This window comes from Platalea leucorodia (genome assembly GCF_965183815.1).
Source record: "Platalea leucorodia genome assembly, chromosome: 8".
Taxonomy (NCBI): Eukaryota; Metazoa; Chordata; class Aves; order Pelecaniformes; family Threskiornithidae; genus Platalea; species Platalea leucorodia.
This window is the reverse complement of record NC_138830.1, coordinates 9,186,283-9,258,371: the sequence shown is the minus strand read 5'-3', so window position 1 is coordinate 9,258,371 and position 72,089 is coordinate 9,186,283. Positions and strand designations below refer to the sequence as shown.

At 40.1% G+C, this 72,089-nt stretch overlaps 1 protein-coding gene across 1 annotated transcript; it reads left to right on the top strand.

Annotated features, from left to right (window-relative positions):
- Window positions 1-18,625: 18,625 nt before the first annotated feature.
- On the top strand, window positions 18,626-67,270 carry MME (membrane metalloendopeptidase; the record flags this gene model as incomplete). The annotated part of the gene is made up of 22 exons (XM_082318991.1): window positions 18,626-18,785; window positions 20,234-20,269; window positions 27,587-27,748; window positions 29,373-29,453; window positions 30,208-30,303; window positions 30,408-30,526; window positions 31,559-31,624; window positions 35,083-35,217; window positions 37,522-37,623; window positions 40,734-40,870; window positions 40,970-41,063; window positions 44,123-44,251; window positions 45,171-45,269; window positions 47,183-47,263; window positions 48,744-48,847; window positions 51,377-51,435; window positions 56,695-56,814; window positions 57,458-57,591; window positions 59,753-59,818; window positions 63,251-63,346; window positions 63,761-63,837; window positions 67,171-67,270. The coding sequence occupies 22 exons, from the start codon at window positions 18,626-18,628 to the stop codon at window positions 67,268-67,270; spliced, it is 2,253 nt and encodes a 750-aa protein (XP_082175117.1).
- Window positions 67,271-72,089: the final 4,819 nt, after the last annotated feature.

The window sequence follows — 72,089 nt, the reverse complement described above, 5'->3', positions numbered from 1 at the left end:
ATGTGACCCCAATGTGCACTTGCAGCCCAGAAAGCCAACCATATCCTGGGCTGCATCAAAAGAAGGGTGACCAGCAGGTCGAGGGAGGTAATTCTGCCCTTCTACTCTGCTCTCGTGAGATCCCACCTGGAGTACTGCGTTCAGCTCTGGGGCCTCCAACATAAGAAGGACATGGCCCTGTTGGAGCAAGTCCAGAGGAGGGCCACAAAGACGATCAGAGGGCTGGAGCACCTCTCCGATGAAGACAGGCTGGGAGAGTTGGGGTTGTTCAGCCTGGAGAAGAGGCGGCTCCGAGTAGACCTTATTGCAGCCTTCCAGTACCTGAAGGGGGCCTACAAGAGAGCTGGAGAGGGACTTTTTACAAGGCCATGTGGTGATAGGACAAGGGGTAATGGCTTTAAACTGAAAGAGGGTAGATCTAGATGAGATCTAAGGAAGAAATTCTTTACTGTGAGGGTGGTGAGGCACTGGCACAGGTTGCCCAGAGAAGCTGTGGCTGCCCCATCCCTGGAATTGTTCAAGGCCAGGTTGGATGGGGCTTTGAGCAACCTGGTCTAGTGGAAGGTGTCCCTGCCCATGGCAGTGGGGTTGGAACCAGATGATCTTTAAGGTCCCTTCCAACCCAAACCATTCTATGATTCTATGATCTGATTAGCCCCAGGGAAGTCATGATTTCACAGCAGGGTATTAATGTAGTTTTCCATTAAAGCAGATGCATACAAACAAAGCAGGTCACAGCTTAACAAAATGAATAGTACAATTACATTTGTAACTAAAGCACGTATTATGACTGACATTTTCTATGTGATTTTTTTCAGGTGCAATAAATGCAATAAACATATTCATTAATTTTCTTTTAGCAAAACCTATTCATGGAAAGTGAGCGGTGTCATCTCCTGAGATGTTTCTTAATTTAATCAAGCTGTTCTTCTTACACCAGCAACTGAATTCTTTAAATTCTTTAAATTCTTTAAATTTAGCAAATGGTCCAGCAAGGTAAACTTTTAAAACTTCAGAACTTCTAAATCTTTTGTGTCTCAGCTGCAATCATGTGTGGGACAAACAGCTCGAAGATGAGGCATAACAACACTGAACTACACCTGTTCCTGAGTCTTACCAACATTAGAGAAATATTACATATCCACATACCTATACTCCCCTCTTTTCATTGCTTTCTAAACTTTCTGTGTATCTCAGCTCAAACAAATTAACTTCGGGTACATTCTTATTTTATTAGAGCATGATAAAGAAGACAAATTGTTGTTATTATTTTTATTATCATTTTTATCATTCCAGATCTAGTGGAAGGTAACCCTGCCCATGTCTGATCTTTAAGGTCCCTTCCAACCCAAACCATTCTATGATTCTGCTGGAAAACCTTACTGTGCTCCTCCACCACAGGATGAGAAGAAAATTAAAAACAATTTATCACTTGTCAATAACTTTAAAATAATTAAAGCTGGAAACTCATAATTCATCTTAAAAAAGCCATGAAAATCTTAACTGGATAGCAGCCAATTCAAATTTCTACTCTCCTGAAATACCACAAGCAGAAGTGGTTAATTTTTAAATCCCAAACAAATTTGGATTATTCCCTCTAATTGCCATTAAATCATGTGAAAGATAATGAAAAACTATTTTGTTTTAATCATTATTAGCAAAAATACCTGAAAAATCTTATCCTTTAATCTCCACGTAACTGAAATATTAAGATGACAATATCAGCAATGATTTTGCTACATCTGTCAAAAATCATGAGTCTTCCCAGCTTTAAATATGCTGGCAATAGGGAAGCTGTAGCCAATGTCACCATTATAGAATGTTTTAATGTTTATCTGAACACTAGCAAGGTTTCTCCAGTGAGTACAAGCTCATCGGGGAAAAACAAACAAACCAACCAACCAACCAAAATAGATCACATTAGCACACATTTAAGTTTTGTCTTACACATACTCCAATTTTTAATCTCATTCTACCTAGCTGATCTTATAAAAGATACAGTATGTTTTCATTTATCATCCCAGCAGAATCAACTATCTTTAACAGTCAGCTTGTTAAGAAACCAATACCCACATCAGACAAAGTCTAAAAAAAACCCAAAACCCACTCATAAGATAAAAGGTAAAATACATTTTCTTTATCACTACCATCCCATATCAACTAAGATGATCATCCAAGATATCTAACGTTAAGCTATCCAAGATATAGTCGGGTGTTTCAGTACTGTTTCAGAGCAGATGGCAGATAAAACCTGGGAAAAAGTGGGAATAAATATTTACAAACATTCTTGTGAATTTTATTTTTGCTCAGCCATCTGTATCAGAGCAGAGTATTATTTACATAGTAAAAGCAAATTACTATCTGTATCCAAAAGTTAATAATTAGGGCAATAACGTATGCTGAGGACAAATATTTTTTGTCTCAGGCGGAAACAAATGCAATTTATAAACATTAGAGCATCCAGTCAGTGAAAAATCATGAATAACGATACACGGTATATCGCATAGTTTGAACTGATCTTCACAAACATAAAGCAACAGCTGTAAATGATGCATAAGCAAACACAATATTTACCTAAAACTGTCAAGAAAAGTGTGAATAAAATATAAGGAAAAAGAAACCTCTCTATGAGCAAATTATAAACTGTAAATGGAAACAGCTGAAATCTCACAATGTAAAAAGAAGTTTATTTATGCTACATTTGAAATTAAAAAACGCACAGGGCAAGGCTAACAGCGTAAATACACACCAGGCAAACACACTGCACTAGGTTCTGAGGATGGTCAAAATCAGATGAACATAGAGATGCTGTAAATTCATTTTTGCTCTCTCACTAAGCTAAACACACCTTAAGTACAATACATAGCCTGACAAGTTGAGACAGAAACAGGAAAGTCACAACTCAGAGGTACCGTTTGTAAAACAAGAAGTCTGAACTATGTTGTTCAAGTGGAAGATGCATTTTACACTACTGGGTACAAAAAAAAAAACCAAATAAACACCAAACACGTGTATTGCCTATGTTGAAAGACTAACACGGCTCTTACCCGCTATGGTCTTCCCCCTCGTCTTATTACCACTAGCAATGCTTTAAGTTCGATTGGGAACAAATTCACAAATGAGCTATCCTTCCTTTGCTGCCTGGGAGAGGATGCACAGGACCCTCCCAAAGGGCAAATGTGGATTTCTACCAGGAGAGCCTTTCAACATTTGTGCTTGGTTGAGATCATCCACAGAAAGAATGGACTGATGGAGAGATACACCATCCCTCTATCAAACAAAAGGAGGGAAGACTAGCCAGAGAAAACTGTTTTTGAAACTGTAGAGGGATTCAGAATGCTATAAAACTATACACACAGAATAAGGAGAAACAAAGCGAAACAAGCTAGCTATGCACTTAGTACGGACTTGCATTATTTTATAACCATTACTTTGCACCATTCGCTTACATAAATCAAGAACAGCTTTGACAGAAATACTTCTTTAAAGTATGAAAATAAAGAAAAGAATTATATTAGTTCTGAGCGTTTCTGCATATTTTTCAGAGGAAGTCTTGCTGGAGTGAAAGTCAAATTGCAATTATAACAATATTCTAAAACAAGAAAAACTTAAAGACCTATGAAAACATGCAGAAATTACATCAACACGTTATTATATTTCATAAGAATTTTCACAAAATAAACGCTACAATTTCCAGTCCTCAGAAATGAAGAATGGATGTCACAATTTTCAGACAAAGAAATCTAAACAAGTGTATTTTCTAGCTCTTCACACACGGTGAGAAGGAAGCAAGAATTGCCATGCACTCAAAGAAGGCAAATATTATTATTCCCTATGAAAATAACTGTCAGAATTTGCTCTTATTAATGTTTACTTGTCTCTATCTACAGGACCTCTGTTTGGCAAAGGCAGATACAGTGTCTACCATCGTCACCACCATCAGTGAAGAAACAGAGACCTAAACCAGTTAAGCTATTTCTCCATGTCTGCACTGTAAGCCTGTGGCAGCCCCCAAAATAATGCAAAATCATTGCACAACTTTCTGCGTGTGTGTGTGTGTGTGTGTGTCTCCCAGCTTGGAGTGACTCCAGTTACCAACCTTGCACTGCAAAGCAGGGGCTGTGGCAGGACTGGACTCGAGGCTTCCCCTGAACTCATTCAACACAGTTACAAGTCTCACTGGAGTTACCAGGGCCTTGTCAAGATGCAGCACTGAGAGCCACGCTTCCATTATCAACTTCCACTACCAAGTTTCGCTCATGCTATACTGGACATCCTTCATCATCAGATATAGCACTTGTATTTGCTGTTCGCTGTTTCTTTTTGGATAGGAAGGGAATATATTTAACTGGTCAACAAACCAGAAGTCTTTTTTAATTGGCATTCCCTGGGGTTATCTCACTGAATGAGAGAAAATAATAACACACTTCTGGAACGGGCTTGGTGCTTCAGCCAGATTCTCTCTTCTCACTTCCGCCTGAGTCACTCTCTGATCCCCCAGGCTTCTCCACAGCTGGGTGTCAGATTATTTTGGCTGGGAGTTGTACTTGCACAGTTGGTACCACCTGCTGTAAATTCTTCAGTCCTTGTTATCTCTGCAGCAGCTCTTGGCCTTTCAAAAGCTAATTCAGTGAAGAAAGAGCAAGGGACAGTTTGTGCTTGATGTTTAAACTGCAAATTTGTTTTCCAGAAACTCTTCAGATTGATAGTTTTGATTATATTTTAAGAACTCACAGCATGACACAATGAACTATCAACTCCTGCTGCTGCTATCATTTAAAGAAGGCCAAACTCTATGCTGTTAAGTTGGATATCAGTGCTATAAATCCAAGGTAATGCCAAAGACCGCAATGGAATTACTTAACCCGCAGGTGACAGAGCTAATCTGAGGTTGTGTAAATAAGAATAAAAGTTCACTGTACCTCTTTATATAGATAAAAACCAAGCTATTAGGCACAACACAGACTCTAGTATTTTTCTCCTTATCCCACTACTCACAACAGTCAGCATTTTTAGTAACATGTGTTTTCAGTACTGAGGATGCCATCAGTCAAGTAACAGGGGAGGTAACAGAGATAGCAGTTACAGAAACAGCTGAATTTATATTCTTGTATTTAAACAAGACTTACTTAAAACTCACTGTAGCTGCAAGACCTGAACATTCCACAGGAATGAACCGATTTAACGCCAACAAGTGCATTCGGATTGCTGAAATCAGGAGATACGGGTGTGGACCCAAACTAGTCTGACAGATGCTGATATACATTACAATCAAAAGAAATTCTGAATTTGAGCCAAGAGCCACATTTCACAAGTCAAACCCACTGCTAATCCAAAAATAGATCTGAACAGGTCAAATTTAAAGAAAGTTCTACATTCACTTTGCTGTACAGGTAAGCTGACTAATTTTTATTGCTGTGCAGTCTTCTTACAGGGTAGTTGAACAAAGAGAAGGCGGCTAATTATGGTCTGGTTATCTTTAACCTGGAAGAAAAAATAGCAGGTTTATGCTACTATGAGAAAACTGACCATTTGTTTTCTGCCTTTCCTTTCCCTTACCTCCACCCTGTCCAAGATAAAAGCTTAATCCAAAGCACTGAGATGTCAAGTAGGGGGAAGAAAGTATTTTTAGGTTATATGTATTTTGCCCTTCCTCTCTGGAAAGTAAACACCAACAAAAGCTCATGCTTGTTCTCAGTTATGAGTAAGAATAAACTAGGACTTCATAATAAAATAACCTGGCATTTAACAGACACTATCTGATCTCCTCAAAAGATACAGAAAGATGCAATGCTGAAGAACCTTATAAATGGCAAACAGGTAGGATGGAAGAAAGCAAATACTTCATGATTTTTTTAAATACAATTATGTATTCAAAGATCAGAAAGTAGCAGTAGTAATATATACCTACAGTATGATGCATATATAGTGCCTGCTTAACATGCATTTTAATATTCATGTCTTATCAAACACGCAAATATAAATTCTCAGAGAAAACATACATCATATGGTTTAAGCCAGCCATGTGTTACCAAAGTAATTTTGAAAATCTATTTCTGCACTTTAAATTATAAAATCTTTGAAACTTTTCCTTGTTCTCTGCAAAATAAGCATTTTTCTACTTCTCATCTCTCAGTTTTGTGTGTAGAGACGCCCTAGTTCAAAATCTTTCCCTGCCTAAATAGGTGATGTCTTTAAAACTTCTTAAGGAATTTAATAGGTCTGGAAACTCTTAATAGGCTACTAAATCCCCCTATAAATCCTGGCAAATTCCCAGACTGCCGATTCTCACAGGGATACATGGCCTAATTACAAATCCATTAAACACTGTGAGTTCAAAGGTCTGCTTTAACCCTGAAATTATTTGATCTGCCTTAAACTAATAGCTTCAGTGAAACAGAAAAGAGTAAAAAAGGACAAAGCCAATAGGAAAATAAAGTGAAAACAGGATCAGAGAGTAGGCAAACTAAAAGCATGAGAAAACTAAGTGGCAATTGAAAAAGACTAAGCAGTAAGGGAAACAACGCCCTGAGATAAAGGGGAAGACTTTCAGCTAAAGGGGAAAAAAGAATACTGCTTGCATTGTGTAAGCTATCTCTTAGCCAAGTGTAAGCAAACTAAGAAAAGACGTTAAGATGTTGATGTCATGCCACCTCTCTAGGCAGCAAAGGTATGGAACCAGCTCTGTCTCTGCTGTTCAGCCCGGGCCACAGCGAGTCACTGCAAGTGAGTAGGTATCATTGTAGAACTCCACCCGGCAGACACATGATGACGCCTTCTAACCTAAGCGTACAGCAGATACCTGTTTTTATTACACATCCTTAATTTTATGTATTCTCAGACATCTGCAACTGTGCTTTATGCCACTAAATACCACACACAAGCACCTAACTAAATGGCCTGATTTCTCAGGGCAGAAAGATGTCCTAGGTCTTGATCTCATTGTTAAAGTTACTAGAAGCTTTGCCACAGGCTCAAGTGAAGGCAGGACAAGTCCTCACTGAGATAATCAATAGAGGTTTATTTTCCCACGTTCAGATTCACGCATACAGAAGCTTTGCCCTTGCATATGTTAAGGTAAACTAATACAAACCATTACGAAAAACTATTATTTTTCTCTCCCAGATCTGCTATTTGATGAGACCTAAGAAGGATGGTTTGGAACAGGACAACTCTCGCTGTGTTCTGACAGTATAGTCAGGGCTTTTTTTCTCCACATTTTCTATACAGTACTCACGTTATGCAAGTCTTGTACTTCGCCATTCGGGATTAAGAAAAGACCAAAGAGAGACATTTAAGTCATGGACTTTGTTCAAATTATCTCATTGTCCAGGGACGTGGAGCCAGCTAATCTGTGACATTGAAACAGAACTTATTTTTCTTGCAGACTATTTGCTTATGTCATTTGGATAGTGAAAAGAAACTCCGATCTAGGGTGCAAGCAGCAAGAAAGAACAGAAATGTGACTATTGATTTGCCATTATGCCAAGCAAGGTGGTACTACTTACTGTTCTGTTAAGTTGTGGCTGATTATTTTCCAGTGACCTAGACATTACTTGTGAGTATTTTTAATCTGTCATCCTAAATTTAGATGTTTCTTTCCTCTCATTTTGAATACCTTCCAGCCTTAATAATCTTCTTGATTGTAACTGTACTCAACACTCACAGCAAACATGGCCTTTAGTGTTTAGCATGTTTATGAGGCTTGCAGTACGTCAATGGCTCATTGTTTTAACAAAATATGACAATGAAAAGAATCACACCCTTCAGCATGGTATAACCTGATTACTGGCTGTACCAGTCTTGACATTTTTCCAACCTACTGAGAAAACACATACTTTAGGATCTGTTCTTCACAGAGTTTGTCTCTCCTGATAAAGGCCTTCTCATCTACCAACAATCAAATGTGGTCAATACACAATGCAGATGTGCAGTATTTCGGCAGAACGCTATCTTACATGTAACTCCCATGCAGCACAGCTATGCCCTACTATTTGTACTTCGTTAATAAATAATTTGATATTCTGAACAATAATTCCAAGTGTTGTTCAACAGGATGCTTAGATTTGTGCATGTGAGGTAAAGATATAGAAGGCAGGTATATAAATGCAAAAAAAGTCTAATCACTTTAATCCACTGAAACAATATTTTTTCTCTTGCTTCTTTGCTGTACTTTTAATTTTCACACTAAGATACCTAGGAGGAGATACGCACCTTATCTTTGGTTAAGTATTGATGACATTCATTATGAGTCTCTAGAGAAAGCAACAAGGCCTGTGTTTTTTCAAAGGTATTGTGTCTCCATGAACTCAGCAACGGCTGTGGAGCCTACTGAAATATTTGGTCTCCAAACACATCCAGGTAACTATCGCACTAGAAGAAAAGTGGACTTTGAAGAGGCAACTCATATGAGAGCTCTTCTGAGTACAAGTTGGCACACTCAGTTCTGAAAGAGCATTTACACTGTACAGCACAGGAGTCATCAACTTCTTGGGCATCTTCAAGCATCCACATTAGAAGAGCTCACATAAGACTTCACACAGTATCACTCAAAATTTCTAACACCAAGTGCAAGGCTAGTTATTGCCCGGTAACTCCAGACCACTCTCAGAATCTGTTCTGTTACTATGAAAAAAATTTGTCCATCTTTCTCAAGTACCATGGGTAAGTTTTCTTCACCCATCAGTGCATTCAGCTACAGCTTTACACCTTGATTCTGAAACAGAACAGTTTCAGCTAGTGCCAAGCCAGGACATGGTCAAGTTATTCTGTGACCACAGTTATCACAACAGGGATGTTTCAGCAGGCACATACCTTTGTGAAGCAGTATCAGGGCTCGGAAAGAGGACTTTGGATGGACAGAAATACTTCCAGAACTTTCATGCAAGTCATGCCACCTTCCTGGTACCAGGGCTGAAGCGAGGCCTATTTTTCCTAGAGCAAGTTGCCTGTGCCATCTGGAGGCTGCTCCCGATCTGGGGCTAGGTGGCAAGGCATTTGACAAGTCAGGTGATAGTACGTAGCTGCTTGACTTTCGTCATCTCCTTCTCTATTCCATTCCCAACTAAGTCTCTGGGTGCTCTTTAATGGAATGGATCATCTCAGAGACCCTCTTTTTCCCATAGAAGTTTGGCAAAGCATGACTACACTTGATTAACGCTACCATGACCTCCAGAAAACATCTAGCTTCTACCTTAAATTTCTGAACTATTAATACTAAGAATTGAAATTTGCAATGACTGGTTATTGTGTTACCACATGATACCTACTGTACCCTTGCTCACATGACAGAGAAGTCAGAAACACAAAATAAAAGAGAGGCAGGACAAGCACTTTGATGGACACAGACCCAGTTTTACTTCTTGCATTACTGTTTATACCAACGCTGGTGCCTCTGGGGACTATGCAACACACTCAGTTTGAATCTTGGAGGAATCCAAAATAGCCCTCTGGTTTGTACTTCAGTAGAAGTAATTATTTCCACAAATCTGCTTGAATTCACGTACCCTCCATCAACAAGACAGGCCCTTTCGTAAACTCACTCCATGGCTTCCAGTCTGAAGTCCTCCACACAGCTGAGTAAGGCTGGTCAAATAACAATTCCTAGATGGCCGAGTCAACTGTAAACTATCGAATGGATCAAAACACCTATGCTCCTTTATTCCTTGGTAACTTTAATTATCTTGTACAGACACACCAGGCATTACGATTCAGCTTCAAACAGTGCCGCAGTCCAATGTATTCTTAGTCTTAATCTCATTATTTAGTAGGACCTAGGTGCTATCATTTAGACTGGAGAAATACAGAGCAAGCACATGCTTTACAAGTTCCTAATTCAAAATATTCTCCACATTTGTGGTCTCCAAGTATCTCCTTGACCATGGTTCACTCTTTGGTCAGTAACTGCTACTGGTTCTCTGGCATTTCCTGTAAAAAAGCAACCCCAAACCACATCCCACGTTATCATCTGACCACCACCGCACAGGCCCTTTCCTGGCATATCGCTCCACTTCCCAATCACCAGGCTTTTTGGCAATGTCAAGCTATGCAATAAAGGCAAGCAGGAAATTACTAGCCCCAAGGCCGAAGAATAATAAAGATATAACAAAACACAAGCAAAGTTTATGCTTTTGAGATGATATAAGCAGCTAACTTCTCCAAAAGAGGAATACGTATATTTAAATGTGAACTATGTTGTCAACAAAAACCACAGATGGAGAAGTAGCATTGATGGTCTTGCTAACGGCAGCAATGCCGCGATGATTACTAACGATGACCAGTGAGGCACCATGCACCACAGCCCCACAGGAGCTCACACGAAGGACTCCCTGAGGCGGCTCTGGCTGCCCCCGCCGGGCCGCCAGTCTGCTGAGGGATGAGCCGCAGGCCCCCCGCTCCCTCACCGGAGCGCCCCGTCACACCGGCACAGGGCCGCTCCCCCAAAGGGGTGGAATTCACAACGGGCACAACAATTACCGTGCTCGCTGCGGGCGCCCGGCCCCCTCCTCGGCTGTGCAGAGCCCGCCTCAGCCGCCGCCTCAGCCGCCGCCTCAGCCCCTGCCTTCAGCCGCAGCCTCAGCCGCCGCCGCCCGCCCTCCCCGCCCGACGGGCGCCCCCTGGCGGCCCCACCCCGCCCCACACCTTCCAGAAGGTTCCAGGCGGCTCCAGGCCGTTCTAGGCGCGTCGCGGGCTGAGGCGGGCGGTGGCCTCTCCTCACGGCTGCTAGGCCACAGCCCGCTTATTCTCACTGAATAGGCAGCTGGACAGCGGAATTACAAGGCTCGCCACCTACGAGGCAGAGCCGCTAGCTCCCGTGTGAGAACCACTCCTTGCGGTGGCGTGCAAGAGGGTGAGTGTGGGCCAAGGGCCGCCTGAGGTGAGGCCGTGAGGAGCACAGCCCCTGCCCGGGGCAGGGCAGGCCTTCACCCGCAGGGCAGCAGTGCTTTGGAGCCCAAGAGCAGACAGCTACTTGAAAACATGGTGGGGTGTTGAATTCTTACATTTTACATGTCCCTAGTAGTTTCTGCTCCAGTTGTTGCTGGAGTAAAGGCCTTTCTGTGCTTGTGCTCATTTTTTTGCAATGCTGTGGTTTTAATGTTAACCGGAAAAGTGTGACTAAGCTTTGCATAGTCATATTTGCACTGTGCAGGAAACCTCATAGTTAATTCATCCAAATTCTCTCTCTTACCATTTGCTTCTCTGTTTACATTGTTACCAACTTTTACGCTGTCTGCCTACATCCCATGCAGTTTTACTTCACTTCAATTTTTACACGTTTCTTCCACAAAACCCACCCACTATTTTCCTAGTAACGCTTACAACTATGATTGCAAGTATGGCTGCAGAGAAATTCAGGAGCCCAAAAAGCTTGTTAGCCTGCGTTAACTGAAGCATTGTGTGTGGCTTTTAGGCAAGCTCAAAAACAACCAAAAAAAAAAAAAGGCAGCTTTTCAGCCAAGCATTTTATCAGGCTTGCAAACACCTGCAAATCAGTTTCACTACGAAGCCTGTTGACTAACAAGGACAAAGCTTTGTAATACAATACAATTAGACCTGAATAATTTAGGCACTGAAGCAAATATTTTGAGACCTAGGCTGTTTACTTTCCCAAATGAGAAATTACCCAGACTTGGATTCATTATAAACCTACTGAGGAAAAAAAAAAAAGAGTAAACACTCAGTGTGTTAGACTTTAGCATCTAAATTCTCTCACAGTCCAACTGCACTGAACACACACGGGGCCAAGGAGGGAAGGCAGGAGATTTTCCATTTTCTTCTGCCTATGATCTAGGACTTCCCAGGGAGAAGAGATGAGCAGGATTAAGATGGGTGGTCAAAATCACATAGGCAGCATTAACGTTGGCAGCTGTTGGCTTCTTGAACGTCAACTTTGTTATTTTGGAAAAGTGAGCTTTCCCAAAAGGAAATACAACAAATATCATCAGCGTCGTTTCATAGTAATGTCAATGAGTCCTAATTTCCTAAATGTCATCCAGAGGTCATATTGAGAATAAGGTCTTTTACTGTTGTCAGTTTGGACCAACTGGAGAAAACAATATTGAATGGGTTATTGGCTTTTCTTCACTTGATGAAGAATTCAAGTTGAGCTATTGTGACGCAGTTTGTTTTTCTGAAGGCTGGACAGTGGACATTTTTGTACGTTGTTCTGAACTACCTGCGGGCATAGTTTGTGGAGAAGCGTACTTCCCTAGCCACTGATTTTTTAGGAGATACAGTACTGTCTCCTCTCAAATAAATATTGAGCAGAAACTTCATTTTTAAACGACACTGATTTAATGACAGTGTGCTCTTTCATTAGCTCTTTTTTTCATTATCTGACTCTCTAAATCATATGCTGAGTTTTATTTGGTTCTATAAATTTACCATGTATTTGCTTCAACATGGTGGTTGTCCATCAGAAGTCCAGAGAATTGTCAGCAGTAGTGCCAGATCCCATTAAACTTACCCCTAAAGATGAACCTGCAAACTCTTAATCCTGTTGTCTTTCTCACCGAAAGCAGTAAGATTACTTGAGCGTAAGACAACTCAGGAAGGTTATGAGGACAAACTATTTATTCTAATCTCTAAACATGAGGGTTTCATTATTTTTTCAATTCTGGGCTGAACTTTCTGTTGTTGGTTTGCTTTTTTGTTTCTTATCTCAGATTTGTGAAATTACAGTACTAGAAAGATGAAGTTAAGTAAAAGGAAAGCAAATACTTACCGTTTGACAGTAATCTGCTTTTTGGTTCATCACGGCATTGGGTGTACACCTTAGCAATGTGTAGGGCATTTCTGTTCACAGAATGAAGCTATAGGTCTCTTATTATCCCTAAAATTATAGGGCATAAAAATGACCAAACACACTATTGATCTCAGCTAGGAGTTTGTAGAAGTTGTTCATAGGCAGAGTTTGAAGGTCAGTGAAAGAAGGAACTTGATGTTTATGCCACCTACTGAAACCCTCTGTTCTGAGGCACGCTGGGGTGGCGGCAGGACAGCGGTGTGCCCCCGTCGCACCCGTCCCGTGGGCCGAGGAAGCAGCCCCCGCTGGCAGACAGCTGGGAGCAGCGGGCAGCAGGGGAGCCGTCCTGCGGCAGTGGCGGGGCTGTGCTGACCAAAAAGTGTTTCGGCTGTAGCATAGGCCTGATGCAGTGTATTGTCTCCTACTACGAACCTTGCTTCTCTGATTGTCCATGGGAGCATCGATAACAGGTCTCTGCGTATTCTTACGCAGGATATTACGCTATTGACTGGATGGGAGTTTTCCCTAAGTAAGGGCCAAACAGGAATCTCAGCATTTGACTCACAGGTCACACCTCTTGTAGCCTGCGTGTATACAGATGTCTAATCCCTCTTTCCAAGCACAAGATTCTACAAGAGTGGAAACTCTCACACTGCCTGTCAGGCATGTTACTCGTCTTCAGACTAGTTACAGATTTCCAGTCGAGTTTCTCCCTTTTCTCTCTTTTTGTGGTGAATTAGGCAGTTAAGACTTTTTGGATTCACCTAAAATTTTTGAAACAAGTCCTTCTTTGCCATTTTAGCTCAATCTGTTCACACACGTCACCTTCTACTTTTAAAGCTTTGTTGTAGTTAAGGCTGTACAATAGGCGTCTAATTACAAAATCACGTGTATTTTTAACGACTTCTCTATTCCTACAGAGATTTTCTGTTGTTTGTGTCTGGGTGTCTTTAAGGCACCAGGTAATGTCAGGACTGACCTGCAGGAGAAGATGGCTTGTTGTAGCAACCAGAATGGAACTGTGCAAAACTTAATGCAGGCAAGATTGAAAGTGAGATATTTATATTAATTTGAACACTGATTCTGGAAAGGATATAATCAGCATTTTCCCCACTCCTGCCTGTAAGAAAATGCAGTAGACTTTTTGAAATGTTTTTCTTGCCTATTTTTGGTATTTCTATTGCCTTTTCGGTGAATAAAACCTTATTTGTTCTTGTTCCGTCTTCAGATGTTCATTTTGCAAAAGTGCTTCATTTTTACAGCTAATGCTCACTTAATACCTTATCAGCCTCCCTTCTTCATTGCATCTGCTCTGCGGATCATTTGCTGTGCAGTTCCATAAAGAAGTCAGGATTCAGTGTCCACATTTCTTAGAGAGGAGGAAGGTTGCCCCTCTCAAGCAGCAGACATTTTACTGTGTGTAGCTGGTAATAAAAGATTTCAGGAATTTCAGCTGCGATTTCTGCCTCAGAGGTAATAAAGATGCTTTTAGGAAGGCAGCAGGAAGTGAGTGTGATATCTGGTTTGAGCAAGAGGAATGACAGCAACTCATATGGCTTCTTCTGATGTTTGCCAATTTATTAGTAAAAATGAAACTTAGTAAGAATGAAACAAATATCTTTTGATATTTGGTTGGCTGGGAAATCTTATGACAGAGCTCGGAGCTGCCTCTCTGTGCAAGAAGTCACAGCTGTCTCCCTCCTGAGAAGAAAATAACTCAGTGAACGAGGATATAAGGTCTTGCAGAAGGTATGTGACTGCATTAATTTGACAAAGGCAACGAGTCTGCATGGAAACAGGCACCAGGCACTGCAGACATGCAGCCGCTAACCTTCCCTGTGCATCATCTCTTTCCTTCTCTTGAACTGACTGGAAAGAAATGAAAAGCCGGAGAAAGAAGGAAGGTGCAGGCTGCTCTCGCACCCAGCTCAGCCGCCGCTTTGCGTACGGCCTCGCTGCCTTCCACCCTCCTCCGCGGCAGCGCGGCGGGCAGAGGTGGCCTCCCCAGCCTGCGGTCCCGAGTCGGGACTGGGGCAGCTCCATCGGACATAACGCCCATCGGCACCGCCTGTCTCCGGGCGGCAGCGCCTTCTCTCTCCCCTACCTAAGCGCTCGGGGAAGCTTTGCGAGGTGAAGAGCGTGGTTTGTCGCTGTCGGGGCGGGGGGGCTTGTTTGTTTGTTTCCTGCCCCATCACATTTTTATGATCGCAAAGAGGAAGAAGCCTTCAGGTCACCCGGAGAACTGCTCGTCCGGCAGCCCGCAGACAAGGGCTCCTTTGATTGCCAGCAGCTTTGCTCTGCGGCGGCAGCGGCCAGCAGCCGGCGCGGGGAGCAGGGAGCGCCCCGGGCTTTGATGTCCCGGCGATGCCGGCGCCCCGCGCCCCTGCCGCTGCCCGCGGGCGGGCCGGGCGCTGAGCCCCGCCGGCGGCCGCCCGGCGCCCCGCCAGCCTAGCCTGCGCGCCGCCTTCCCCCGGGACCCGCGGGCGCTGCCCCGCCGGCCCGGGGCGCCCCGCGCCGCCTCCGCCCGGCGCTGGTCGGGGATGTGCCTGGCGGCCCCGGGGCCGGACCCCTCCGAGCGCCAGCCGGTGAGTACGGGGACAGGGGCCGCCGGGAGCGGGGCGGGCGCGGCGGCGGGACGGACGGACGGACGGACGGGTCCCCGCGCGGCTTCCCTGCCCCGGCCGTCCTGCCGGGATTTCTGACCCTCCCTAAGTTACGAGCCTCCCCGGCGTGCGTGCTCCGGGCACCGGGCAGTTGGGTCGCGGGGCGGCGTGCCGTCGGGGCGGGGGGCGGGCAGCGGGCCGGGCCGGGCTCGGCCGCGGGTCGCGCCTCCTCCAGCAGCGCCCCGAGCCCGCCGGGCGCCTCGGCAGCCCTCGCCGGCACGGCGGGGCTGAACCGCCCGCCGCTCGGCAGCTGCGGCGGGAGCCGAGCGCCCTCCCCGCGCGGCCCGGGCGGCTGCAGCCCGCGGCGGCCCCGGCCCGGCGGCCCCTCCCCGCCCCGGGCGGCCCCGGCCCGGCGGGCCCGCGGCGCCACCCAGCGGGGCCAGGGCCCGCGCCCGGGGTACGGCAGCGGAGCTGTGCCGCCGGGCGCCGTCCCCTCCCTGCAGCCGGGGCGGCGGGGGGCGAGGTGCTAGCCCACGGGTGGGCTGGCTGGCGTGATGCCCCGGGGCACTTCCTAATCGCCCTTGCCGGTTGTGGCTTGCTTTTACCGTGCCTGGGGGTAGCTCATCTGCACGGTACGTGCTACACAAGTTATTAAAAAAAAGTATTCTTGTGACGTGCTATGTTTTCTGTAGAGACTACGCTGAGAACCAAGTAAGCCACAAGTCGATTTTTAACATACACATCCCAAAAGGAAAAGCTAATGCCTTAACTCCCTATGCCACCTAGACCAGGATCAGTCAACGTAATTTCAGGTGTCTGTTGTATCTAAGCTTTAGTAGGCAGAGTAGAGGGGATCACAGAAGCACTAAGAGAAATGTAAGAAAACCATAACACCTAGGCTTATATCTGCTTAAATTATTCTTATACTTTTGCTGTGCTTGCAATTAGCACATAAAGAAGCTTTTACCTGGTGTTCGTTAATGCAGATAAGTTCTGTAAATAACTAGAAGTAAAAATCAGTCAGTGATTAAAAATCAATCAGTTCATGATTCCATGAACATAAGGAACACTCCTGCAGGAACAGAAAGATTAGCTCACTTGGAAAAACTTAGCTGACTGTAAGGAACATATTTGCACATGAAAGGTACACTGTTTCTTGCTGCTATAATGAACTGTGTTTTCAGTGCTTTAAAGACACCATCAGAGTCAGATGATAAGCATCATTTCTTAAATTAGGCTCCAAGTGTTCAGAGGATTCTGAGGACTGGTCAGTATTTAGTCAATATAAATAAAATTTTTTTTCTGCTTAATATGACTGGAAGTGAGAAGGGTATAATGGTTAATTTGCTTTTATATTATCTATGAATTTATAGCACAGTTAATGCAGGGCAAATTTCTCTACATAGCTCTTTCTTTTACATAGTTCTGTGGGATTTCAGTCCTGTGTCTCAGGAACCACTTGCTGATTTGACCAAAAGCCTACTCTTCAGGGAAAAACAGTGGCTCATGAGGAAAATGAAAGCAGTTGTAATGGTCCCTATGGGTTTGGCAAGACAGAGGCTGGGCAGACCTTGTGGGATTCCAGCTTCCTGAGCTATAGAAGACATGGCACTGCCAGTCACTTCACACATCTTGATGTCCAGGGAGTAGTGACAAAAGGGGAGACGAGACACACTGAAATAAAATGTTCTCTAATTCATGTAGAAAAACAGTGTTAGTGTGATGGTGTCCAAGGATCCACTGAGACAGGTATTGCATAAACACGTGGAACACAAAACCTCTGTTTACTTAGGTCCATAATACTGAGTTATTTGCCATCTTTATCTTATTAATAAACATACACACTTTAATGACATGTTTTTGCAGTGGAGGAGCTAGCATTCTAGGTGAGATGGACATCAAAGAGAGGAAGACATTACTGGAAACTAAGGAACACAAATCAGGCAGAAACAGAAGGTCCAAAGGAAAACCAAAGACTGGATATCTGAAAGATTGTAGCAGCTTGAGGAGACAAAGATGAATACAAGCCAGGAATACAGTTAAACCCGTTTAAAATAATTATGTTCAAGTCTTAGATTTGAATGGATGCATAAACTGAGAAGGGTTCCCTCACTGCTGTTACAATGACTTACAGAAAGTGGGGGGAAAAATGGTGTGATGAATACAAGAGGACTTGAATGCCCTGACCTGCACCCCTGCTTGACCTTCTTGTGAGGGGTCTGGTGAATGTAGGTGTTTTCATTATTTATCCCAGTGGAACTCTCATATTCTTCCCCATTGAATGGAAAGGGTGTGTACTCTTATCTGTGGATGTAAAGATCCCCAGGAAATGCTGTGAATAGAAACTGTTGAGTTTTCATTGTGAAATGTTGAGAAATACGTTGCTGTATGTATAGGAATTTGAATCTCCATCAGCAGAGGAAAGTCTGGCCCTAAATAAATGGGAGCAGATGAAGGGAGAGCAAAGAATTGTAGAACAGCAGCACTGCAAAAGGTGGCCAAGTTACCTCTAAAGAGCAACAGAAATACAATCTTAAAATCTACTATTGCGTACACATTCCATGAGTGAGCGTGAGTCCATTCACACTCCCACCAGTTTTGCATGTATGTGTTGTAGTTACTCCTAATTTACAGTGTTCTCAGAAGAGAGGACTTGGTTGCAGTTCTTTAAAAATTACTGTGAAAACTCACTATCTTCAGTGTGAATTTGACAGGCTCCCAGCAGAGACTGATTCTTTTTTTTTTTTTACTATTTTTAGAGACAGCTGTAAAACTGTAGTCAAGAATTGCTTACATAATACTTTAAGAAATGACAGCAAAGCACAATGGCATATGTTGACCTTTGGCATTAGATAAGTAATTGGCAGATTGAGTTAATTTTTATTCAAGCTGGGAGACTTGCTTTTTGCTTGCTTGTGAACTCCTGTACCGTCATACAAGATTAAGCCACACGGGTACGTTTTAAAAATAGGTTGTTGGCCTTTCTTTTCTATTTGGTGGCCTCTTCGTGTGAAGGAAGACCACTCTTCTGTTCTCTGTAAATGACAAGTAGCGCATGGTACGTACTTGTGTGTGTGGGTGTGCGTGTGCACATGCATGAGAAGAGGAGAGAATTTTTAATTTCATGACTGACATTCTAGTAGTGTTACAAATAATTTGAAAACTAACCCAGAAAACATCTTTGTTACTGTGCAGTTGAGCCAGTTTCAAGACCTATGGCACAGTATAAGTCCTCAGGTGAATTTTCCTTTTTTTTTTCCTTTTCAGACACTGGGTTATGGGCAAGTCAGAAAGCCAGATGGATATAACTGAAATGAATACTCCAAAACCAAAGAAGAAACTGCGATGGAGTGGCCTGGAAATAGGGCTAGCTGTTGTAGTGATTCTGCTAGCTATTGTAGCAATCACAATGATAGTTCTGTATGCAACATATGATGGTGAGTACACTTAAACTATCTTTGAATGTACAAATACATACGAATATAAAAGTATTTTAAGAAATTACGAAAAAATGCGTTAATAAATAGAATCCAGTTGTTAGTATATAGTAAAAAAAATAAAGTTGCATTATATTAAAATGTATTAGAAAAGACTGTGTTGCATGGTACATATAGCTGCACTACCTAAAATATTAAGAAAATAAAATAATGAGGTCAGCTCAGAATTATTTGCCCGATAATAGAAAATTGTACCTTACCCAGTATATAAAATTAGATGATGAATAGCTGCTACATCAGAACGGTATTTCATATGTATGTCACTAGACAGTATGACACAATCCGAAATGTAAAGTTGCATTCGCACTTATTATTGCTGGACACTGACACAAAACTGCTTTTTTCCAGCAGGGACTATAAATTCATTTGTTCACACAAAGTTGTGGTAAACACAAAACATCTGCTTGTTCTGACTTAGCAATGCTCCTGTTTGTAATTAATGCTTCAGTAAGCAAAAAACTACAAAATACAACACTGCTGAAGAAAACCAAACTACAGTGCTTTCGCCATATTCCTGTATATGTATGAAAATCCTACTTTTTCCTTTTACAGGCTGTTGCAGCAAGGACTCTTAGTGAGTGTAGTCATACTAAGAGGTTTTGTGATTCAGCAGCCATTCCAAAATATTTGAAAATAATTCCATTCCGGGGTAAATACCCTGATAATTTTTGGAAAATATAATACAGAGAAGCTAAAATTTCCATTTGGGGTCAAACTACAATGTTTTCTTATATTGGAAATGAAATGCTTTGTCTCATTTTAAAGTACCTCATAATTTTGTTGAAACTTTTTATTATAGTCTAGTTCAATTATGGAATGGAAAAATGCCATTCTGAAATTAAAAATTAAAAAAAAAAAAAAGTTTTATTTCTAATGTCTAAAAAGGAAACATTTTCATGTTCCTGAACCTTGCATTTTGTTTAGAAGTCTTTGGAGTAAATGTCTCAGAATTTTCATATAATTGCTCCAAAGTCTTCTTGTCATTGTGAAATATTGCTAAATTCAAACTGACTTTGCAACTGTCTTCAGTCCATGTGCTATTTTTCTCTAAATTTCTTCTTTGTTATAAAAACAATATTTTGCCCACGCCTGATTGATTGATAGGATATTTTCCTCTGATGACTACAAAAATTCCACATGATGAGTGACTAGCACTGAATGACCCTAAAGGGATGAAGATGATGGTATTTTTAGAGCCTGATCGTATAAATATTCACTTACTAAGTGTAAGGTGTCCATTCATCTTTATCTTACTGTACACTGCAATTAAATGCAATTCTAAAGTCACTGACAATGAAAATAATATTTACAGTAGGTTGAATAATATTTACAGTAGGTTGAATTGACATTCAGTAAAGAATTAAGAATATGATTGTATTCTTTTTTAGATGGGGTTTGCAAAACACCAGACTGTATAAAATCAGGTAAGAATGAAAATATATATCTGTTTAATTCATATGTTTTTAAACAAAATTACCACTATGTAATGTTCCCATCTAACTGCAGACAAGTATGGCACATTGAGGCATGGGATCCGCTAACCCAAATAATTTTCTTAGCATAGATCTTCTACAAGTGTAAAATCTTGTGATGTGATATTGTCAGAGCTTACAAAGTCATCAGGGTCTGGCTACTTTAAAATTTAGAAACAGACTCTCCAAAGAATGCCTCCAGCTTCAGGAAATGCTTTAAGTGAATCAGAAGATGGCTCTTCCCCACACCTACCTCCAAGTCAGAATTCAAACAGAGGGTATGTCTCTAAAGAAGGTACATTAAAAGAAAGTCTTGATCATTGATAGACATTAAAGATGCCATGCTACTGTTTGAGGAGATGCAATATTAATCTGCAATATTCATGTCAATAAAAAATTCCAAATTTCATAGTCTGACAAGCTAACTTCATCCTTCAGTAACACCTGCATAAAAAATTCTTAGTTTACATCCTGGTCTGAACTCTACTGGAGGGCTACTAAAATGCATCAGAGAAATGCTGAGTTCCATACTATATAAGCTCTAGTAGTAGGTAAAGTGATAAGTTACCCATGCTCTCCCTTTTCCCTCACCTATAATTCTTTCATCCTTTCTGTTTTCTCCTCCAGACCAATTAATGCTGGTTTCCTTTTTTTGCCTAATCTACTTCTAAATGTCCCCATTCTCTTTATAACACTTCCTCCACCTCATTAATATACAAACTGATCCTAGGCTCGGAAGCAGCCTGTCTCCTTCCTCACAAGACAGGAGCATTCAGCGGGCTGTGCCAACATATATTTCACAGGGGCTCTATGCCACCTCTGCCTTGCTTTCTCCTTTCATGCCATTTTCCATGGTCAAACAGTTGACAGTTCTTCATGCCCTTGCAGCAGTCTTCTCCAAGTCAGGAGGAGACCGCTACAGTGCCAATGTATAATCACCTTGGTGTACCTGTATACCCCTATAGCAGGTCTCTTTTGATTATGTGTTTTTCTGGGAAGCTTCTGAAGATGGGACCCCTGAAATCACTCCCTTGGTGTTACTTTCTCGCAGGCATTCCTGTTTTGCTTTCTCCACCCCGTAGAATAACTTGGCCACACAGTTCACAAATGCTGTGGCCCAGTCACAGAGGGTGGCAGGAAATCTAAAACGGAAGCTCAGAACCTGGATCATTTCCCAGCACCCACACTCAGCTTACCAAGCAAACATCTTGCATGTTGTTCAACCTTGATAACCTCCCATTGAAAAGCATCGTAAGCATTCTAATAGCTACGTGTTATCTTCATGTCAAGTGGAACTCATAACTTCACATAGATTCTGTACGTCATGACTGGCCCCTCTGGAAGTTAAGAGAAAAGACAGCCCTAGGAGAAGCCAGTGACCCAGTATGTCAATAGGAGACACAGGAAAGGTGGTGAAGAATCATGAAGGATTTGACAGTCAACATGCAAGAAAAACGTATGTGCTTGCAAGCAAAAGTATATGTAAGTTAAGTACAGTTGCTAAGGAATCTGAGGTGCACAGCATCCCATTGGAGGCTTCCAAAAGGTTTTGATTCGTAGTCCCCATTTAGACTTGCAGACATGCCAGAAACAGTGTAGAAAGGTCATTACATTGGTTTCCGTACTTCCGTGGGACTGCTTGTTTTAGGTCTCATTTTAGACAGTAGCCAGAGTAGCTAAGGTAGTTGCCCCCACATTTCAGTCCTGATGGAGTCATCCATTGGTGAAGCCCCAAGGCAGTCCATTGTCTCAACAGCTGCATATTGTCATCAGCACAGTCTAAGTATCTTATAGGGTTTATTTCAGGTGGTCATCACTATCTTTTAGTTACACTTCCAAGGTGTTTTTCTGCCACCATGAAAGCTCATGCTGTGGTTTGAAAAATTATCAGATTAGTTACATACTTGATTTTTTTTAATCTCTGAAGATGCTCATTTTCAGCTAAATATTTATGTATATCTGTTAAAAAGAAGTTCAGATAGACTACATAATGATGAATGAACTCAAAAAGGAAAAGCAGTAAAGGGTTTGGAGAAATAAGGCATAATTTAAACTGAAGATCTAGCAAGAAGTGGCTAAATGAATTAAGCAGAATAGTTTTACTCTTTTATGCTTCCATTAAAAAATTTAACAGCATGCAAATATTTAAGGGAATAAACATTCTTACTAAATGTTAGATTCTCAATACAGAAGTAAAATTGGGAAAGTATTACAGACGTGTAGATGTGGTGCTCAGAGACATGGTTTAGTGGTGGACTTGGCAGTGCTAGGTTAATGGTTGGACTCGATGATCTTAAAGGTCTTTTCCAATCTAAACAATTCTAGGATTCGATGAAATATTAAATGAGAAAAAACAGTCGATAGACTAAAACATCCCAAAAACAGGAATGTACAGTGTGGTCCTAATGTTATAATCTCTTTTCATTTTTTATTAAATACAGCTTTATTTTATTCACACATTTATCTATCTCATTTACTCACTGTCATCTGCTCCGTATTCTACAAATTGTCTAGTTCCAACACTGAAAGAATAAGTCTAAAAGACATGGTGAGAAGTCAGTCTCAAAACACGCAAGATGCCAGGGTAATGCTATAAATGTATTCTATGAAAGTGTTTTCTACTGGCAGGAAAATGAGCTGCTTGACATCATAGAGGTTTTCTGTAATCCACATTCTGCTGTCCCTATACAGGACATGAAAACTGATCCACTGCAGATAGGGGAACTACTCTTGCGAGTAACTACTACTACTACGTGTGCAAGAACTGCACACTCCAGCCTGGAACACATACAATTTACAACCGGGCAAAAGATAGCTTTTGTATTTTACCAGGTGTTAACACTTGGTATTTACATACCATACTGTAAGAGTCCTGGGAGGCAACCAGTGTATCATCTGATCAAATTATAATCTTTATAATTAACTTTTAGCTGTGGGGCTATACCTCAAATAAGATCTAAACAGATGCAAAAGCAAGGATGTCGAACTGGAACACTTACTTCTGACCATATTATGATCTGTAGCATTAGTATGTGTTCTGCCTAGCAAGGGTCAATTACCAGAAGCAGCTAAAAACCTGCATGGTCTATTAGACTGTTGTAGCAATGAACTCTTACAATGCAGGAAGCAGTGAGGACCGGGGAACCCCCACATGAAGTTCGGATGTGCTAGCCGTTACAGAACTGTCAGTTCCAAATACTGCATCTGTCTGTAAATGATTTAGAATGGATAGCTCTGAGCAAGGTTGGGAATGACCAGTTTGAATTTCAAATTGTTATTTATTCACTGAGCCAGGATTTCCATGTCCCACCATGGTATAATGCACTTAAAGTAGAAATTTTTATAGAAGCGCAGGGCCTTCTCCACACTTACATGGTCATTAAATGAAATATAGTGAGATTATGAAAAGGGGAGGCAAGTCTTGGTAAGGACGTAATCACCTAGAAGACTTGTTCGATTAGGTGGTCACTAGAGTGAGTGTGTTCTCGGCTCCAGAAGCAGAACACTGTGAATCAGGAGCCCAGAATGGTTAGCTGGCATCTGCTCAGGCCTTCAGTGCTCAAAGAGCTTCAAAAATAGTTCAAAGAGTTTGTCGGAATTATATAATTCAATAGCAAAATAAATTAATATTTAAAAAATGCAGTGTAAAGTGCTTAAACCAGAGGAATAAACTGTATTATTGCTGTTTAATAATAATCTTACTGGGATGAAGCTACAAGTTTATTATTTCTTCAAATCAGGATTTCGTACCAGTTCATCTTTAATATGGCTGCTTCTTCCAGACTATGTAGGTTAACATACAGGAAAAATTAGACAGACAGATACAGATAGAGAGCAAGAAGTATTAATTTTGGAAAATTGTGGTCTTTCAAGAAATATAATTAGGAATAGACATTAAGTGAAATGGTAAGGCCTTACACCAGAACTGACCAATACTGTGACAGTTTTTTGCAAAGAATTTCAAATTTTTGCAACAGGTACAAGCTGCTGAAAAAGAATAAAGTGACAATACTAACAGAATTTATAGTACATTTAATAGAGGAGCTTCAAATAAGTGACCAGAAGAAAAAATGTAATGAAAATTCAATTGGTTATACACAGGGTAAAATATCAGTAACTGCATGATGATATTACCAAGGTTTGTGAAATCCACTGCAGTGTAGCACGTGGAGATACCATGTAATTTGTACATTGGAACATTTTTTGAATAAGCTGATATACTCTCTGCTAATTTGCCTGAGCTCAGACAGCACAGACTAATGAGAATAGGGAATTTTGATCTCTCTCATATCAATTTCACCTAGGTAAGCATATTGTGTTTCTCCTATATCCTCCCCAGGTCACTGGTTGGTATGTCAGCTTATATTACTTTATTTGTAAGCTATTAAAGCAACAACTGGCCATCAGAAGTACAATAAAATCAATCATTAAAAGTAAGTGATATAGATAAGGCTCTACATTCTTCAGTGACGGGAAACTGAATAAACAAGTGAGAATAGGAAGAAACCCAAACACTGGTTCATCAAAGCAGTACTGAGGACTAATGAAAAGTATACTGTGTATAATCTGTATTTGTGTATGTATGAATTAACCTGTATTAGAATCAAAATAACAAAATATTTATCAGTCTCACACTTACTATTTCCAGAGCAAAAATGTCTCAGTGTGTACAGCCATGAACTTACCATAAAGCTTCTTTGGGCACAAGTATCAACTTCTAAATAATTTAGAGCATGTTTACAATTCTGTCCAGCCTAACTGGTCCCACTGACTTTGAAGGGGCGATTCATATGTCATTATGCTTCTGGGCTTGGTTGATAATAAAATCACATTTCATTGATTTTAGTACACCCATGGTATCAGCCAAATAATGAATGGTATTCTTGAGGAGAATACTTAATACATGTATTTTGCATGAAGCTCTAAGTGAAAGACTACAGTTCCCGTGACAGAGCTTTCTGTTACATTTGCAGTATTTAAACTTCAAGTTTTGATAAAAGTTGATTAGCTAATATTGGCTAGCCTGGACTTTACAGCAGAAACGTTATGACAGATGATTATTTTTGTGTGATAGTAGTAGGCAAGGAAGATTAAACATATGCTGACTACCAATAGAGCAACATGATTCCACAGTTAAAGCAAGGTTTGATAGTACATAGACTGTTAATAATTTCTCAGATTTACACAAGATGTGGATTTCTCATTGGGTTTGGTGTTTTGTTTTTTTTTTAAATGTGACAAGACAGTGGATAAGAACAATCTTTTCTTGCTGTCGCAAGATTTCTCTATCCTACCATTACTTTTTGGCAGGCCTGGCACACTGCTCTGAATGAGCCAGCTGTGATGTCCGGTCCTGGCTATTAAAGTCTTTTTGTTGCTGGACTAACACATGCCAAGATAATCCAAGAGACAGTGCTGCCCTTCAGATGCTGCTCCAGCCTAGCAGAGAGATTCATAAGGATACCCTTAAAACAGGAGATTCTAGTAATAATTAGCAATCTTTCTCTTTTACAGCAAACAGATGGAGCTAGGATAGGAATGAAGTGCACCATTCAAAACATTCCCCTTCCGCTAAATGAAATGGGACAAACTAGACAGACACAAGAACCAGAGTTTACACAACCACAGAATAGTTGGGATTGGAAGTGACCTCTGGAGATCACATAGTCCAATGGCCCTGCTTAAAGCAGGGTCAACTAGAGGAGGTTGCTCAGGATCTTGTCCAGTCAGGTTTTGATGATTTCCCAGATGGAGACTTCGCAACTTCCCTGGCAACCCATTCCAGTGTTTGACCACCCTTATAGTAAGAAGTTTTTTCTTAAGTTCAAAAGGATATATTTTTTTTCTTATTTCTGTATGTGTCCTTTGCCTCTTGTCCAAGTGTACAGGCAGTAGGACTGGATGCTTGGCTTTCTCAAGAATGGGTAAAAAGCAAGTGTCAAACTTAGTAAAACCGTGGGTGAATTTCACAATCTCTGGCTGTTGGCATGATCCTGTATCCTTTCAAATTGAAGTCAGCCTGCCGTTGACTTCAGAAGGAAAAGAATCAGGTGGTAGGCATTGTACCTATTTCCACAGTGGTTTTTATGCTACTTAAGCAGTCTAAAATTGAAAATGTCTGTGTTCATGGCTTTTTCTGTCTTCCAAGCACTGGAACATTGTAAAACCATCAGATGTTGGCCTAAAATATAACACTCTTAAGCCAACTGAAGGTCCCAAGAAAAACGAGGCAGGGGCGGGAAAGGCAAGTCAACATAAATACTCTAGCCTGTCTGTCCACCTCTCATTTCCACCAGCATAACAGACATGGAAAATATTGAAAGTACTGGAGAAATAACTATAAATATTTGACTCACCCATGTGGGAGGAATGAGCACTTGAAATCACAAGCCTCACCATTTACTAAAAATAATGTCTGAAAAATGGGAAGGATATTCAGTATCCTGGGAAATTCAGAGCTATCACTGGCTCTTGGTTGACTCCTAGCATCTCTCCTTTCTGTGAGAGACTTTGTACTAGCATACTAGTGGTGAAAACAGTCTAGGTGGAAGAGGAATTAAAAAAAAAAAAAAAAGCCCAGAAGGTTTATGAACAGCAGCTGGGAAACTGTCATCAAGGAATCAGATTTCCTTAGAGAATCCCCTGTCATGATCAGTCAGTGGCTAGTTAGGCTTTGACGAGCCACTTCAAGAGGGTCAACAGGGATAGCAAGAGGCAGTATCAGTTCTAGAATAAAATGTGGAATAAAAAATGATGGAGATTCATGAAAGCATTAATAGGAAGACTTTCTTGACAAGAACTTAAAAGGTACAACAAAGTCATTATTGTATTGAAATAGATTGGATTCAGCTGAGCCTACATCATACTTAATTACTTAAATTACATTACAGTGGATAATTCCTCTGATAAGTCTTGTGCTTTTAATTTCTCTTTTCACCACATTTCAATTCAAGGAAGTGTAAGTCAGTAAATGAAACATCTTACATTTTATTTAAAACTGAGCAACAACTCACAGGCAGTAGGAACGTTAGTCAGTTTACCCATCAGTAAACACAGGCAACAGGGAAGTATATAAGTTACGGGCAGTAAAGGAATAGTAATTCCTTGTTCACTGACTAGTTCTGTGTTTGCTCTAGGAACATTCAAGTAGGCTTGAGCCTATTCTAAACGAAAGGAAATATATTTATTACTTCCCTCTTCAGAGAAAGCAAATGTATTCATTTATTTTCTCTAAAGACTCTTTATTCCTTGATTTGTCTCGTATTACAGCAGCCCGAATCCTTGAGAACATGGACACCACTGCAGAGCCTTGTAATGATTTTTACCAATATGCCTGTGGAGGATGGCTTAAGAGGAACGTCATTCCAGAAACCAGCTCCCGTTATAGTAACTTTGACATTTTAAGAGACGAACTAGAAGTTGTTTTAAAAGGTCAGTTGGGGTTTATGTTTGTGGACTATATAAAGTTTCTTCTTTGGCTTACATGTTATTCTAATAAGATGTGGTTGTCTAGCAAAGCTTAAAATACTACCAAATATTTCAGTTTCTTTGTGTTCGGTTCAGGACAAATCTACCACAAACTGTTTGCTTGGGGAATGCTGTGGAAGTTATGCTGTTGTGTCTGACACCAGAGCGGAGCTGACCAGACCTGACCTTTCTGGTATCTGGACTCTGTGTGCTCATCTGCATATTATAACAACTGAAATCCATATCATTACCCTCATGCACTAACAATAGCAGCCAAACTAGGTGAAGAAGAGAGAGGTCTGCCTGTGTCCAAGTCAGCTGAAATGCTGGAAGTTGCTCTCTGGCAGCCCTATGTCCTGCATATCTGTATTCCACCAGCTAAATCCCAAAGAGCAGGCAAGCAATTTTCTAACTAGTCACATCATAAGCTTACAAATGTTCCTTTTTCTACAAAATGCAATAGTGTCCAATTGTCCGTATTCCCCTTATTCAGATGAAAATAACAGTCAAAAAAAGTCAGTTTATATTCATGAAACGTTCTCCAAACCACTCTCTCCAGACTGAATATCCTTTTTTTACTTTGCATATCTTCCAGTTTTGCCAGGTTTGCAGTTTATGGATGCCATGGTGCTCCTTAGGCTTCAGTTTCTGTAGAGCAAAGCAATTGTGAAGTAGTAATTGGAGTAATTGTAAGGTAGTGGCAAGAGTGGGCTACCCCACAAGGGAAGGCGAGCCAGGAGCCAACTGTGACTCGAGGCATGCAGGGACAGAGGCCTCACAGACAAGGGGCTCAGTCCCACAGGACCCAAACCAGAAGAGCAGAGCAGGTCCGGTGACAGTGACCAGGTTCAGCCAACAGCCTCATGATCACCAGACAAGTCCATAGTCATGCAGCAGGTCTGCAGGCAAGTCAGCCAGGCAAGGGCAGGCTCAGCAAGGCACAAGGCCAGGTCCAGCATACCTACAAAAGCGTGGGCAAGGACCATGGGCAAGGGGCTGACCTGGACTGCTGCTCCTGAGCCAACAGGCATAGGGCACACAAGTTGAGGCACTGGATGAGGCTTCTCATGGCTCTTTCTTACAATTTAGCTGTTTTCACAGAAATATGATCCATGGTCACACAGCTGCACCATACCAAAGCAGACCTTGAACACAAACAGCTAAACTCCTGGCTGTGGTGAAGAGATTGCAGATTAGAATTACAGGAAAAGATGGTTACAGGCTGGTCAGTGCAGTTAGAGCCTGCTGGTACACTTAGGGCCCTGACAGCAATTTTCTTCACACAGTAGCTTGGTCACCTAAAAACTGTCCCTGAAAAGTCAGAGCATTTGTATTTCACCAAGAATGATCCACAGAATATCCTGAGTCCTCAATATATTAACACAGACTGTTGTAATTGCAAGCCATATAATCTCCAGAGCTTTTTCCCCTCAGCTTTTGAAAGGCAAAGCTTCCCTGGAATTTGAGATGGACAGGGAGCACTGATTGTCCACCCTCTGGTCCTCAGGATGGTATCCTCTATGGTTCCTTCAGTATCTTTCCAATAAAGATCAGATATGAAGATATATTTGCTGTCTGTGTGTTTCAGATGTCCTCGACACACCAAGCAGTAATGATATAGCAGCAGTGCAGAAGGCAAAAACTCTGTACAGATCATGCATAAATGAAAGTAAGTGTCTCCTGAATTTATTGCATATAGGATATATAAATATCATCCAAAGAATCCCATCTTCACAGTCAGCTATACCTATATCCTCCTAGTTTCTGTGCATAATTTTTCAGAAATCCTTTGTGAAAACTAAAATGTATCCATTCTATAAAGTCAAATAAGAACGTCAATAGTAAAATCAGTACTGTTTCTCCTGTTTTACTTGCTTTGACATTTTAGGTGAGTTTACCTTACTCTTCAGTTACCAGTTTGCTGCAGATATTTAATCTCAAATCCTTTCAGTTAAATGTGAATTAACTTATTTTCTAGAAATTATCAGGGATGAGGTGGAAAATAACTGGCATACCAGGCTTCTAGAAAGACAGGGAGATCATTTATTTCAAGAATTTGAGCTAGATGCTGCCCCTAGAATGAGGAGCAGTAAAACAGTTAGCAGTGCTTCCTAAATCACGTTTTTATAGTTTCTATAATATTATTAATACTTCTCAAAACTATTATTTCAAGCTATCTGCGGAATGAAGATAGAATAGTTCTTCAATGTCATGGTCGCAAGGATTTGCACATGCTGTTTGCAGTCATAACTGAAACATGTTTTTAAAATTAAATGTTAAAGCACAGTCATACATCAGAGTATATTCCTATTGTGGTGATGGTGAAAACGTATTTCTCAGCTTCATTATCCTGAACTCATTATAATAGTATAACATTTGTGTGTGTTAAAATGTCATGGTAACTCATTTTATTTTTCCAAAAGCTACCATTGATAGCCGAGGCGGAAGGCCTTTGATCAGTTTATTGCCAAATGTAGCTGACTGGCCTGTAGCAACAACTAACTGGGATTCTTCCTATGGTAAGATAATCTGTGTTTATTTCCTTTTCAGTTCAAATTTCTAAATTATTGTACTTTCATTGCTTACCAAAAATAGAGACTGAGTATACCTTTCATTTGCTTAGGTACTACTTGGACAGCTGAGACAGCTATTGCACAGCTGAACTCCAGATATGGGAAAAAGGTCCTGATTAATTTTTTTGTTGGCACAGATGATAAAAATTCCACAGCACATATCATTCACGTAAGTCTCTCCGGGTGGCATTGCCTTGTTGATCATAAAAGTGCAGCAAACTAACTAGAAGCATAGATATAAATGTTAACCAGGAGAAACATTTGTGATGATTGAATTTTACCAGAGTAAGTTGTAGATGAGTTTGTGAATCTATGTAGTTTTCAAACTTAAATTATCAGTTTCACAGTGTACTGTCCATTCTCAAAGTTAACATCTTTATTCTGTGCACTTATACACTGTTATTGTCAGTGAGATGAGAATAATGGAGATGTATACAGACATACAGACAATTTATGTGTACACCGGACAGAAGACAGACATGATCTACTTATATCTGCATGCAAGCAAATAAGTAAACGTGATTTCCTTACCATGTACTTCAGGCAGAAAGCTCTGTCACTGAAAACCTGGGCTACAGTCCCAGTGGCAGGAAGCCTACAAAGGGGGGTGTGTTTTTACAAGGTATTCAGATGCCAAAGTACTAACAGGACCCGCAGTCAGCTGGCACAGATATGAAAGTGGCTGAGAACATTTGCCTAAGGAGTTGGTTGAGAGTGCCCTGCCTGTAAACGTAAGATGATCTCTGAAAAAGGAAAATCCAGAGGAAGACAATATTACGTATGGTGAATCTGCACCAGCTACCCCTGAGGCGTGATGGTTACAAGAGCGAAGGTCTAATCTTTCTTGTCAATGGGTGGATAGATCCTTGACTACATTGCATGTACGAATTTCAAAGATGCAGTAACTGCCTTGCCTGTCTGTGGACTGTTTTGCCTTCTGTACATCCACTGTTTTCACACTGGTTACGCATAGCATGCATTGTTCAGCAACAGGAAAAAAAAAGACTGAAAAGAAAGACAAAAAGTATAAGGAGAGTGAAAAGAATTAAAGGCGGGCAACAGGATGAGAGAGAAACTCCCCTTTGGCCAGAAGATAGTTTGGAAAGAGTGAAGCATCAGCGACCTCTAATTTACCAAAGAATAGTACAGTGCTGTGCCGTTTTGTTCTTAAGCACTTTGTAATTTTTATTTGAATTTATAGATTGATCAGCCTGGGCTTGGCCTGCCTTCTCGTGACTACTACGAATGCACTGGTGCATACAAAGAGGTAAGATGAAGCTGACAGATCACTGACTGCATTTTAGAATTTTTAGCCTGTATTCTCAACACAGACATATCCTCAAGAGTGGGGACAGGCAAAGAACAAGAACCCAAGAGATTTCCCAAAGAGATTCCAATACTGCCTCTGGGAAACATCACTGGGAGAATTAGGGATACTGGAATTAGAAAGGTAATAATGATGAGCATTTAAACAAGCTTGATCTGCAGGTGAGAATAGCATGTGTGACATGTAAGTGTGCAAGAAGGCAAGAGAGCCAAAAGGGAAATGAAGAGGATATAGAGAAATGAGATTAAGGGCAAATAGAAATAAGTTAGCTAAGAATGGGAGGGAGTGTAACAAGTGTCCTGAAGATGAGGTGTTATAATATTATGCCATAAATGTTAGTGACCTAGTCTGATCTTCCTGGCTGCACTAGAAGCCAAGGGGTTTTTGTCTAGGCTCCAGTTGCCAGTACATACCAATTGTCTCTGCACTAGATGAGAAGACTGCACATTCCTCTGGCATCACTACACCCCGGACATCTCAACCTGTCTCCCTTCCTGTTTCCCCTTCCCTTCTCTTCCATTCCTCTTGTAATCACATATATGTGGTAGAAAAGTAGTAGCTTTTCCACACAATTCCTGTATGATTATGCAAGTAGGAAGAGAAACAGCAACTTGACTTTTTAGGACCTCTTGGAAGGAAATAAACACGACACAATTTAGCTTTGTTACACAGCTTCTGCCAGGCTTCACAGCTGAATCAAGAGGTACCTCATAACTGTCAAAGTTGTATTATGATAGAATTATGATAGAATATGAGTGCTTATCAATCACCCCTGTTCTGTCACTACAAAAAGGATGCCATTTGTGAACTGTATGCATGTGTGCACACCTTATTTGTGAACTGTGATCAACTGGCATTGATTGGCAAGTGCTGCAGGTGTCAGTGGAATCCAGGTGGACTAATCATATCACTAATAGGCTTAGAAAGAAGAAAAGAACCATTCAGAACCAAAGACATGCTTTTCTGCATGAAAGATCTGAAAAGATCACAGTCCTTGAAGTCAACTGCTGAATGAAAATGCAGCAGCTAAAGTATGTTATATCATAGAAATTGCTTCAGATACCTAATATCTCATATGGTCTTCTTTAATTCATCTTCAGTTATTATTCATATGCATTTTCGTTAACCTGTTAGCACTGGCACTGTGTATCCCTCATTGCTAATCTTGGTTGTGCTTTAAGTCCTTGAGAGCCGAAGTATATGTATTTGCTGAAGTCATGTGGTAGCTGAAACTGCTACCACAGTAACCTTTAATTAGACAGTTTTCTTCTGGGTAATCAAATGCAGAAGCAATGAGAAAGCATAAAAAATGTTTCGGTTTTGTAGGTATTTTGCTGACATGTTAACAGTTAATACTCTAATACTGATTACATTTAATTACAGATCATAGGCTAGTAAAGACAATCATTACCATATTAACCGATCATAATTGATTATTATATCAGTTAATATCATTAACTGATAATAATAATCAACATCATTATCACGTGTTATGGCCTCTAGGAGCTGGCTCATGTGTCACAATTTGCTCTCTTCCTTGTATTTCATCGATGGCAGCACTAAAAGACAATTCCCATTCTAGTCTCTGACCTACCAGAAGGTATCATACTACTTTCCACTGCTGGAAAGTAGAGGAGGAAGTATTTAAAAAAACCCAGAGATTTATCACCGAAAGGCAGATCCATAACATTCTTACAAGCATGAATACTTCAAGCGAGAGACTTTCCTCCTTTCAATCCCTGCACTCTGATAGCAGCCTTTTCTTGGCTCCGTTTCCTGCTGTGTCATTCTACTCTTTGAGCTCTACGTAGCAAACAAGATATCTGCGTCTCCTGCATTTTAACCGCTGCCTTTGTCAGGACTTCCCACCATAAAGCTAAAAATGCAATCTGTGAACCAGATATTTTTAAAATCTTCTTCTCTTGTAAGATATATGACTCCTCTACTCATACAGGAGTCATTCTGACATCCAAGTTCCCACTAAAATACCTGAGAGTATTTATGCAGTCCATCTGAAATTAGCTGACTTAGTTCTTTTTACCTGACTGTACAACGATCTGCACTTTAGGCCAAAAATAAAGTCCATTGATTGGTACCTGAAGATCTCTGTTGACTTACTGGTTTGGGGTAGTGTCTGTATTGAATTCTTATAAATTGTATTTGCATATTTTAAAATGGCATTTACAGGCTTGGTACGCACTCTCTTTTGTGACTTGTAGCTGTCAGTGGTTTCATGGGCTTTTCTCTTTCTGGTAAAATAACCTATCTTGATTAAAAATTACACTGAGAGTTCAGTCCTTCAAGATGCTGTGAGCCACCTGTCTTTTTGAAGCCTGCTGTCAGTACTTTTCATGAGCCGCTCAGAGTTTTCCAGCGCACACAGCCTGTTATAGCACAGCATTGTTGGCAGGTAGGGGAGGCTGACAGGAGGTGGATGGCAAGGACGCTAATAAATCAGAAAATGGCTGTATAAACGTAGCATTCATTAAAGGGGGGGCGTCCTACTGCCTTAGGAGCTGAACATACCAAAATATTTCTATTAATGAAGTTGATGACATGCACACCTTATTAAACTAGGTTTTATCACTGTTTTAGTAGATTATGCTATTTTGCATAAAATAGATTTATTATTAGATAGCTTGTCTAATAATAGGTATTTTTATTTGCATTTAGAAATCATATTGAAAACAGCCTTTCAGTTGATAGAAAAATGAGTGTGGCTTAAAGAGGAATTAGAATAATAAGTTCCATAAAATATAATGAGATCTGTAGATATTTGACAGTGTAACATTTAAGAGAATATACTTCCATATTTCCATTCTTATCTCTGCTGAATTCTGATATGTTAAATTTAATATATACTGTATTGTCCATAGTATATGTAGGTATGCTAAATTTAGGTACAGCAACATGATTTCTAAATATTCCAAGAAGCAATAGAGGAGATAATACACTGCTTCTGGGAGTAATTTTCCCACAATGCTAATTCAACACAGTCCTTCAGCATTTCTCTAGGTTTTATGTTTCTGGGAACATTGCTCTTTGGAAGCAGTATTTTTGGAAGTTGTAATTAAAATGAGCTAGAAAAACCATGGGTGATCGTTTGAATATGGACGTACAAATATCTCATTTTAAATAATGAAAACACAGTGCAGTAGTTGAGACTGTTTATCTTTGGACAGTGCTACAAATTATACAGCAATTTTCCATGATGGAATTTTCAAAGTTAATTTCTGTTTGTAATCTAATAGTAATTCAGAATAAATTACTATTAAACTATTTAAGAAAGGGATGAGGAACTGTAGTTCACAAAAATGAAGATGAAATCTTAAAGATAATCAAGGTATACTATACTTTGAAGAGTTTTGTCTTTAAAATGTTTGTATTTTTTCCTGCAGGCATGTTCTGCCTATGTTGATTTCATGATTTCTGTAGCTAAACTAATCCTACAAGAAAGAAATATTTCTTTCAATGAGAGTGAGATTTCTGAACAAATGAAAAGAGTTATGGACCTGGAGAAAGAGATTGCCAATGTAAGAAAAACATTTTTAAAGTATCCTTTAAATAACTGACTTTTTCCTTAATACCTAAGAAAGCTAACTGTAAGCTGAGTTGTTAAGTTACTTGCTAATGTTATTTTGTAGGACCAAAAGCTGACCAAAAATGTATGGGGCCTGGAACACCTAAGAGGAACACATAATAAGACAGACATGCCTTCTAACGAGCAAGGGAAAATATTTGAGTTAGCTGTTTTCCAAATAGCAAAATGTTTTATCCTCATCTGTTCACAGAAGCCTTTGAAGAGAAGGAAGAGAGAGCAAGAGAGAGAAAGACTTGGTTTCTGTTTAGTCTGTTTTAGAAAGCAAGTTTGAGGAGATGCTTTTGGGCCTCTTCTCCCTTTGTCCTTTTTTCCCCGTGGGCTGTTTGGTTATCAGAGCAGTAGACTCCCAACCCTTGGCCTGCCGTGCAGCACAAAGTAATGTTTGTCCTGCACAAGCTGCTCCACAATGCTGATTGTTCCAAGTGCATTTTTAATCAAACACTATTCTCCATTAAAGTATGGCTTGGAGAAATAGCTAGAATTTGAACAGAGAAAAACAAATGGAAATTCAAGCATTCATGAGCAAAAACATGGCGTATGATTATTAAACATTTCAGAAGCACCTCAAGCTGAGGATGACTGTAAAACAAGCCAAATAAATACAAATTTTCTCGCTCCAGCTATTTTTCAAGTTACACTGATAGTTAAGGGCACGTGTTTGGCAGAGAAAGACCTTTCCCCCCCATTTATATAAATTAAAACCATCTGATTTTGATTTTCTTCACATTTTCCTGAGAAAAACACCTCTGGTCTTAGATCAGAGATGGAAAATTACTACAAGAAAAGGAATTCATTGGAGAAAGGTTTGAAGGGGAGTATGAAAGGGAACCACAACTGAAATGTCTCTGCAGCAGTTGCTGCTGGTAGAGAGTACAGCTGGTGGTGGGTAAGCTGCTATTGCCTCGGGTTTTAACCTCTTTCATCGAAAACTCAGCACCAGCCTGAATGTTACTGGAAGAGAGCTGGCATTGTGTTCTTGGGAATTTGTTAAAGAAAACACAGAAAAAAATACTGAATGCACAATAGATTAGGAAAGAGGAAACGGAAAAGAAATCTTTTTTAAAAAAGGAAAGAGAGAGATAAAATCAGACTTGGCATGATTGATTTTTCAAAACAGTTTAAATGGGTATAATCCACTATTCTCGCTCCTGACCCAGTCAGTTAAGAGTAACTCAGGCAGTAGTGATGTAGGTTCTCCCACTAATTACTCTCATAGATCACAAGATCACTCTTTTCCCATAGTCATTTGCCATGAAAAAAGTGGAAGTTAAAAGGGGTGGAGGGGAACTAGTGCTGGTGCTGTCACAAGGTACTTCTGCACCAGAACAAAGGTATGAAAGAGGATACAAGAACGCACTTCAGCAGCCTGCAGAAGCATCCTAGCAAGGGTGTTTGAGTGAAAGAACAGAAAGCTATCCAAGAGAGTATTCAGAGGCAAAGGGAGTAGTTACCATTAGGTGCTGGTTTTGTCTCCTCTCAGTATACACTGTCTGCACCCTAATTCCAGAGACCACCTTGCTGGCATTTGCTGTCTAGAGACTGCAGCGATTAACTTGCCTCATAAAGCACCACCACAGACACAGTTCTCTGGCAGTCAGGCAGTTTTATTGTCTATAAGAAACAGCCCTAATACAGTCATGCCATTAAGGTGTTAATGTATGCACATTTTTAACACACTGGTGCAAAACCACATTGCCTAGGCTAATACAAAGCTTATTTGAGTTATGAGTTATGACTCCCTTTCTATACAGTGGTTTCAGAAAGAAGGTATCAGATAGATAGCACATGCATCCTGATCAGAACGCTCACACTGCATTCCTACCGCAGCACGCTGGTCGCCCTATACGCAATAAATACATCTCCTTTATTCCCTTCTCCCAAGATTTTTGTCTCTATCGGTAACAGTGTCTACTCAGTGCTTTGAGTCGCGTGGGTCTGTGTTCCAAACAGTGTTCCTGCACAGCCCGAGTTGTTGATGCTGTAACACAAAACAAATCTGAAAAGTAAAGCTCCATTTTACTGTCAGAAATTTAGTTCATTTAATCTATCCTTTTATATACTTTTTATCTATAAAATGCTGTCCATATTGACATGTCAGGTACTTTACAGTTAATGGAAACTTATAGTAATGTACTAAGCCAGAAATACCCGTTTTCTTTCTTTCTACTTACACTTACCAAAATTCCTGTGAACTGACTCAGTGTACTTAGTAATTTTCTCATTATTAACTTGATAGGCAACAACAAAATCTGAAGACAGAAATGATCCACTTTTGCTGTACAATAAAATGACCTTGGCACAACTCCAAAAGAACTTCTCCCTGGAAATTGATCATAAGGTGAGTGATCAATAATCTGATATATTAACCTCTAATTTATGACTGATGAGATGAAATAATGAAGCCTGACAATTTTTTCTTTTAAAGACATTTCTTTCTTGAGCTTAGACATACTTGAAATTGAACAGGATACCTGACATGCACACTGTATTACATATATATCTGATGACATTAAATGATATGTAAAAGACTGTGCTTCTGTACCCACGGTTTCTCCTAACTTGAAGGCAGATCTTGCCCCTCTGCTTCAACATGAAGAGATGGAAAAGGACAAAGGAAAAAAAATATCATGAGCTTGACTTACCCTCATGGGTTCAGGATGGTAAATCTTGCAAAACTTGCACATACATAACCCTTGCTGGAAATCAGGAGAGTATGAAAATACAAATAAATTCCCTTCCTGTAATTACCACAGCAGCTCCAGAGGGCCCAGGACAAAAGTTAAGACTGCAGCCACCAATTGATTCAAATATGTTGTGGTGTGACTATTCAAGCCCTCTCTGTTTTTCCAGAGCTGCAGATTCAGAACAAAAAGTCCTGTTTTTCCAACATTCCCTCTGTAAGATGGGCTCCCAAAGGAAGCAGAAAGGAGCCTAGGAAGTCATGACTATCAATCAGGAAAATTCTCCCCATTCTTCCCACTGTAGCTCCCCCAAGATGTTTCAGCTCTGCCTTTTCTCTTATCCTGAGCCATGTGCCGTTTGTGCAGTATAACCTTTAATTCATGGCACCACAAAGTCTGCCTAAAGAATAACCAAAGATTTGATAACATAGGTGTGCCTCCTCAGTAACATCATGTCTTACTGGACATGGGTATTCTTTGTCATAAATGACTTCAGTATCTTGCACAACAGGCAAGCAGGTTAACTAATGTCACATGGAAAGCACTGTGGTCTGACTGGCAGGAGTGCCTTATTGAGTCTTTTGAGCCCAGTAAGGTACTATGAAATACTATTATTCCTACCACAGTTTCATAATCACTGCTATTTTTATTGACTTTAAATTCTTCAACTTTAAATTATATGACAGTTCACTTCTGCCTGGCTTAATTTGTTTCACAATTTACCTTCTCCCACAGGTCTTAGCTGAGCAGTTACCATTACAGTCATAATGTCAGAACTAACTTCTCTTGTCACGGAATGGTATTGCCCTGGTTATTTTTAGTTCCTGGGGAGTGCTGCAGATCAGCAATAATCATCTGCTCTAAATTTATCCAAAAACGCTCAAAAGACACATAATGGGAGTTGGTAGCATCGTTGTAATGGTCTAAGGATAGAACAGCAATTATTCCTAAGATTAGCTTGAAGTTTGCTGCTTCTCTTTCAAACCTGAAGTGATTCTATTCCTGAAAGTTTATCTGCTTTCCTCAGCTACATTACTTTGTCTGATGAAAGACGTTAGGTCTTCCAATAAAACTTTCCTCTCAAAAGATACAGACTGGGAAAAATCACCAATGCTTTTCAAAGTAATAGCCATAGCAAAAATTTTAAAAATTAATGAAAAACATTGATGAAAAAAAAGTACAAAGATTATTTGCTTTTCTTAAATATAACACCTTCCTTTTCATTACTACAATGAGTACCTACCCAATGTGGTAGAAGTACTGAGTAGCCCTAGAGTTTTGATGATGATTCAGCTTCTCCTCTGAATCATTTTCTCAGTCAAATAGTGGTCCACAGAGGCCATGGATTAGGAAACCTTGGGCCGATACGGAGAATTTGAAGCAGCGTATATAAAGTTAGCTGTAACATCAGTGTAATTTACTAAAAAAGTGAATGGAGAAATTGGAGGAATATATAACACTGTACAATCTATGGTATTCCAAGCTGAGGGATCTGTCTCCCTCAGCTGGTATCATACAGAGGAAGACAAGTAACACACTTAAGACTTGTGAAAATACTTAGCTTGACATCAGCTGCAGGTGCGAACTTCCTGGGTAGGGGAACGCAGAGGTTGTAACCTCCCATTAATACCACTCTGCTGCTTTGGGTTATGTTATGTGATGGAGGAGCAGCGACGTGGCTGCACGCAGTCTGGCTTCTTTGCCCACTTACGGTGTGGCTGCAGGGCTCAGATCCCCGTTCTGCTGGCAGCCGAGCAGCAACCACAGTCTGCGTTCTCTTAGGAAGCAAGAGAATGACTCTGTGTTCTCCAGTCAGTCCTTCGACCCATCTACTGTCTGAGGCACACATTACTAACCAAAGACTTATCGAAGCGAAATTGTTTTTCTTATCAGCAAACTAGTAAGAGTTTCCAGTTGAGAGTGCCCATGCACTGAAACAATGCTCTGCTCAGACTAGATGGACACTACAGAATGAAAACTTAACAGAAAATAATTTTCATAGGTACTGGGTCATGAAAGTTATGTGGGCTTCTCGCAGAGGTGAATACCAGAATAAAGAAAATGGGGGTTTAGGACCAGAGAGGCAGAAAATGAACAAGAACGGTAACCTTTGTCTGAGAATTGTCTGTCACAGCATGCTGCTGACTGACCTACTATCAAATCAGTTGCTTCTCCAGTATCCAGTACTGTGGCGTGCAGAGGAAAATTCACTATAGATAGTGGATTTAGCATGTCTGTTTTAAAGCCTATTAAAATAAATCCTTTTATGGACTTCAGTGTACTTCAGAACAAGCCCTTACCATATGCTTCAGAATGGATTGTCAAGTATACCATGAATCTTATTGCCCCACAGATCCAGAGACATACTGTGCTGAAAATCAGGCTGTTAGTCATGCTTTGATTTAGAATTTCTTAGCCAAATATAGCAAAAAGGCAACTGAAAATTTTACTTAATATACCATTTCTGCTTTTCCAGGCTAAAAGGAAGGGGTCATAACATTTTTAATTGTGTTAGTCTGAAATCAAAACAATGTCTCGACCCTTTCAGCTAAATATCACTCTATTTTAATAGGATTTTAGAGCACAGAGAATATAAATTATCTCAGATCAGTTATTATTATGATGACTCCATTTACAAGTAGTGCAGCTGTTAGGAAAACTAAAGGCAGAACATTTGTGCTATGCAAACATATTTAAACTGGAAAAAAACAGCTAAATACTGTTTCTTTATGATTTAACCATATAATAACGCATATTGATTTTCCAGGCATTCAACTGGTCAAAATTCATAAATGATATAATGTCAACTGTACAAATTAAAGTTGAGAACACCGAACATGTCATTGTTTATGATCCAGACTACCTTATCAGGCTGAAGTCTATTCTTAATAAATACACTCCCAGGTAAGTATGTTAGGTATTTTTGTAATTTGCGTTTTATTTCCAATAAACTTAAAAAGCCTGAAAACATTACCAGCTTATTATTGTTGTTTTGTTAAACAGAGACCTTCAAAATTACATGATCTGGCGATTCGTAATGGATCTTGTCAACAGCCTAAGCCGTAACTACAAGGACACAAGGAATGCTTTTCGTAAGGTGCAGAAATTAATCTCTTTTTTAAGTTGTAAAGATGACTTTTGTGAACCACAAAAGATAATTTTTTATGTACTTGTAGTATATAAAAAATTAATGTATTTTGAATGTTACACACAAAAGCTACATGTGTTTGCTGAAGCTTCTGCTGGAACGTACACATAACTTATATGATACATGCTTGATAGCTGGAGTGGATTTGAAAAGCACTGTTCTGGTACTTGGTTTCCCTGTTTTTCTGAATCTAAATTAATCCCCATTTTGATAACAGAACTGTCCCATTCATTTGCAAATGATTGATTACTCTACAGTTCCGATTAATTCATTACAAACTCTTCAGCATCCAAAGTAATACATTCAAAGTCAAACATTATGGGCCCAATTTTGTTTTTCAATCATTTGATCCTGCAGAAATGTTAGTGCTTAAGGAAATGCTGAGCAATTTCACAAACAGATTGGAGATGGAAGTCCTTTGTATTTCCACAGTAGAACTTTCTACTTTGTAAGTTTGCTCAGCTCCATTAAAAAAGCTTAAAGCCACTGTGTTATATCCGGACATAAGAAATACTTTAACACACGTATGCGGCTTTTTAAGGAGATTCTGCTTGTTACAGAAAAAGATAATAATGACTGGAGGAAGTCAACGAACGTTCAGTTTGGTCAGTTTTATGTATCTGAACAGGGCAGTCTTATTCATTGATTATTTGGCTTTTCCCCCTACTCTTTAAAGTACGAAACTATTTTAATATAATGCTGCATATTTGCTTAGTCTGCACGATCAGGAAATACTATGTTTTGCACTCCATAAACTGAAGTCATCCCCCACTACATCTTAGGACTTCACTGAGGAAGTTTCATTTAGAAAAATGTCAAAGTTTGAAAGAACAGCAGAAAAAGATTTTACCATAGTCTATGTACAAAAACATACAATTGTCTGCTAATTAATTAATAATATATGATATAGTATAGCTGGAGCTTCTCACACTAAATGCAGTGGAAATAAACTAGCATTTGTCTTGTTAAGTTCGCTTTCTAATATAAATGTTAGGACAGTTATGGCATTCCATGAATCTCCCATACCACTTTTTTTCTGGGTTGTGTGGCTAATTGGTCACCTACTCATTCAAAACTCCATTTGCTTTAAAGACAGAGTGCTTAAAATGTGCTACAGAAAGTGCCAGAGTCCTAGCAGAAAGATCAGTGGATCTGCAACCAGTTCCTTAAGAAATCAGCAAAAAGTTCTCAACAGATGACTAGACTGCACATGTAGATGGGCCTACATGTGTTACTGAGTGGCTATGCTGTCATGCTAAATCACTTATGTTTGGTTCTCCATCTCAGGGTCAAATTGCCAGTTTTCACTGTAACATTTGTTCAAAATTGTGCCCTTCCAGCAGATCTACTGTCAAGAAGCCAGATGCAGGGGTGGAAGAGCATGCAGAGTAGTATCATGACACTAGTCTAATACTTACAGCTACTGGAACTGTATCCTCGGGATACAATTAGTCCCACCAAAGAAACACATCAGTATCTTTCTTTTTTTCCAAGATTCATTTAAAGAGAAAAAAAATGCATTCCCTACAATGTTGTAGTCGAGAATTTATGCCACATGAGATCAGGAGGTGCAATTTCAGATGCATCAGCACTGTACATGTACAGATCCACAATAATGTGTTTTAATTGTATGTTATTTTTACTAACAAGCAGGTGAGTTTCTGTTGCTGTAGAAAGCACTGCTTTGTTTTTTCTTATGCACCTCTGGTGACACTAGGCTCACTTAAAAAGAGTCTATCTCAGGGTTCCTGTGAAGGGCAGTCCTGGTCTGATGCAAGTCCACCATGGTCTCGAGTAGCCCTCTACCCAAGTCATGCTGAGACCAGTGAACTATGAGTGACTAGGATAGGCTTGTGCAACGCAAAGTGATCTACCAGAATCTTCATTGCATAGTCATTCTGAATTAGTTATTAATTTAATTAAGCTCAGTACTGCCAATGCTTACTACTGGTTTTGCTTTAAGTTCTGGGGGAGAGGGGTTGTATTTACTTTTGCTATATAAGCTTTTGCTATGTAAGCAAATGACTACTGATGCAGCCTGTATGTGTATAGGGAGTATCTAAGAAAGAAATAGATTAAGGACTGACAGATTTTCTAGTCTATTCAGCTGTTTGTCAGTAATGAGTTACAGAAAGCTCCAACATCACAGGCTCTTCAGGGAGATCTGCAGTAGGTATCTCTGTGCTGTGTCGTACTGGCAACATTTTCAAAAGGCCATTCCTGCGTCCCTAATGCTTTAGGCTGAAAAGAAACATGAGTAATTTTCCTTTTCAATACAAGTAATTCAGTTCAAGGTGTAGCGGTTACAGAGCTTTTAACACAGAAGTCATTGATCTGTACCTCTGAAGAGATGGGGAGCTGCTTCATTATGGAATATAAACTTCATTATAGAATATGATCTCAGAGAGTTGCCCAGGAATATAACAGTCTGTTATATTCCTTTCATTCAGGTGTCATACCATTATATTATCCACTCAGCTTTATCACATATTTATACATTATCATGACAAAATCCTTGCATACCTTGTAGCAACATCACATAGAGTAAACGAGCTTCTACTTTGCAAGCTCCCAAAGGTGGGAGGCTCTGACAGAAGCTGCTGGTTGAGTGGAAAACACAATCTTACGACTGCAGAAATTAATTTGCTGCATAATCACAATGGCCCTGTCAGAGCTGGAACTGCAACAGTGTAACAGTGAAAGCTTTGTGACAGGGTATTCCTCTTTAACCTCTCCCATTCTTCGCTTTTAGAGTAGTTTTCTTCTCTCTACCTTTCATGTTTTGGAAGGATAAAGAATATTGCTAATGATTGTTGTATTTCCTCAGCCTATGACAGATGTTCCCACTACAGAGTCCACCTAACTGCCATAAACACAAATGTGAATTAAATGCATGTATTTAAGGTCAGCTAGGCTCCTCTGAAACACATCTGCCAGTCAGTCACCATTCTGCTTCACCTTATGTGGGCCCGGATGTCACTATTTTACCTATTGCTTACGTTTCACAGGCACTTTACGGCACAACATCAGAAACTGCTGTTTGGCGTCGTTGCGCAAACTATGTCAATGGCAACATGGAGAATGCAGTGGGACGATTATATGTAGAGGAAGCATTCGCTGGAGACAGTAAACATGTGGTAAAGCTTTTAGCAAACATAGCCTGTGTGCCATCTAAGCATCACTTCATTGTCACTTACTTTGATTACACTTTCTATTAACCTTTTCTATATAGCAGGTCCACTTCCTAAAAACCTAACCTTCACATTTGCTTCTTAGTCAGTGTACCGCGGAGGAGTAACAAGAATGTATGTGCTAGGAGAGTCATTCCTTTGCACCTAAGTACTTCTGCGTTACTTGTCGTGAGCTGGCCTGCTTTCCAAGCAAATGACCACAGTGCAAAGTAACGTGTGAAATACGAAGATTACGTGTGCGCACTTGGAGGGAGAGAGGCATCTGCCTCCTCCACTTGTTCTATGAGCCAGCCTTGAACCTAAAGCACCACTGGCACATTAGCGATGGACAGTGCCCAAGCCAATACGCACGCCTGAGGAACAGCACTTACGGAAATTAACAGTCACTGCTTGTTCTTCGGGACTGATGCTAGCTCACATCCTGCCAACATGGGGCGCAGGGACAATCGGCTATTTCTGTTTGTCTTCAGTCACACAGAAAATTGCTGAAAATTAACCTGGAGTTAAGCCTTAGTTTCCTCCTATCATTCCTACTGTAATCCAGGCTTAAGATAGACCGTTTTTTGTGGTTGACATATACACAATAATTTGATCAGATGCACAACGTCCAGCAGATGGATATCTGACAGATTTTTTGTAACCAAAGTTGCATTGCCTTGTGAACTCATGCCCATTCCCTTTCCTCCCACAGGACGGGTTAAAAGTACTACTTAACTTGAGCTCCAGATTTGAGTGTGGCCCATAAATGGCATACACTCAAGCAGCTCGTGCAGGAAAAACAAGTCTGTAATAAATAAGCTATGACTGTGGAAAAATAATTGGATCATTTTATGTGGATTTGTAACATACTCATGTTTTTTCCAAGGTTGAGGAAATGATTGCAGATATACGTGATGTTTTTATAAAAACCTTAGATGAACTTACCTGGATGGATGCAGAAACCAAAAAGAAAGCAGAACAAAAAGTAAGTTAAATCTTAAATATTGGTAATGTTGTGTAGTTCTATAAAAATCAGTATTTCAATTGTTTTTCCTGAAAAAAATAAGCAGTAACATCTGTCACTATTTTATATACACAAAACCACATATATTTGTGTTTATATAGGCACAGCAGCTTACTGACTTCCTATACCAGATCCAGATTACATGGGAAGGGGCCTCTGTAGAGATAAGCACACAAAACAGGAGGAATCTGTATACAAGATTAAGACCTTCCAGGCAAATCAGTGATTAAGGGGCTAGATAATGAATGTCTACAAGAAAGTAATATTGAAAATGAGAAGGCATGATTTATGGTGATTTGACCAGCTATTAGGAGCAATAGGACAAAAACAAGAAGTCAAACCACAGGCTGGACATTATCAGTGAGTTCTCTTCTAAGGGAAGACGTAGCTTCAGACAGTTCATGTAAGCCTAGAGTAAGTAACAGAAATCAGTTCTAGAGAGCCTGGAACTGGGAGTGAAGCAATTGGAAGAACTATTTATTACATCTCTATTTTGTTATACTGTGGAGATAATAAAAAATTTTCAATTTTGAGTTTTTAATAATTTATTATTAAAATGTAATTTTTAAAAAGCTTGGAAAATATCATGGTTTTATTAATTATAGAGTGGAACCTGGCGTTTTCCTCCAGAATTTTGTGTTAGAAAAACTTAGAAAAAAACATTTAAAATAACTATCAAAATATTACTGGTTTATCAAACAACTCTAGACTGTAAAGTCCACAAAAAGCTACAACTGCAACAGACAGCTAAGACAGTCACAGCATCCAGTGAGCTTATACTGATTCTGATGTGATCAGACGGTAAAGATGCAGTTATATGAACTGGTGCTTATGTACATTCCTAGTGTTATTTCCGCAGCTACACATACTGATCAGTTACAACCACACAGTAACTTCAAATCGGGAATGGCAGTGTAAGTCAGGTACTAAACTGAAAATCCTAAATAAATTCTGTATTATGATTAGACATAGACAGTATATGTACAAAGTCTATGAAATACTTCCACTGTTACAAACAATTTATTTGACAAAATGAGATGCAAACTGTCTGAGAAGTTATGATCAGAAACCCACACACACTCCACATGTTGTTTATAATGTTCACTTGTTTGTGGGAATAGCCTACATCAGAAAATTATTTGTATAAATAATGCGATTTTACTGCTAAATTTATTAAGACATATTTATATGGAAATACTAGAAAGAATTGCTAAAGAATCATTTGTGGGTTGTTTTTTTTTTTTTAATTACTCCTGACATTGCCATCAATTACAAATCAAAACTTGGCTATCAAAAGAAACTGAGTAAGGTTTGGGTTAAAAAAATTTGTTCAGGACTTCAAATTGTCAAAAGCTGGGAACATTTAAATGAATTATTTCACTTTAGTGTAGATGTGGGAGCTAGTTAAGAAACATGGATACAGACCCAAACTGAGTCAAACTGTACAAATTTCTGGAAATTTGTAAATGTGTTTTCCTATAATGTACTGAAGTTAAAAAACATCCAGTTATTAATTTTATTTCTAGTTTAGATGCTGTAAAATATTTCAAATATTTCAGGATTTCTGCTATTTGTTTAAACCAGCCTTTCAACTCAAAAGCATAGTTGAAATATGTTTGGCTGTCTTGTGCACATTTCTGTAAGTTTACTTACAAAGGAAGGAACAAAACATACTTTCTAGAATTTTCCATTGTTATAATTAACCATAAACTTTACAGTGCTTTCAATGAATTTAAAAAAGTAAACAAAACCTATATATAATTAACATCCTGGGTTTTCTGAAGTTGCTTCCATATTGCATTTATTGTATAATTTATGATTGATTTAAAAATATGGCTGGATTTGCTATGGGTATCAAATTATCTTGTCCCTAGGCAATAGCAATTAGAGAGAGGATTGGTTATCCAGATGAGATCATGACTGACGACAGTAAGCTGAACAGTGAGTACCAGGAGGTACGTATGCACAATAGGTGGTATAATTAGAAAAGGGTCTTAAGAGAAAAAACGGTGAATTTGCCTTCATAGCCAAGCCGAACCATATGCATCTGCACACAATAACTCAACCTTGTGCTCAGTTGCACAAGTGTAAATAAGGATGTATTAAAAGCCAGTGTAGTACAGCTGATCCAGTACAGGTGGTGGTAAGTATTTGATGGTATTTCAAGGGAATATATAAACTCTAGAGGAATTATGCTAGAATAAAACATGAAGGCAAATGGTGTTCAGTCCACTATTTCTAAATCTGCCATGGATTGACATAATACTGGTTGAAGTGGCTGCGAGTACACATAACTTAGTAACTGTGCCTATTTATCCATGGATTGGAATTAGCCCCCGAAGTATGACATTGGACAACCTGTATAATTTAAACTGCATCTGAGCTTTTGCAGTGCAAAATGTGACCTCAGTATTCTTTTACCTTGTAGGTGCATTTTTAAGAGTAACTCCATTAATATATTTGGTGTACATGTATGTTCAAGCAGAATATGTCTCAGAAGTCAAAGTTTTAATTTTGAAAAATATAGACATATAACGAAAGTGTGCTTTTTCAAACACAATTTGAGCCTTATTCATCGTGTTCTTTCTAAGGTAGAATTGCAGCTTACCAAGCTGGTAGCTACTGGTTTCAAGCAGGCAACTCCCAGAGGCTTGGGTCAAAACCAACAAATGCTGAACTCCACTCAAAATATATATATATAAAGAGGGGATAAAGATCTCTGGAAAAAAGTATACAGCTGCTAACATAGATCCAGCTACAGTATCAACTCTGTGATGTAGCAGAGCACTGCAAACCAAGTTCTAAATGTAGATCAAAAAATACTCTTAAAAATGCATTGCTTAGCTCATCATGCTTAAGACTAGATTTTCCAGATCCAGTCAGAACTGTGTACAGTTCTGGTCCCCCTTATACAAAAAAGATGTGGACAGGCTGGAGGGGGTCTAGAGAAGGGCCACCAAGAAGATCAAGGGTCTGGGAAGCCTGCCGTATGAGGACAGGCTGAGAGAGCTGGGTTTGTTCAGCCTTGAGAAAAGGAGGCTTAGAGGTGATCTCATCACCATGCACCAGTACTTAAAGGTGAGCTACAAAGAAGATGGAGGCTCCCTTTTTACAAGGATTCACATGGTGAGGACAAGGGGTAACGGGTACAAGTTACTTCTGGGGAGATTCCGATTGGACACGAGAGGTAAATTGTTCACAATGAGAACAGTCAATCATTGGAATAATCTCCCCAGGGAAGTGGTTGACTCCGCTACGCTGAACACGTTTAAGACTCAGCCGGACATGGTGCTGGGCCATCTCGTCTAGGTTGTGCTAGAAAGGTTGGAGCAGATGATCCTCGAGGTCTCTTCCAACCTGGTATTCTATGATTCTATGATTTTATTGCAAATCAATAACACCACCACTAAAGTACTTTTCCCTCTTTCTTTTTAGTTGAACTACAAAGAAGAAGAATATTTTGAAAACATTATTCAAAATTTAGTATTTACCCAGAAGAAAAGGTTGAAAAAGCTTAGAGAAAAGGTGGACAAAGAGGAGTAAGTATTTAAAAATACTGTGTATAGTCTTTCAGCCAGTTTCCACAGGAGGAGGAACATGGAGGGTAATCAGTGATAATTTAATGACCTTCCTTCTCACTTTTTCCTCCATGAAGATGGCAGGTAAGAGGGCATTGCTCGTTTCTCAAAGGCTGGATCTACTTTATCAAGTAGGGCAAAGACATTGGGAGATGGTGTAAAAGGTTAAGTATTCTGGAGTAGGTCTAGTCTGGTCCCTTAGCTCCCGGAGTGGATTAAGTGGACTCCTGGAGAGCAGCTTTTTAATTAAGTTAATCTGAAAGATTAATTTCATCCCTGAGAATTTCGTTTCTCTTGCTCAGAGACTGCATGAGAAAGCATGATTAAATGAGGATGAGCAGGAATTTACTTCAGAAATGTACTTTTGCTCTGAATTAAAATATTAATGTAGAATGTAGATGTACCAAAAGACTAACACGGCACATTCCCTAGCTGTACTGGTTACTCTTCCTGTCTGAGCTCTCACGCATTTGGAAGTTAATTTAAACCAAATCAGAAAAATTACTGTGGTCACCACAGGCAATGCTAACTTTGCAAGACTCTTCATTTCAATACGGGCTGCAGAGATGGATTTATGTTGAGGAAAGGATAAGAGAACTAGCTTTGTACAGTCTAAGAAAGAAAAGACTAAGAGGAGGTCTTACTGACTGCTGTCCTCAACTACCTAATGGGAGGCAATAGAGAGAAGCCTGACTCTTCTTGGAGATGCACGGTGATAGGACAAGTGGGAAGAGACACAAGCTGGAACATGCAAAATTCTGACTAGGTGTTAGGAAAAACTTCTCACCACATGGGTGGTCAAACAAGACCCAGAGAGGTTGTGAGATCTCCATATCTCCATCCTTGGAGATACTCAAATCTTGAATGGACAAGCCTCTAAGCAACCTGATCTAGTTAGCTTCACATGGGGCCATATGACTTCTAAAGGTCCTTTTTACCTAAATTGTTCTACGGTTCTGTGTTTCTATTTTTAATTACTTTATCATTTTCATAGTGCTGTTCCAGACTTCTTTTTTAAGGAAAAAAAAAAAAAACCTGCAACTGTTCAGACTCTTTCTAGTCAGTCATCTTGCACCTTCAAACTCCCACCTTTTCAGAAGATGAAGCATATACTTCACACCTCTGGAATGACCACTGTGAATTTTCCAAATACTATGTTGCAGCTTTTCAGAACTATAGGCATTATTGTGGATAAACAGTTCCAACTGTTGCTTTTGCTGTTCTGTATTTACATATCATTAACTGAAAATTTATGTTCCACCTAACAGCCACCTCACTTCTGCTCTATTTTAACTTCAAGCTGTGTTTGGGCTTGGCTTGTTCAATTGCTTCAGCTTGATTTAACACAACTCCTATTTTGTTCTCACAAGTGTATATTAGTTAGGAGTAACTACCGTAAGTTTAATCGCATTCAAATAATACCTGAAGTGAGCCTGGAAGTACCAACGACAATTGATTATACTCTGATAGTTATAATTTATTCTGCAAATTCATTTTCACTTAATCAATCAACAGCCCCTGTTAGAATACTTTGCATTGCTTATGACTGGCATATGCAATACAGTTATCAAATAGATCATTTATCAGAGAAATTAATTTCACTCAGAGAGCACGGAGCCAGGAAATACAGCTTCAGTTGTGTAAGGCCCAGCTATTTTATCTTGTAGAATTGATATCTCATTTTCTCTGACATCTTTTCTGAAATATTAAATGTGTACAATAATGACCCACATCAAAACAGTAGCCCTGCTTGTGATTCTAGGAATTTCATTAGCTGATCACTGTGAAAGCCAGTAAAACTGTAAACTAGAAAAAAAAGAATTAAAACTCATTATTTCCCATGTGTCGAGATGGACCCAAAAGTAATGCCAAGAGCCTTCCTCAAGGAAAGTAGGTATTATTTAAATTAAACCATAGGACTGTGAATCAAGCTGTGCCTCTGCCACAAGAGCTCGTGATGATCTTTGCATGTACCTTCACTCCTCAAGAAACTGCGTTAACGAAAAAATTGTAATAGCCTCTAATCTGATACTCATGATGTACTGGTATTTGAGATAGCTGCATATATGACAATGATAGGTGACACAGAAATCCTTTCAAGTAGAGAGTCTTAAAAAAAGTTCCGTTAGGCCCAAATGTTTAGATACCATTATAACCTCAGGTTCTGTGTTTCAGTTTCTTTATATGGGAAATTTTGCCTGTACAATGCTGCGGTATGAGTGGAAATAGGAACAAAAATTAAGTATCATTGTTAATCAGTTTGAATAACAAAGGGAAAGGGCTACTAAAATGATTACGGTATTGGAATGCCTGACATACAACGAGAGGCTGAGCGCACTGGGGCGTTGGACTTGACAGTCATCTCCAGAAGTACCTTCCAACCTCAATTATTCTGTGATTCTGTGATTCCGTGTCTAGGTTTGTTCCAGTAATCATTAACTCTGCCATTACAAACTGAAATTCTAACATTTATTCTTCTGTTGTTACTAGGTGGATAAGTGGAGCTGCTGTTGTCAATGCTTTTTATTCAGCAAGTAGAAATCAGATAGGTAAGGTTTACCAACTTATTACCTGGATACAGATTTGATGGCCAAATTATATATATATATATATATATGTATGTATGTATTTTTAAAATCAAGAAGTGAAATGGTCTTAATATTATGGGGGTTGCAGAAGGGCCTCAGTGCAGCAAAATCAGAGGTTTCATTCATAGTGTTTTTATCTCCTCATTTTTTGAATTGCCTTTGTGCAGAACAAGGACAGCGGCTTGGGATTCAGCCATGAAAGCAATAGCAGTGTGGAGTGGCTAGAAGTTTAATGACCAAGTAAATTTGGTGGCCCCAGCCTTTGTTTTTTTTTTTTTAAGGGATGAAGAGGGAGTACAGTACCGTTTTCACCTGAAGGAAACACTGACTAAAAGAAAGTTGTGGAACTTCCTGCCATAGAGTAGATGTGGCTTCTGTTCCTTACAGCCCCTTCGCAATGCCTTTGTACAAAGTTATTTGGTATGGCTTTGGGAAGGATGCTGAATTTCATCCTGCTGGTTAATGAATACACCAGTTCATTGACTGAACTGCTCAGAATCTCCTAACGTTTCACATGGTAGGCCAGAATCACAGAGCCCCATGCCTGTTCTCATGAAGCAGTACACTTTGCTTTCTGTAATGGTAATTACACAGAGTGAGATGAGTCTAAAACAAATGTCCTGTTATCAAGGCAACAAATGTTCTGCCTTCAATGATGAAATAATGCTGGAATATTAATGCAAAAACCAGCTTATTCTCATTTGCTATTTCCTCATCTCCAGCATTTTCCCATACACAGCTGTAAGATCCAGTGCTCAGAAAACAGTCTACAGCCATCAGCTTCACATAAGCTGTGCTGAGCCACCTGTCCCGTGCTGCATGGGACCAGGAGCTTATGGGGTCACTGTTCCAGAGCTGCTTCAAGTCCCAAGCAGGCAGAAATCCTACGTGGCTCTGTCGCCAGCTTCTCTATGTAAAAATAATCACGACAGTTGGAACAAAACATTTGGGGCTCAATGAAACCAGCATTTCCCAAAAGACAAAGCTTACTCAGAAAATCTCTCACCAGCTCTCTTGTCTATAGCACTTTCAAGATCTAATTATGAACCACAGTATAGAAGAGCTCCAAACTAGTATTAAATAGTCCCATTTAAATTGCAAGTCTTAACTGTTAGCTATCTTAAATGCAAAGTTCTAACATACATTCTTTTACATATGGCTTAAGAAAAGTTTAAGGAATTTTGAGGCATCCTTAATTGCTGTTCTCAAGATTTAAAGTCTGCCAGATGACTTCAAGTCCACTGTCTGATGTGTCATTTAATTCTGCTTCTTTTATGTTGGAAAAATGAAAATGGAAACCTGGTAGATTAAACCAAGGAAAAAATCAAATTTAAAAAGTAAAAGAAAAGTTCAGTACAATGAAATAGTTTTCGTAATGCTTTTGAGTATAAACATTTCTCATGTCAGCCTACCCAAAACCATCCATGGTTAAAAATAACTTAAAATAAGAAGAGAAAGCATTAAAATGCTTTTAAAGAAATTTTAAAAAAGAATCCATTATAGCTAAAGATTAGAACCGCATGGAGGCACTGAGGTTTCTCATCTTGTGAACCATACCAGCTCTCTTCACAGTGGTGAAGTCTTTCAAGAGTCACAAAACATTTTACAACGTTAATTATGCCTCACAAGATTTCTGTCATACCCGTTCTGCAAATATTGTTATTATCCACGTCATAAATTGCAGTGTCCTTTCTAAGCCGTTAGTGAGGTACTATGATCCATGCATAACTCCTGAAAATAAGTCTCTCAGAAATGAAAAAACCTTGTCCTGCAGGGCTCTGCACAGAAATGAAACAGTATCACAAAACGCACAAATGCACAAAATCACAAATGCACAAAATGAAACAATATCTTGCTTATTTATGAAGGCTTCCAAAGAAAATATTTGGTAGAGACATTATTTTCATTGCCAGGGATGAAATTACCACTTCTTTCCAGTTTTCAGTAATGGCTTCCGATATAGTCTTCTATATCTTGTTTTATCAAACGAACCATTAAATCAAGGTGAAAAATGTCAGGTACTCTCTTCCACTGAGCTCTTACAATACTAGTGTCAAAAATAGTGTCGCTGATCTGCAAGATTGCCACTGCCAGCAGGCCTTCCGGTAGCACCAGAGGTAATCGGAAGCTTTATTTTGGGACCAAGTATCATACTTTATTACATGGCAAAAAGCACTCCCTGCTGTTCAGTCGGCAAGCGCAGCTGCACTAAGCCAAATGGATGCAGTTTTCTTCCAGTTTTTACATGGTATGTTTAATACAGCATATTAACATTTTCGCAGTCAGTGTTTTCTGTGCAAAAAAAGTTCATTTAGCACCCCCAATCACGTAAGTCGTGATTCTGCAAGTGGAGGTTTAAAGGAATAGCATCAGGTTTATAATGGAAGAAATCAACAAACTAAGCCAAGCTTTCCAAAAGGATTTTTGCTTCTTAATTATTTCTGTCCCTACTGAAGAACTGAAGAAGATAAAAGAGAGTCCTGCAGTCCTAGATTTTCAGATTTTACTGAGCCAGGTGAACTGTTAAGCAGACTTCTGCAAATACGATCCTGACTTCTACTAGTTGCCTGTCTTTGTAATAGCTTGACCTTTCAGAATCGCAGGGAGTACTGTTTTGGGCACAGTGAGACTGCACTCAACATCGTGCAGGCAAGAATGAGGAGGCATGGAGAAAACTCCTTGTGTTGGTGCAGTCATAAACAGGACAAGAGAATACAGCCCACTACAAATGGACTACACGTGCGGTGCTGTTTGTGTAGGAATTCAGCAGCTACAATACTCACCTATTTTTAGGTTTCACATCCTAGTGAAAACTTTGGTAATATTTGCCAAGGTTCATGAGCTTTTCCAGTTAACCCAAACTGTTTTGGCTTTGCAGCATGTTCTAAAGGTAAAACATGAAATGAGCATTGTGAAATCCAAGACAGACTTCGTAGAGACAAAACTGTGTTGACTTAACTGACCAGCACTGCTTGGTTAAGGATGGCAAGACATACGCAATCAGTTTGGCAAGTGGTAAAGCTAAGTGACATTTAGCTCATTACTGAACATTTAGCACAAAAATCTGCTCAGAAGGCTTTGTTTAAAATAGCTTTGTTCAGTAATTCGTAGAAGAGGAATCATGATTCGGAATACTGAAATTGGTGACTGGCAGTTAATATGAGCCATAAATTTTTACCTCATTCTTTAGCTACGGCATGCCACAGGATAATTAAAGCAGTCTGATCTTTAGAGTGATGCCTGAATTAGCTTAGTATTATGCTTTAAAAAAAAAATCCCTCTAAAGAGGAGTTCCGTGCATGATGTGTAGGAAAATTAGAGCTCTATTATTACATTTAAATATGGTCTGATCTTCACTGTTCCATCAGCAGCACTGATCATAAGGATGCCACTCAACCTCAAAAAAATCAGCTGAGCTGCTGTAGTAAGGTAGCCCACCCTATGTTCCTTTAGGTACCAGCTACCTCTGAGCCCCAGGCAGGCAGGCAAAATTGAACTGACCACGCTCTGGCTGCTGGGGGGATACTGTGCAGCAGTCAGTCCCGGTAAAGGCGTTACTCTTCTCAGACGTGTTCAAGAAGGAACGCAACGTGTCCTCTTCTTTTGTCCAGGGCTGCACAGATTCTGAGGGAAATACTTTATGCCTTTTCCTGCCTTGGGTGTTCACAAAGCTGAGAAGTACAATCTGCCCTTTAGATCCCAAAAGAGATGCACTTCTCTCTTCTTTAAATCTCTACTCAAAACGTATCCTCCACTGCGGGAGGAATGCCTGTCCATTTCAGACCTGTATTATGTAACAGAAGTCATGGCATAAGTTGTTTTCAGAAGGGTGGAGTCAAAAATAAATAAAATCTACGAATTCCGACATTTTACTCTAAAAATGGATGAGGTGACAGGGTGTTAATTAAACTGAACTGAAAGTCCTGGGTAACCGTCTGCCTCCAGGGAGGGAAGATGGCCCTGTGGTTTCAAGAAAGACAGGCTGAGCTCCAAGCAAGTTACAGTTGTAGTATTCCAAGCCGCCAGGACTGATGCGTGTCATTCTGAGTAAACATCTTGCTAGCAGTCATCTCCAAAAAGAATAGTGTGCTGATGCTGTACCCCCAGGTGTCACTGGCTTGCCAGTCATCAAAATAGCCCATCATACAGTATGGCATTTACACTTTACTATCAATACTTTCCGATAATAACATCAAAACATTTGGATAATTAATTCCATGTCGAACTAACAATGTAATAGAATTACTGTGACAGTAAGCAGCAGTTTCCACAGGACAGCAGAAACGGTTTCTTTTCTAACCTGTTTATTATTTTTCAATTTTCCCATGGTTCTTTCTCCTCTTGAAAGAAACTGCTAGAACTGTACTGGATTGATGCTGAAATGCAAGAAGTATCTGTTTTCTTTCTTTTGTTCTGTGAAAACTGTCATCCAATTCCTCTTTTTTGTTCAAGTTTTGTAGAGTTACATACATCTCATTCACAATGAGAATTAATAGTTTATATTGCTGCAACAGCCTGAAGTATAGGGAGAAGGCCCACATGAGATATAAAGTGTAACTGAATATTTTATAGTTTTTTTTTAAATTCTTCATTTATATAAAGATGACAATTGCAATATGATTTCCTTTTTACTTATTTGTTTCTTAAAAGCCTAGAAGAATGAGCACAGAAGTGGGTGAAAAGAACTGCTTTGTTCCTGTTCTTTCATTGCCAGCTTGGCCTATTTTTATTGATTCTAGTGGGAGTTACTGATACTTTCAGTGGAAGAAAGAATTCCTCTCTCTCAGGTTGATTTGTGGTGGGGGCAATGATGAAATAATTTATTGTTCTAGGGGAACACCCTCCCACTTTTCGTGACGTTGTGAGGTTTATTTAATAATGATACAGGAATCTGAGAAAGCTAAGTGCTGTAAATTGGAAAAGTAAACTGCTTTTTTGCAAAGTAAAATAGTAACAACGACAAAGCAAAAGCTGATCGTGATTTCGCAAGCGTCTGAAGAGCTATTTTGCTTTACCCTAGGCTTGAGGGGGTAGGGGAGTGGTCCTGCTTATCTGTTCCTCCTGTCCTACAGCCATTACCATGTGTCAATTCACTTACTGTTGCTGGTAAATCTGAGGGAACAGCGTGACTTTGGTTGAAGCCCATAAAAATGGTCTGTTCACACTGCGCACATAGGATAATGAGGCAGTGCCTTAACTGTGTTGTGGGTTTTTTTGCAGTCTTCCCTGCCGGCATTTTGCAGCCCCCTTTCTTCAGTGCAGCCCAGCCCAGATCTCTGAATTACGGTGGCATAGGCATGGTCATCGGTCATGAAATTACGCATGGTTTTGATGACAATGGTAAGGTACCGAGTTTCTAGTTACAAAACTTACAATGCACAGAATGTTTTACATGCTTTAGTGCTTAATCATTCCAGGGGGCAGATAAAATGAAGATTAAGTTTCCATATATAAAAACAAATCTGGATTTCTGAGGCTTTACAGTACTGTTCCCCATGATGAGTCCCAAAAGCGCTATCCAAAGAATCCCACAGACACTCCCGTAGCTGCTAGGCTGCAGCAACAGCCCAGGATGCAGGCCTGCAGCACACAAGGGCTTTTAATATAGTTGCTGGTCACTTGCTTTTCCCAAAGGCTGCATCAAAAACCATCATGAACTACACATAATTGTGAACGGGGTGTGTCACTAGGCTGGCAGAGGCGTGAAGCCAAGGGTCTAGCTATCAGACCTGCTGCCCAGCCACGTCAATCATTTCTAGACCCACACTATGATCCATCCAGCTTTGACTCACAGGTCAGAACCATACTAGAGTTCCTAAGAGAGCCTTAATCTCTTAGGAGAGAAAAAAAAAGAGCATCATCTGTATGACTGCCTCACTACAGTGATTTTTTTGCATGAGTCATTATACTTACTTGCTACCCCTCTTACTGCATCAAAAACCTCTTTTCCTGTATACCTAATTCTGTTAACATATTATTACAGGCAGAAATTTTAATGAGAATGGAGACCTCGTAGACTGGTGGACAGAAGAATCAGCACGCAATTTTAAGGATCTATCCCAGTGTATGGTGTACCAGTATGGAAACTTTTCATGGGACCTAGCAGGTGGACAGCATGTACGTCATATTTATTTGTAACTACCAATGTTATTTTTAATGAGAAAGCACAAAATCTTATGTCCTAAATATGCAAACCCTTATTCACATGAATGCTCTCTTGGCTTATGGCCAACACTGTTGCCCCTACACCAAAAAGAAAAGGCAAAAGAGATTCTTAAAATTAAAGACAGTGGTAAAAACTCCACACATATGCTGACTGGTCTGAAAGAGGCAGGATTTATGTTCTGAAGGAGTGGCAGTGCTTGGAAGTTTGAACCTCATTTCTCCAAATCTTGATGCTCAAATAATATATATATCCATCAAAACAAATCCTGCCTGCTGCTTTCCTTCACTCAGAAGTTTCTTGCTCTTTCCCCAAGACAAACATCTGGACTACAGAGCAAAGATCAGGGTACAGTAGGAGAGGAAAAGATGATACGCAGATTTAGGGGAGGCAGGCAATCTAAATGTGACTGCATTTATAGCATTCCGCACAGTTAAAATTATTAGGCATTCAGTGTAGCGTCTGTGTCTGGAAGCCCTAATTTCATGAGAACAGGTAGCAGGATCAGGTCTGTTCTGTGTCCCAACAAGATCAATATTCCATTAACTCACAGGAACAGGTGACAGTGATATTACAATTACTCATACTGAACCGGAGACCAGTCCTGTTCCTGTTAAATGCAGGCTGCAAAACTGCCACTGAAGGGAGACAGCCCTGTATATGTAACGCAGCACTTCACAGCCTGTCATTTCAGGGGTGACCAAATGCTCTGCTAATGCACCTGCCTTGTCTCTAGTACACAACCCAGCTTTAATCATCTAGAGACAGTTTGACCATCTTCACGCTGCTCCCACCCTGCTGCCATAGGGATTTTACTGTCCCAGATTGGCAGTGCACATACTTCAAAGCTACAGGTAGCAAAATTTCAACCACAGTTGAACTAGCTGAGCTGCCATCATTCTGTCAATCAAGGTACACACTGCACCAACGCAGTTTGTAGTTCACAGTCCTGCATCTTCCACATGGCAAGTGACATGGCAAGTGAGTGTCAGACCCTGGCTCATTGCTGCCCAGTAAAGAAGGGAAAGCGGTTTACTACAGGAGCACTCGGTTCCGTTGCATTGTGGAAGACCACTTACTTCTAATATCCACCTTGTTTATTTTGGACTTCACTGGCTAACCACGTGCAGCATTGAACTGTGCCACCACCCGTGTTTCTGTAAGGAACAAAATTTCTCTTGGATGGGACCTCCTAGAGATAAGTAGCGAATGAAAAGACACAAGAAGCTATTTCCCTGACTACTACTGTCTGGTTTTTTTAGAAGCTGACAATATATTCCATCATAGAGAATAGGGAAAAGATAAAACTTCCAGCCCTGACGTTTTCCTAATCTGTGTGTTAAACTGTTGGGACTCACAGAGAGACCATTAAAAACAGAGAATAATATTTCAACATATTTTTCTGCCATTTTTTCACACATTAAATTCAATCTAATGATGATTCTAAGTTTTGCAGCTGTGAATATCATAACCCAATATCTTGGGCTAAAGGTTGAAAATCTAATTTTTTAAAAATAAAATTACAGAGTCTTCATTACCAAAGCTTCATCATTTTTAGTGATACTTCACTGAGTTATGAATACTATACCAGCTAAATAGATATCTTCTATGTATTTTGCTACCAAAGAGCTACCTAACTTGCCTAATACACAGGAAAATACCAACTTTCTAGGAGATTTGCTGATGTCTGTTAACTGATAATTTCAACTATTTGGAGTTTGGATTTTTACTTGTTTCATAGACTACACGGACAGATTCTGCCCACTTCCTCTAATTGGAACTGTAATAAGAAGCAGAGGGTTAAAGACATGGAGAAAATAGGAAGAATGAATGAATGTTGACTAAGCATCACAAAATCTGGGTAAAAGAGATATGAGAGCCCAGAAAGCTGCCGATAGGGGAAGAAAGAGAATTAAGGAAAACAATAGTATCTGCATGGATTTTGAGACAAAGGAGGCAAAGACTTCTCAGGGATGTTGACATAATCTTCTGCTAAAACTTCAGATTTGAAGGGAATTCTTGCCTTCAAAAAGTGAAAAATGCACAGTTTGTCATTACAGGTCCTGGATGAGCTCTTCTTTTCAGAAAACTATACTTTTCCTTTCTATTTTACAGCTGAGTGGAATCAACACACTAGGAGAAAACATTGCTGATAATGGAGGTGTTAGACAAGCATATAAGGTAAGAAGTATCCATTTTTCTATTTTAGCTGAAACCACCATAGATTAAGAAAATTAATTTCAGAGCCTTTGAAGAAGAACCATTATTTTTGCGTTAGGGACAGGACCATACCTACTGCATCATCGAGGCATGGTTTAGAACTATTGACCAGCTGTTGCGTTTCTTTCATCCTGTTAATTATTTCAGGATAGATATTATCTGTTCCTACTGCACTCTTTTTCAGCTGACTTCTAGGGTTTTTTTAATTTTTTTCCTTTTGTGAATAGGGAATTTGTAGAATGAAAACATTTAATGAATCACACTTGGACCATCACCTAACTGAACTGATGATACTGAGCAGCTGTCTGCCTCTGGCTGGCTGTCTTCACCAGCTTTTTTATGCCAGGAAGGAGGGACAGAATGACTTCCTTCTGACCCATAAACAGTCTCTGCCTACATGAAACACTATTCGCTTTTCAAAAAACTGTTCAAAATATCATCTTGTCCAAGTGACTTCGGTCCCCTGTACAGGTATCCGAAGATGTCAGTGACATCTGGGCTCCTTGCGCTAAGCCTTCCATGGGAGCTTGAATGTTTTTTGGCTTTCCTTCCATTCTCTTCCTGAAACAGATACTTAACTCCTTAGATTGGCCAACTTTGAGACAGAAAGTAAAAGAAGCAGAAGTCTTCTCTTTGTGAATGCAGGTTGGGAGGTGAGAAGCAAGTCAGCTTCTCTATGAACTTTTGTTACTTGCAAATCTAATGGTTGCAGGCCTTAATAACATGATCCCTCTCCTTCCCTGAACACTTCGTTCTATGGCAAAACATTCAACACTTGACAACTGGAGTGCTGCCATTCCTCAACAAAGTGCCCGCTGGGATGCATGGGCCAACTCACACTTCTCCAAGTTATCATCACAGTTTCTGCAAAGAAAGTCCTCAGCGACACTTACTTCACTAGAAATATACATGTTTGAGGGCAAATACAATTATTAATGAGTTTAAAGAATGATTTGGAAGCCTAAAAGAGGTGTCAGTACAGCATATTAGATTTGTCTGATCTTCAATTACTGGAACATTTGTGCATTTAAAAAAAAAACAGTACAAACCCACAAAAGGGGATACTCTTTCTGAAAGGAATGGGAATAGCCAGAAAAAAATTAGGTCAGAAGTATTACCAAAAAAAGAATTAGATATTCGTAATTATTATGACATCATATAAATAGTAAGAAAAGGTCCAAAAGGAATCTTGAGAGGTCATCTAGTCCACCCCCCCCACCTCCTAGCAGGTAGAATCAACCATTTCTGTATCACTCAAATATACCGTAAGAGAAGTTCCGCTACCTCCTTGCTGCAGTTCAAGTGCCACCATGTCTTTGCTTTCAACAGTGGAAACTGAGAGCAATCTGCTCCTTTTCTGCAACATTTTATGTATTTGAAGGCTGTTACATACTTGAATGCCCAGACTTCTCTTCTTCAGACTAAACAAACCCAATTCTTTCAATCTTTCCTCATAGGTCATGTTTGCTAGACCTCTGCTCATTCTTGCTGCTTTCTTCTGGGCTCCCTCCAGTCGGTCCACATCTTTCCTTAAGCGCAGTGTCCAAAACTGGACGGAGTGCTCCAGCTGAGACCTGGCCAGTGCCAAGTAGAGTAGAAGGATTGCTTCATGTATCTTACATCAGACACTCCTATTTATACATCCCAGCATGACACTTGCCTTTTTTGCAGTACCGTGGCACTGTTGGCTCTTTTTCAGCTTGTTATCCACTAGAACTTGCAGAGCCTTTTCAGTAGACCTGTTAACCGCCCATTCCTCAGCTTGCACTTGTGCAGTTGATGATTGGCTTCACTCGTGCGGTAGCTTGGCACTGGCTTTAGTCAGAACATTTCTCCAATTTGCCCGCATCTTTCTATCAGTAACGATATACTAACAACACATTGTTTGATGCATGGTCTTCCTAAGAAACATGAAAGCAGCTCTTCTTACTACGGAAAGGTTTTAAAGTCTTCTGCAATTTGTTTTTTAAAAAAAAAAGAACAACCACAATGGAAAAAATCTGCCTTTCATAGTGCAACATTAGATAATTGATAAAATTGATTTCTTCTCCCTGCAGAATCAGTTTTGTGGTAGTAAAATTGGATCATGGAACTCTGCATTGTATAAAGGGAAAGCATATCCTGCCATAAGTGTGTTACCTTAGACTCTAACCCAATAATTGGCAAAAAAATATGAATACATTTATGTGATAAACGTTTGAAGGGAAAAAAAACTGTAAACAGGACAGCAAATACATGTGTTCTGTAGAATCAGAGAGAAGAATGATTTTTTGCCACAGCTGAAGCTTTTTACTGCACATCTCTCAAGTCTAATGGAAAGAAAAAGGAGAAGGGGGAAAGATGAACAAAAGGGGGAGGAGTGTATCCTCTGATCGCATCCTGATTGTCCTGGAGATCATTTGTGCCTCCTTGAGCAGAGGCAGGCTGGGTTGCCCAGCGCAGTCACTCAGCCAGGGATCCACGCGCAGGGAATCCCCAAATCACGTGAGACACCCCGGGCATGCTGCTTTTGGGACCGTGCCTCAGAAAGCAGCACAGCGGGATGCTTTTCCATGTGGATCTTTACCATGCAACGCACATATTGAGGGCAACTGGCGGTAATGCCTGACCCACAGAACCTGCAGGAGACAGAGCTGCTGCAGCTGAATCTTTATACAGACAAGCTCAGGAACCCCGATGATTTGGAGGCTGGTTTTAGCACCGAGCTTGCTAACACCTCACTACGCCCAGCCCTCAGTTGATGTCAGAGAATCTCACAGTCATTTCCATTACAGAACATATTCTACTTTTTTAACACACAACCACCTTGCTTTAGGCAGTCATTAATTAACCCTGTGAAAGGATTTGCTAGGTAAATACGTAGCGGTCCAATGGAATTTAGTACATTAATTATTATAAAGCTTGCTGAAGAACAGTACTAACTCTCTGTAGCTACTGTACTTCAGAACACAACTGTCCTCTTTTGCATCCTTAATTTCTTCCCCTGTAAAAAGTTGCGTAGTTATGCAATGATCTTGTTATCTGGGTGTACCCATCTTACCAAAATTATTCCATTAGCCTTGGCTTCTTTTTGCTACAATAAATTGCCTCCTTTAAGCCTGTTTCTCTTACCTTTTATTCCAAATATAAGTTGGGCAGCTTCACTAAACCTGGTGAAAAATACTACTGTAAAGCCCATTCAGTGAGAAAACTCTCGGTTCAGTCAGGCCACTGGTGTCACAGTACTGAGAAATGGTCCTGGCTTTTTCTGCTTAAAGGTGGCACGTGGTAAGATGGACGGCCAAGGCAGTCCATGATGAATTATGTCAAAGAACCCATGTTCCTCCTTGTCACCATTTCATTTTGACCGTCTGGGTTGGAAGTTATAACATTTCTACTCAATTCATTCTACAGGCCTATGAAAACTTTGTGAAAAAGCATGGAAAAGAAAAACTTCTTCCTGGTCTTGAAATGAACCATAAGCAGCTGTTTTTTCTGAACTTCGCACAGGTATTGTATACTTCTTGACTGAAGGCTTTGAAAATCACTTTGAGTTACAGTTTAACAGTAAGTCAGAAAGAATAGGCTGACTTTCACAGTTTTACTAAGAGCTGGCAGAGTTGCTAAGTTGAGTGGTGTTCACTACAAAGTAGTGAAAATAAATCCTTGTTAGGTAATTTTTGTCTTCTCTAAATAAATGAATTCATCCATGAGTAAGTCTGGTAGACAGCTTCTTGTGCCCAAGTGCCTTTGTCTGAGGACAACGGTATACCTTTTTTTTTAAAACAAAATATACATTTTTTTCTCTATGTTCTAATGTTAATTTTTTTCTCACAACATTAAGTATTTCATAGTGAAATGACAGCAGGTCTCTTCCTGAACAATCTTATGGCTAACAAATGCTTTTCTTTGTTACGTGTGTAGGTATGGTGTGGAACATACAGACCAGAATATGCTGTGAACTCCATCAAAACTGACGTGCACAGCCCAGGCAAATTCAGGTCAGCATGTATAATAATCTTCAGTGCAATTCCTAGGTGCAACACAGCTTGTAGCTGTAGAATTTAAAGAACTCTGCACAAAAAGCTGGGTTGCACTCACCAGGGTCGATTTAGGCACATACACATAGATAGGCATGGCACGCTGAAGATGGTTAAGAGAGAGAGAGACAGACTGGCCCGCTAGAGCTCCCAGCCCTAGCACAGCTCTGTGCTGACAGAAACAGGCAGGGTCCTTCCCAGGAAGCTCCACAGGCAGAATGAGGCTGGGGGGGAGTTGTCCTCACCCTTGAGACGATACAACTTAATTCTCCCCATGCTATTGAGAAGCTTTGAACAGTGGTCATCACAGGACACAAACACCGTCACCTGGCTGTCACCAAATGTGCATGATCGTTACAGCAGAGTCCCAGTGACTGTGTCTGGAATCCAGTGCTCTTCTGAAGTCCCCTGGCTCCCACAATAGCTCCTGATAGGGTCCTCATAGAGACCAAAGGCTGTAGATGGACTTCTGTCCTCTGCTAAAGTCACAGGTAAAATCTCCAGTTAATCTGTGGAGTGCAAGGATTTTACTCACCCAAGCATGGAGAAGAATTCATCTTCTTTTAAACAGTAATACTGAGAGGAGAGAGAAATGACCTTATGTTGATAGCCTTTGCTGTCATCGGAACGAGGAACGCCTTTGCCATCCAGAGCCAGAAGGACGTTCTTCTGTTCCAACAGAGTGGACTGGCCCATCTTCACTGTTCTGTTAACAGCATTACTCATGATGCCTGCAGCCCAGAACTGGGGCTCCCCTGTGCCCCAGGTGTTACACCAGCTCACCATTTGTTCCCTCTTGCAAGAGTAACAGAAGCGAGTTTTAGGTGGGAGATCACTGCCCTTCAGTTGGTAACAAACCTGCATGCTGTGGTGCAATGAGCAGATTTGTATTTTCTGCCTTGTGTCCTCAGTCAGCCTTCCCAGGAATAGGGGGGCTCAAGCCTGAACCTGGCTCGAGCCCGCCTCTTCAGTAGAGTCATGCAGGAAACTTGGCTGTTCAGGGTGGAAGTGTTTGGGCCAGCCTAGGATCTTTTCTTTTTAACTTAAGTCAGAGCAATCTATTCACCAGTGGTGCAACCATGTTTTTGTTCTAATACATCTGTTCGGTCAAATGCCGTGAGATCAAGCAGCAACGTAGACATCACAACATCTCTGTTAGCTTTGAAGGGCTGTGTCATCTCCAGGATTCACGTACACAATAGCTGATTTCTCTCCTGATACAATCCAGTACATTAATTCCAGTATCTTTCTGTCAACGGCTTTTCACCAAAGAATTATTTTGTTTATCCCACACACTCAAACATTTAGTGAAAGCAGTGACTGTTCTTTTAATTGCTACTTGACTGGCATTTCACTGTGGGTGGTTTTTGTGCTATCTGCAGACCTCGCCCGGAGGCAGTTTATGCATCAAGTCCTACAATCAGCCGAAGCCGGTGGCAATGCTAATGAGGCTGTGCAGCACTTCTCCAGAACTCTGCCTCCTCTTTGCATATCTAATTCGTACGAGTCACGAGTCCTTTGAAGTTCACTAGTTCAGCATCTCTGTGTAATTGTATTTGTGTATATCTTGGATATATTACATCATGTATTGTGCTGTTTTGACATCAGTATGAAAGGCTAGATAAACTTTATATGGAATTACAGAAGTATTAATGAGAAACCATACTAACATTTTTAGAATGTAATTTTCAGGATGAGGCCCCCCCCAAGAGCTCTAAAATAGAAAGCATTTCAGTACACGAGACATACCCACAAAATTACTGCATAATGACATAGCATTAAAATGTCACAATGGCTCCCAGTGGGCCTTTTTTTTCATTTGGGGGGGTGGGTTGGGTTTTTTGTTGTTTGTTTGTTTTAACTCGTGCTACCCTAACTGCAGGCTATTTCTCCGTACAGGCAGGACAGGCAGCTCTTCATAAAAATTGTTAATTGCATAGTACAGTTTTAGTTTATGGGCTAACAACTCAGAGTACTGGACAGGTGGAATCTTTTGTCCACTAGAAAACAAAGCTAACAGAAAGATGCCTTAGATCGGGTAATTGTCAAAGGCAGGCAAAAGGGAATCTGTATCTGAGCGTTAACATGCAAAATTAAAACATAGCAAGTACAATAACAGATACAGGTCAAGCCCTGCTTGTGTACCAAATGCCTGTACTTGTGGGGACATTAGTAAGTGAAGCAGGATTCTTATCCCACTGCTGTTTTATCTGTTTGTTCATAACAAATATAAGTAGAGTTTTATTACACCCAAAATACTTTTTGCTCTGTTTCTGGCAAAATCCCATGTTAGCAGTTCCAGTCCTTAAGAGCAATGAAGCGCTGCCAGACCACTTAGATGCACGACTGTTTTTCTAGTCATTGCTCTGTGCTACCTCCTGTGCCACTACTGGCTCCTGAGACCAGTTAGCAAACAGTCTTGCTTTTAATCTTGTAGAGACAGGCAAATCGTTGCAGATGTCCACTGCTGAACTTCACCTCAACGTCTGTGGATACTTCCAGGTTCTGTTGAATCTAATGATTAAGATTATTCACTGAATAATCACAAATTACTCAAAGAAACAGTTCTTCAAATAATTCCCGGTTCACAATCAATGTGCACCAGTATCTGTATTTGACATTTGAAGCTGAAATTGTTTTCCTGCATAGGCATGTGCACGCTATATTTCCATTCCTGAAGGAATGAGCAACTCCTAGCAGACACATTCACCTATGTTCACAATTACACATCTAAAAACTGCTTTAGCTGGAATGTCCTCATATTCACTTGAAAGCTGTTCTTTGTATGGGTCTTTTTTCAGGGAACTCATTCACTGGAACACTTGTGGAGAATGCCCAGGGAAGCGGTGTGATCTTAGTTAAAGCTTGATTGGTGTAAAAATGTAAATGAACATTCACTGACAAGTTACACTGCAGTCCTCTACCTCAGGGTCGTCTTTTCCCTTTACCGAGAAACTTGTCAGCAAAACATAGCTGAAAAACTTCTCAGGGAAAACTAATGACAGGCAATAAACCTGTTCCTAGTGAAATAAATGGAAGTTTTGTGAGAGCCAGTAAGGGAGAAGGGACAGGTCCTGTATTTTGGGGAGTTGCAGTAGGGACCATACAAACTGAAACGAGAAAATACAGCCACTCGAGGTGAAGTGGAAGCAGCAGTCAGAGTTCAGCAATACAGGCACTTCCCACAGTATTTTGAGGCAATGCAAAAAAAGAAGTTAACAAAATGTGGGTCTTCTTGTTTGTTTTAAACAAAAGCAAGCAACAATGACAAGATGTTGTTGTTTTGTTTTAAAGGGTCATTGGATCATTGCAAAACTCTCCAGAGTTTTCTGAAGCCTTTTCGTGCACCAAGACACACTACATGGATCCTGCTAAAAAGTGCCGAGTTTGGTGATGGAACTGTAAACCTTGCATCTCGAGAAGCTTTCCAGAAAAAGAGAAATTATCAACTAATTTTGAGCAGGGGAGGAGGGAAGAAATCTGAGGGAAATATGCTTGAGTAGTCACTGTAATTCTTAGTAAACAGGCAAAAATAAAAAAAATCACACATCAAAACATCAAATGAAGGATGAATGCCAATGCAGCAATTAGCTGCTCTAGCTGATCGGCTGCTTTTCCTATCGCTGAACCCTGTAGAATATAAATCACTTGACAGTGTACAGTAACATTTCACTCGTAGTTAATCCTCTTCCCCACTGGCCAGTGGCTTTTGGGATTGTTTTTTAAATGTCAAAGTATAACACATTATCTCCCACTGGTCGGTGGCGGCTTATTTCTGATCAAGTGGAGGAAGGAAATATTAAGTAACAAGCAGTTTTAGACATCATAACACGATAATGAGACAACAGTTTATATCCTAAGTGTCAGACTTTGTACCCTCTGCTGTTATGATAAATCTGTTCTACCAAATGTTTCCATTTTTACTTGAAACCATTTATAGAAGAGGAGTCCAAAGACCTGCTGTAATTAAGTAACTTCTCACTAATTATTCCAGTGTGTATTATATGAAGTCACTATTTACAACAGTTTATTTACTGCTTTCCAGCCGAACTGAAATTGTAGGTAATTTATTAATTGTTGAACATATAATCTGTAAGATTGTGATCAAAGACCCTTTCACAGTTTTCTAAGCTTTTTCTTGCTTTCTCTAAAGTTGGTCTTTTTTAATGTTTCTAGTAATGTATAAATCCTAGTTTTTATATTTAAATCTGAGCTACACTTCTGACTTGAAGTATTGTAATATATTTTATCAGTGGCTGCATAGAACTGGGAAATTTGAGTAAAGCGTGGTATTAGGCAATAAGACAAAGTCTACAAAACTGAGCTCTCCAGTGGAGTATTCAGGCCGACTGTCTCAGTGTTTAGGGCCTGATCCTGCACATAATTTGTACGTGTTCTGATCCATGTCAGTCCTCATATCAGTAAAGCTGCACAGCTGATTGCAGAATGGAGCTTTAAGAAGGTAAAAGGCTTTAAATCTGCAATGATATGTATTAAACATCCTCATGCAGATTGCAAAGGAACTTACTGCTTTGTGTATCAAAGCAAACAGACTTCCAAAAATAAGTACCAGATACCTCAGATGACTGCTACAATAGGTATATTTAAAAACCTATGTTCCTTTTAGCTTTCAGAGTTTGTCATCTGATAAAAACATTTTGATAATAAACTCAAATTATGAGCCAAATGCTATGTGTGTTCTTTATATGAAATACAAACGTACCAAAAAAATATTCTCTGCAAGTACATTTTTATACTCACCCCAAGCACCACACTTCAACATCTATAACAACTGACAAAAGGAGAATTCAAACCAGTTTGTTCTAGTTTAAGAGCAGATCTCAGTAGGCTATTTAGTATCCACGGAAATCACCCCAAAATTGCCTGCAGAAAACTTCCTCTCCAAGACTTTTCCCTGACAGTATGTTAAAGAGAGCAGCAAAGAGATTCCTTTTCATGAATTCCCAGCTGGGAGGGTCATGCTTAATGCAAGAGCGATAGCAAAGGCAGCCAGCAGCAGCCAGTACAGCTCCAGTGCTGCTGGAGGCACGGTAGCTCTACCTTCAGTTTCTAAGCAGCAGCGGAAGGATCTTTGCCTGGGGTGCCCCCGACAGAGGAGGCGGCCAAAGGCAGCCACAGAGCAGGCTCCTGCGGCCCCTTCTGAAGGCAGGTGATGTCCAGGGCACAGAGAGGACCTGGAGGGGCCTTGCACCCACGCCATGCTTTGTCTAGTCGCTGCTGCCTCTAAGTCACTCCTGACCACAAAAGGGAAGCAAAGAGTGAAAAACAGTAGAAGTTAGAGAAAAGCGTTAGGAAAAAAACAAGAGGTTGTGTTAACAGGGTTGTTACCTCTCTGCTGGGCCCCTTCCTTCACTCCTCTCCATGTATTTGTCATAGAACTTTCTAGATTCTTCATCATTACCCTGATGCATCCAAATGAAACTCAATCCTTTACAAATTCAGGCCCATAAAACTATGGATCAGGAAGTACCGTTATCCCCATTTTACAGCCAGACATGGTTAACACTCATCAAGGACAGAAAAGAAATTCAGAAAGTAACTAAATAAACCGGTGGATGACTAAATACAGAATAAATAATATTAAAATGTAACAATCAATAAATACAGAATCACTTACAGTTAGTGAACAGAATAGCCAAAAAAACCCATAAGTAAGCCAATACAGGTAGATTGTAATGTCTGTTCAATAGTGGCTCAGCAGGCTTTTCTGATACGCCTCCTGTTTCACCTGCCTGCTAGACAGACAAAATCCAGAAGAGCATATTTATTGTTGGAGATACAGGTTCCTCCCTGTGATTTTCAGCAGCAGGCATACTACACAGTCAAGGTTTTTTCACTTCTGAGCGACCTATACACACATAGAAATAGTTGCATCTTGATTCACGCTAGCTCCTGCTGGAGCAGGGAAGGTGAGTCCATATATGCTACCAAGGATACGGTCATCTCTCTCACCATCACAGTAAGAAAGCAAGCTACCCCTGCGGAAGGTATCCAGCAATGCTCCGGCCAGAGCAGCAACAGATACTCTTTAAGGAAACAAAACACAGACCCATTTGACAGCTGGCTTTAGACATGACATCAAACCCAGCTTTTACATTCATGACTTAGAAGACTCTCTTCCCAAAATCCCCATTTCATCACTGCTTCCCCCTCCCATCTGTGTCATTACAGACCATCCAGCTGTAACAATGAGCTAGGAGTTTGGAAAGAAGTGTGTGAAATAGAAACCAAACATAATGCATATGAGCAGAAGAAAGGCACAGTTTCACTAGTCATTGCTGACTGCACAAAGGGCCAGAAACGTCCTCCTTTCATTACATGAAATCATGAAATCAAGTGAATGGACATCTAGAAAACAACCTGCAAACGCACCATGATTTGCTGTGAGTGAGAAAGGTTTAAAGAAAAAGGCCCTGGTCAATGCAGGAACCCGAACAGCCAAACTGTTTGTAGAAGTCATGTTTACATATGCCCATGCATATGTGTCACCTCCAAAAACATCCCCCTGACAGACCCCTTCCTTCGCACAGCTATACGGGCTGCGCTAACCACAGGCTTACGCCTGTGGGTGCAAATGAGGCTGCTCATTTCCCTCTTTGGAGTAGGTGGGAACATAAATGAAGGGTTGGCTTTACTCCTGGCTAAAGCAGCTGAATCAGAACTGTGTGGGTAGCTGTGACTACTGAAATAAACCCTGGTAGGAAATGACTACACTCCAGAACCAGGAGAAAACAGAGACATCATCTGCAGTCCAGGTCTGAATCTCAAAGTCTCCCGATACCAATCCTGGGGCTAGGCACACCATACACCACCTCTGAATTTAGTCTTCTCCAAAAGTCACTTGGCACATCAGCTAAGTGCAGGAAAGCCTTGGATTAGCATTTAACAGAAAACTAAAATGTAAAATACATGTCTTGGAAACCAAACTTTAACCAGTGGCAATTGTGATTTCCTCACTCATGCAAAAATGAAATTTGCGTCTCCATAAAGAAATATAGCACTAATCATTCAGATGTGAGATACCTGACATTAAACGAGCAGTCACAATCAGAATATACCCTTCATCACAACTTGCAAACTCATTAGTGCCAGCGAGGATTTTCCTTCTCACAGTTTTGTCAGGGAATATTTATAGACATGCCATGGAAAGCATTTACCAAAGGCCTCAGAAACACAAACAAGACTGAAGGACGTGTCACTCAGTGCAGCGTTCATACTTCACTGCTGCTTCAGTTCCACATTTAAACACTCAAAGATTTCACAGGAGGAGCTCAAGTTGTGTGCAAATGCACTGGCCCTTTCTAGCATTCCCATGAGCTTGGCATGAGGCACCTGTAAATTCAGGAAATTGCCAGATTTACTGCCAAAAGTTACAAAAACAGTAAACATGGTATCACTAACACAAACACTGCACTGCTGAAGTGTTTGCATTTTCGGTAAATTTCACCTGCCTTGGCTACATTGCCTAAGCAAATGTGTGTGTTTGACTGAAAAGATGCTTCAAATCAAGTTGGCATCAACACCAGAGATATGAAGAATTTGTGACAATATGTAGAAAAAAAATTAACTAGTGCCTTATGAAGCGTGCATCAGCACGTGTTTGTTAATGTTCAAAACCAGAAAGAGTCAAATAAAGCAAAAAAGAGAAAAAAAAATCTGTATTACCTCAATGGAAGGCAAGGAATTTCTGGAAGAGGAGAGTATTCCATACCTAAAAGAAAGAAAAATGTGTCAGTATCTGATGAGAATGTGAATTGATCTTGATTTGGGGATGAATACGGGCTATCTCCTCCTTGTTAGATTCCTCTCATTCCCTCGCCCTTGATAGTTTTATTCTTGGTTTTTGTTTTCCAGCTACTTAAGCCACCTTCCTTCTGTATTCTCTTAGAGAAATCAATTCCTTGCAAACAACCACACAATCACACAGTCCATCCGCAGTGTTTTTCCTCATTTCCTGCCCATTTAAGCCCCAACTTCTCCCTCCGCTGTATTTTCCTTTAAACACATTCATACAAATTTTGGCACTCTTTTCTTTAGTACAAAAAGCCGTTCTGGAGCCTGCTGCTGCGTAGGTCTACTCTTAAATCCAACACCTTATGAGTTATAATATAGCAGGAACATCTGCTCTTATCTGCCTATTACTGGCAGATTGACCTGCAGTTACAAATATCTGAGCAAGCACCAGTCAGACA